This window comes from Xenopus tropicalis, chromosome 3 (genome assembly GCF_000004195.4).
Source record: "Xenopus tropicalis strain Nigerian chromosome 3, UCB_Xtro_10.0, whole genome shotgun sequence".
NCBI lineage: Eukaryota > Metazoa > Chordata > Amphibia > Anura > Pipidae > Xenopus > Xenopus tropicalis.
This window is the reverse complement of record NC_030679.2, coordinates 47,252,329-47,324,417: the sequence shown is the minus strand read 5'-3', so window position 1 is coordinate 47,324,417 and position 72,089 is coordinate 47,252,329. Positions and strand designations below refer to the sequence as shown.

The following is a 72,089-nucleotide window of genomic DNA, read 5'->3' as shown; positions in this document are numbered from 1 at the left end:
CTACTTGGGAATTAAACTAAATGAATGCATACCTACAAGGTATTTAATGCTGTGTGTGTTCCATTTTCCGCCGCTGTTTTGTTGAACAGTACCTGCTAATAATAATAATTTTATTTATCCAGCTTTCCTCTCCTGAAGGTTCTGAAATTACCATGCAAATGCTTAAAGAACAAATGGTTTGAAGCCTATCCAGCAGGGGTATAAATACAGCTTGCTGAGCTTCATTGAAAATGCCTACCCTTACACCCTCAGTCACAGTGCAATGGTAATGCAGAGCCGTACACTCTCAGAGTAGTAGCAAATGATACAAACAGACAACTAAAGAGTCACACTTGCACATTGGAGTCTGGAGACATTCACAATAAGGGGGGAGCTGGGTATAAGACTCATGGCATGCCATTTATTTCAGAACAACTGAATCCACCCCTGACACCTGCCAATGACTTTAGATAAGTATACATCTTATGTGTTCACTGCTTGCCTCCATCCAGGCTTTGATCCCTGTGAAACATCCTGCATACCAGCTGCATATCCATATATATACCTATAAGGTGGCAAATTGGAGTAGGTGAATGAATCTTTCGTTCTAAGGTGCCTTATTCCCCAGTTTTAAAGTAAACATTTTACTTAAAATTATTAATCTTGAATGAAACGTGTGACTCCTTTGACACTGACCTTCAAGCCGTTCATAGGTGTCAATAGCCAACTTGAAACTTGCGCTTCATACACTAATGAAAATTGAGTTACAGGTATGGGATATGTTATCCAGAAACCCATTATCTAGAAAGTTCCTAATTGCGGGAAGGCCATCTCCCATAGACTTTATTATAAGCAAATACAGTAAGTAAAACTTTTTAAAATAAATTTCTTTTTCTCTTTAATAATAAAACAGTACCTTGTATGTGATGATAACTAAGCTATAATTAACCCTTATTGGAGGCAAAATAATCCTATTAAATCTTATTTAAATTATTTTTTAGAAGACTTAAGGTATGGAGATCCAAATTACAGAAAGATCCCTTCAGGCTGTAACTAGGGGCAGGCAGAGGCACCTGCCTAGGGTGCAATGGCGTGGGGCACCAGGCAGGTGACTCTCCTTTCACTTACCCCTAGTTCCATGCCCATCCCCTCCCACCACCGAATCACCCCCTCCAGTGGCCCCTGCAACCCCGTGTGCGTTCACTCACTTGCGCATACGTGGGGGGTGAGCCAATCCAGCCGGCTTGGCCTGGCGCTGGATCCCTTACACAGAAAACTCTATGTCCCAAGCATTCTGGATACAAGTTTCTATACCTGTACCACAATGACTTGATAAAATGCTCCATTAGCAACTGGGCAGTGGGAAACTTAGAGAATCTATTGAAATCCTTAACGTGCCCATACACGGGCCAATTCTAGCTGCCGATATCGGTCCCTTAGACCGATTTGGCAGCTAATCACCCCGTGTATGGGCACTACTGACGGGCCTGCCTGACCAATATCTGGCCTGAGATCGGCCAGATAATGATCGGGCAGGTTAAAAAATCTAGTCGGATCGGGGACCGCATCGGCTCGTTGATGCGGTCCCCGAACTTACGTTGCCTATACCCTTCGTTCTAATTCGATCGTTTGGCCCGAGGGTGCTGGTTGACCTAAAACCTGTGGGACCTGCAGGTTTATCTTTGAGTCAGGCAGGTTGACATTTGGGAGACCATTTTGGGTTTGGGTCATGTGTGGGTTAAAATGGGCAAGTACGCTCCTCCTTTGCGCTCAAAGATTTCCTATCTTGGAACCAGAGGCAAGATGTGGGTATGGCCTGGGTGCCTGTCTAGGTTTGCCACCTTTTCTGATAAAAAATACCAACCTTCCTATATTTTTGCTTTTTTCCCTATTTATTACATGGGCATCAAGCATTGTGCCTGTACCTGGCTATACGCCCTGTCCTTTGCAATAATGGAAACCATCTGTCACCTCATTTCAGCTGGATCCTATCACTCAATTTCCAAGGACTTGAAATAGGTAGCAGCAGACCCAGCCATTGCCTAAAGAATCAGGAATACAGATTTCCTTATGGGTTTTATCTAATAATGTTAAACAGGTTACATTCCTCAATGTTTAGGTGGCAATAAAAATGACTTTGCTTTTAGGCCCAAGGACGTTCCTCTACCACTACCCTCCTACCTGTCATATAAATTACTTTAACCTACATCACTAGCATTGGAAACATTCAGGACTATTGCTAGATGTTATCTGAAACCCTGTCAGCATCTTCTTCTGTAACATTCTCACCAATAATTAACAGAATGTTCTTTATTTAAAAAGTGCTAAACCAGACCTATCTCGAATAAGTTTGCAGCAGCACAACCTGCAGCTTTCTATCAATTTTTCAATGAAAACTCCCAGCATCCACTCAGAACCCTTCGACTGGAGGCTGCAGGCTGGATAGCTCTGATAAGTTTTATTCACACAGCTTTGCCTTTAGCGCTATCCCACAGCTGAAGCTTGCATTCCTTATGTCATTTGCCAAACTAAACATACTACCCCAAAGCTGGAGTCCCTTACTATACAGACTATCCTGCACTTACAGCACCTTGCACAACACATCTTTCCTTACTGTACTACCCTATATACCATCTTGAATTAATTTACAAATTATTCCACAATCTCAACCCCTTTCCCTGACAGAAGCTTTACACCACAACAACCATAACATTTAAGAAATAATTTGTTTCTGCTTTTTTTATTTCCCTGTAGCAAGTCAATAGACTAGATAACTGATATTGTATTATTTTTACATTTTAATACATTAGTCAATACATTTCTAACCACCAAGTTTCAGTCCCTACTGAGCTTATTTCCTGAGATTAAGTAGAGACTGTTGTCAAGCAGCTGTTTCAGTTGCTGAGAAAATGTATAATGTTCAACGTTGTAATGATTTAGAGGGTTGGCAATTTGTTTAAACATTTTAGCAAACTAATATAAAACAAATAATAGAAAGCAACTTGTTTGTGTTATTAAAGCAACAAATGCAGCCAGCAACAAGGCCCTGTACTTTCTGCTTTACAGCACAACAGGACTGTGCACACCCATACTGCACTCTGCACCTCGCTCCAGATTTTTCTATCTGCAATGAAATTTCTCTCTGCATGAGCACTTAGGGGTGCACTTCTGCTCTATGTCTTTGTAAATGACCCTTAGGGCAGTGGCACACGGGAAGATTAGTCGCTTGCATTGAAATCTTAGCTACCCCCAATACATGCCTTCCAACTGGCAATAAAGTGAATCATTGGTATATTTGGTGCTTTGTCTTCCAAAGTTGCCCAAGTTTCCTGCGCAGGTGTATGCCTTTCCACTATTGATTCACTTTATTGCCAGAGGGAAGGTGTTTTAAGGAGATTAGCAGAGATTTAACTCCCTGACTGGTCTCCCCATGTGCCACTGCCCTTAAACTCTCCAACAGCAATTTTTTAATGGTGTTATCTGTCCTTTACTGAGCACATTTGTAGTGTATTTTATTATATTTAGGTGATTTTGTTTAGATAAATGCTCTCAGGGGAGATTATAATGCTCATTAATAAATGCAACACATGGTTCAAAGAGCATTTTTAAAATAAAGCCATTTTCTCTTAAAATGCAGCGTTTGTTCACAGAATATCAGTGGCACTGCAGATATTTGCCAAAATGTTTTCTAAATACTGTGTGAGTTCCTTAATTTGTGGCTTTCATTTGTGCTTACAAGTCAGTAAGTAATGGCTATTAACTCAACTTGCTAGTGGAACCATGAACTACCCCATGTCTAAGCTTAAGGTTATTCCAGGGTTCCCTACCATCAATAAGTGCATTTGTGCATAGGAGCTGCATGGGTGCTCCTCACAAATACTCACCAGTGCTCACAAGTGCAAGGAATGTGTAGGCATATGTATCTTTTGGGCAATTTTGCACTCATGTTAGCGTGCTGTACATTTTTAAAATGATGTCTTTTCTGCTTCCTGGTGCAGATAGTCCAGAATTCTTCATTGAGTCTCCTGCCTGCTCTGTGTTCTGTTGGGGTGCCTGCACTGCATTAATGTGTTTGTCACTGAAGAATATTAAACCTGTTGTTTCAGGATGCCCAACACTGTTCTCTGTGCCTTCTTCTGCCATCTTTCCATTTCTGTGTCAACATGATGTCCCCAACCTGTGTGCTGCGTGATCTGACATGCAATCACTCACGACATAAAGAAGCACATCATGTCAGTAAGTTGGCCTAGAAATGTGAACAGCAGGAGAAGAATTATGTTTATGTGCTTGGTGGCAGAACCAAGGTGTTAATCCCTTTAGTACACTGCAGAGCACAAGTGTACAGTGGAAGCATCCTGAGAGTCCAAAGGACATTCTCAGTGAGAATCACTTTTGCTACTGTAAGAAAGCTGGAGATATAAATATTGAGATCTTTCCAAAGGAGCTTATTTAATGCCAAAACTTAAAATCAAAGAAAAGTGAATTTTAAAAAGAGTATTTTTAAAAGAGAAACAATTTTGATGGAACCAGTTGCCATTAAAAAGCAGTTCACTACTAATTCACTACTAATTCACTACTTTCCCCGGTTCCCCGTTCTTTGATATCACTGCCATCAGTGACATCAAAGAACATATCCATTAGATTATCTAATTTTTGTGTTAACTGAACATTATTACCTTAAGGGCTGTGGCAGACGGGGAGATTAGTCGCTCTCCGAAATGCCATCCCACCGGCGGTGAGATTGCATACGCGACACCGAAATCGCCAAAGTTTCCTCTCGGAGCCACGTATGCCATCCCACCCGTGATTTACATTCTACCCGGTGGGATGGCATTTCGGGGATATTAGTCGCCTGCGACAAGGGAGGTTTGTCACGGGCGACTAATCTCCCTGTCTGTCACGGCCCTAAGGGTATGAACCCACACAGCTGTTCAGTCACTCGCGATAGACCTCTGCTATTGCGGGCAACTTCCACTCTGAAATGGCTTTCCACCAGTAATAATAGGAGTTGCCAATGGAAAGTCCTTTGCATCGCTTCAGTATTCTGAAGTCGTGCAAAGTTTCCTTCTGCAGGCAGCTTTGTGTGACTTCAGAAAATGAAGCGATGCAAAGGACTTTCCACCCCCGACTCCTATTGTTGCCAGTGGAAAGCCATTTTGGAGCTGTTAGTCGCCATAGCAGAGATCTATCGCAGGCGACTGAACCACTCTGTGGGTTCTTACCTAAAGGTGGCCATACACGGGCCGATTGTAGCTGCCGATAATGGTCCCTTAGACTGATTTATTTCTTAAGATAAACATGGTAAATGGGAAATTTGAAGCTACTCAATGTTTGGTCCTTGAAAGGTAGATAATTGGAGTATTAGTGTATAGATACAGCAATCCCCTTGCATAATGCACTTTTCTTAGCTGAAAGTTGACAAAACAGTTACAGCAAAAGGTTAAGAGGGCATTATGGCTATTTAAACTAACTCAGCCAATTAATGGTTACTTACTATGCATTTTTTTTAGCTAAAAGAATAGGCAGAATATAATTTCAGCATTAGATCTATTTATTTTGTTCATGGTGAAAAAAGGTGTATGTAGAAGCATAGTTTTTTTTTCTTTTTAATACAAATGGCTTTGGAATAACAAGTGTCCAACAGCAAAGAAATACTTACTATAGCACAATGCTGCAGCTTTTACAAAAATATCAAAGATCTCTGCCTATCCTATAAAATAGGGCCACTATATATACTACAGTTTCTTTTTACTGAATTGGACATAGTACAGGATAATACCAATACTGTTGCAGATTTGTGGTAACCATGCTGTACAGATAATTAGACAGATATCTTTACCATGGAAAAATTCATTTATTCACACACTTGATCAATGGCAGACCACACCCATTTTTCAACTATGGCATTTTCTTACTGGATTTATGTAAGCAGAGCTTTAAATGTTTGCCTCTAACAACCCCAAGAAAAAAAGAGTAAAAATCACTACACATTAATCTTCTATTTACATTAGACACATACAAACTATATATTTAAATATTCAGGGCTTTATACTCTCATTGCAAACAGCTACTTTCTGGTCTTCTAAATCTTATCTTCATCCACTACAATCTATTATATGTGCCATTCTCAACATCATCTTGGCATCCTTTAAGCCATGCATAAAATATGAGCTTTCCCTTCTTCCTTCAAAGCTCCTCATTACATATCCACTGTTAAGGCACCACCTCCTGGCCAATTCAATCAGCCTAGAACAATGTTTCCTATTAATTATTTACCCCAGACTAATGAACCTCAGTTACAGTTTTTTTTAGCAATGCATGAGTCAAGATTATAGTAATATCCTTAAACTCTATGCACTTTCATCTGTCTACTTTGTAATCAACTATTACCTTGGAATTATCCTCAATGATATTTTGAATGTGAAATCATTTATTTTGCAAATATTTCTAATATTTGTGTCCATACGGAGGTGGTCAAGTGTAGTAAGTCTCAAGGAAGGATGCCAGATATGTATGGTGTTGGAACAGATGCTTCTATAATTGTAAAATTCCTCTTCTCCCTGTACCTGTTCAGTGGATTGCTTTTAGTGTTGCATATTCTTTGGTGCAAGTAATATAAAGGAAACGCTGGTTTGCTGCTGAGTTGAAGACATCCATATAAAATGCATAAAGCTGTCAGTTATCCAGTGCGTCATTTAGTAGCCTGCAGGGAACCAACGTCATTATGTCTCTTGACTTTATTGTTTGGTGATGAAAATATTGTGTAAATCATGTACACTTGTAATGCACTTGTGACACAGTATGGAGAGGATTCATAGTCTTATATTTGTTACCCTTGGACTTTACAACATTTATACTTATTGTTAGCAGTAATGTGGATTCAGAACATATATGTGTAAGAAACACCAGGCTTACATTTCTTAAACTGCTGTAATTAGCAACTCAATTACAAATATCCTTATTAAGAGCACCACAGATATATATTTTTATCTGATTCTGCACTTCCTCTCTGCCCTCCTTATGGGCACTAGGTATTGCCTTTTGACTGTCAGGTATGATAACCATATTAGGCAGGGCACAGACAGGGAATAGTTCCATGTCTGTGTTGAGCTATGAGATCTATAAGATCTATAACATCCAGCGCAAAAGGTGAAAGAGCCGTCAGGAGCAAAAAGGAAATTAACCCTACGACATATTTAGAAAAATACAGTAGAACCCATATTTTACATTTTTCAGGGAACCATAAAACAATGGCATCAAATTTGTAAAATTAGGGAAATACATTATTCATTATAGATTGGTGGGAGCACAAAAAAACTTAAAATCAGGGTATGTAAACTCGAGGTTTCAACCTTTGTTTGGAGCCAGAATGTATCAAAATAATACTGTAATATCTATAGGTCTGTTCAACTCTTGTGCAAACTTTGGACATAAACGACATGGTAATTAACATCCGGCCCATGTACCACATATATTAGTAACTGAAAAAGAGACATCATAAGTGACATCCTCACTAGCCAATTATCAACATACTTTGATTGTAGCGCTGTTTGAATAATCAATGCACATATCTGAATGGTTGCTGTGGGTTACAGCAGATGTCCACAGTTCACCTTTGTAATTAAATGAATTCTCCAATGTCCCTATGTCTACCATTGTGTGACCCAGCTGTTACCCTTTTCTATGATTTATAGCCAGTTCTTCTTGCAGTGTTTAAACCAGGGGTGGGCAAACTACGGCCCGCAGGCCACATCCGGCCCCTTGGCCTTTTGAATCCGGCCCGCCGCCGCCGCCGCCGCCAAGTCTCATCACGCGAGACTTGGTGTCATTGGCGGGCCGGAATTAAACAGACTAAGGGGGCGTAACGCTGGCCTGGCCCTGCCCGCCCTGGCCCAGGGGTAAGTAAATGTGGCCCGTGAGCCAAAAAGTTTGCCCACCCCTGGTTTAAACTATATTGGGCCACATTTTCTTAAACAGAATAAGACTTTCCAACCAATGACCTTACATCTGTTGAAAAACTATCAGTATCTAATGTACAGTAGCTTACAGCTGTCATAGATTGATTGACACAGAATGGCAAGGTTTTGGCAAGGAATAATCGGCAATGCCCCCCCCCCCCCATGCACACAAAGGACCCCAATTTCACTTAGCCAGTTATGTGTATCTGACTAGTGGCACATAGGTTGTATAAGTAACCAAATTTTCCATGTGAACCCCCAAGCCTCCGGAATTTTCATTAATGTTCAGCAATAAGGGAAAAGCCCCTTACAACTAGATACATAGGCATAGTAAATACAGGGGCTAGTCTCCTTTGGAAGATCTTGTGTCCCAGGTATTCCATTTACTTGTAGTCGCACATACTGTAGTTGCACATGCCTCTCCTGCCTACCCCTATTTCCGGCCCTGCTCCTCCCAGAAACGTATTTCATTTTGAAAGATAAACCCTAGGACTTGAAGTTACTCTGATTCTTTTTTTATAGTGGGTGGTGCAGAGATTCTGTGAAAAGCAGGGGGGACGTTATTTCCCAGATTCCATTTCTTTAAAACAAGCCCAGAGTGGCAATCTGTGGATTTTGGAAAATACTGTAACCTGTAAGATTCAATAGACTAACACTATTTATTGGGCTGTGGGTGTTTGCGCCTCTATTTTGAATCTCAGTCAGGGCCTGCTTCACAATGGAAAAACTGAAGGAGGGGCATCATTACACTGTGAGCCTAAAGATAGGCAGGGACTATAATTGTTTCCTTTCTGTGGAATCAGGTATGTCTATGTTTGAAAAAAAAATACCTTTATATTTCTTTTTGGCAGTTCAGATAGTGCTTATGCACCTTTTCTACATAACCCAATTGATAGTGCTCATGTCAAAAGGGGCATGTTAATATAATGATATATATTCTATTGCCTGATGTAGTAATCTGTCAAATGACAATCTTACAATCAGTAGCTGGAATCCCACTGATTTCACTGGCCTTCTCTCACCCATATTATAGTTTAATTTAGGGATATACACAATATGTGGCCCTCCTAAGGGACGTGGACTACGTTTGCCATAGACAGCTTTAGTTTCTCTGGGGTTGCTGCGAATGGTAGTTCAGCAACATCTAGTGGGTTGTAGATTACTCGGCGCTGAATTAACTGCTTTTAATCAGCTTATTTCCTAATGATATGTGCCAAGGTTATTGGTCATAAGAAAACCCCCAGTCTCTTCATAAGAGCTGAGAAATTTAGTTTAGGCCAAGCTGGGATGTGCAAGAAAAAGTACAAGACTATTCTGGGTTGTGAACATGAACATGAGATGAACATAGTTTCATTTTTCCTTAAAGGAACAGTAGCACCAAAAATTGAAAGTGTATCAAAGTAATTAAAATATAATGGACTGTTGCCCTGCCACCTGTCCAGTTTTGACGCGGACAGCCCGTTTTTTTGGTCAAAACCTCCATCCCAGTTTTCCAAATTAGGAAAATGGGGCAGGGCTCACTGAGATTGACGCAATTGCTGCGTCATAGCCCCGCCCCTGTGACTTCACCGCCTGCCCCCTGCCTGGAGATATAAGCCAGCAGAGGTGGCAACCCTATGGTGATTTAACTGTGACAGTAGTGAGAATAGCAGCTCACAGCTCAGTGGCATGATTATAGTGGTGCTAATGCTCCCTGCATGCCTGGCACAGCATCAGCCACAGACTTGCAAAAAGACAAAATTAGGAGCTGCACACACAAATTATGCTTTTTATTATGAGCGACAGAGTGTGACAATCTCTGACAAAGGGAGAGTTATCCCCCCCTCAAAATGTTATCTATTTTGTCACACTCTGTAGCTCACAATAAATGGGTTAACCACACTGTATAATAAGTGCGTGCAGCTCCTAATTTTGTCTTTTAGCTGTGACTATATTCACTCCAGGGACCAAAAGGGGCTTTTATCCAGGAAGCAGTAGAGGCTGCAAGGAGTTTTCTGTGCAATGGTAAATAGAAGGTTATACTAGATTATAAACTCATAAATCTTTAAGCAATATGAAGCTAATTCAGGAAAACATCAAGTCATTTTTTAGTTCAATAATAAATCTTCGATTGTCACTTGCCCTAAGAGAGGAGCATTTCTTCCTGCATTCCCTTGCGGTGGATTTTATATGTGTTCCACTGCAAGAGAACACATGAGTTAATGCACCCCATTATTTCAAGTGTACGTTGATTGGTTGTAAGTTGCAGCTCTGTGAGTACAGTTGCTATATTGGATATAATGGACTGCAGTAACTCATACATTCTCTTGCAGGGAAATGCATGAGGAAACGTTCATATATATATAAGCACTTAAGATGTACATGAAATAAATTACATTATGTACATGGGTCAAATAAAGCTGCCAACTTAGTCCCTTTAGAACCAGCTGGCAGCTTATTGTCCTGTGTATGCCCCCCCCCCAACCACTGTCTCTCTAAAAATCAGCCAGATATCAAACAAACAGGTTTCAAAATCCCATGCCTGATGAAGGGGTACGCCCCCAAAACGTTACTGCTATACTTTGAATAAACACGCAGGGGCTAAGCTCTGCTTGCATCATATTCGTTTTGCCAGTCAATTTTCTGCTGGATTTCATGAGAGCCTAAGGCTAATGCCACACGTAGAATATTCTCGGCAAGTTGAAAAAAAAACATTTGACGAGAATATGCCCCTACGCTTGAAAAAACTTCTACTTTTGCCTGCACTGGAAAGCACTGCATATGCTCTGGTGCAGGCACATGTAGCCGATATCCGGCAGATATCAGCTACATGTGTTAAGGTCCCCATACACGGGCCGATTCAAGCTGCCGATATTGATCCCTTAGACCAATTCGGCAGCTAATCGGCCCGTTTATGGGCACTACCAACGAGACTGCCCGACCGATATCTGGCCTAAAATCGGCCAGATCTTAATTGGGCAGGTTTAAAAATCTAGTTGTATTGGGGACTGCAGCGGCCCATTGATGCGGTCCCCGAACCGACTTTGCCTATACCCATCAATATAATTTGATCGTCTGGCCCCAGGGCCCGATATCGCCCACCCGTAGGTCCCCATACACCTTAAGAGCGGATCTTAAGGTGTATGGGGACCTTTAAGATATCGGGAGAATCCAGGCTAATTTGGCCCTGGGGCCAAACGATCGAATTATAACGACGGGTATAGGCAAAGTTAGTCCGGGGACCGCTTCAATGAGCCGATGCAGTCCCCAATCCAACTAGATTTTTTAACCTGCCTGATTTCAGGCCAGATGTCGGTTGGGCAGGCCCATACATGGGCCGATTAGCTGCGGGACCGATATCGGCAGCTAGAATCGGCCCGTGTATGGAGCACCTGAGTGTATTCAGTGCTTCCTGGTGCAGGCACAAGTAGAAGTTTTTTCAAATGTAGGGCATATTCTTGTTTCAGCTTTCTGAGAATACGCTACGTGGCCCATTCATTAAAGCATGAATTTTCGCCAATTAAAAGCATGACTGGAAAAAATTTGGAGTAACCACGATAATTTCTGATGTGCAAAAATTGCGCGAAAATTATTTTCTTGGTCATACGAAAATATTGGTGTGCGATCCAAAAGTCACAAAATTTCATATGCGAACGATCGTAAACAGCGCAAAGACCTGCTCTGAAACTTCAATGCATGATTTTGGAAGCCTTCCAAAATGGCTGAAACAAAGCTACGATACCAAAGCTTGAATGAATTCCGAAATGTTTGTAGTCATTGCGACAAATATGACATATGATGCCTATGTGTGGCATTAGCCTAATGACTCATACTAAGAAGCGTTTTTTCCTGCTCTCCCCTGCCTTGGCGTTCTCCTGTGTTCCACAGCACTGCACTGAACCATGGAATGTAAACAATGTGACATCTGCATTCGTCACTGCAGTGTGGTACCATTGCCACAGGTACCATAAAAAAGATTGTGGTCAGTGTATCTCGTATTCCTCTGTGGGATGCATAAAAAAGCTACCTTGATTGGTCTTTATTGTTTATTTTATACAGTATCCATTTGTCTTACTATTCATGCTCTTTCCAGCATGCAGATGAAAATGTTTTCTGGTTGTTAGGGTTCGCTTACCCAGCAGCTAAAAAAAAAAAATCATTACTACCACAACTTTTATACCATTTTGATTTCAGAATTACTCCCTGCAGAGACAATAACATTTGGGCACCAGCATCTTACTGCCTGTAGAAAAACTACCACATTTTCCCCTAAATTTAGTGTTTTGAATAGCAGGGCCGTCTTTAATTGTGGCCTGGTATTGTACCAAAGAGACTTAAGAGAAGTAGGACTGCGCAACACATGGCCCATTAATTATTGTTTAACTACAACTCCCAGGCCCATTTTGGCTGCTGTGAGTTGTCCTTTCAAGATAGTAGTATCATGGAAAGTACAGCTGTGATTGACAGTAAACCTGACAACTACATAATGTTTTTTCTGAATTAAGGGTCTTTTTGCAAACTGTCTCTTTAAGATACTAATTGATCCAATATAAAGACGGGGGATGGTATAAAGCTGCCCTGGGGGATTCTCTTGTATAGCAGAATGGCAGCAGCTGAAGCGGTAAGTAGAAGCACTATAAGTGCCATAATTCAGTGTATCATAGCCAGTTTTTGAACATGCAGGACAAATTAAACACCAGACAGACTACAGATCACTGCATAATCCTATCTTATATATCCCTGTCCAAACAAATAACCAGCATGAGTTACAGCTAAAACAGTTTGGCTGAATGACAGTAGGCTAGCATATATAGTACATTCTCTTGGTGTTGTCTTGCCCCTCCTTTCAGTGACTACTGTGTGTATACAGTGATTATAAGCTAACAGGATAATATTTGTGTGACCCCCGTTACCAGCACTATTTTTCAGTGTGTGTGATATTGAGTTAAATTCAGGGATGGGTAATATCTTCTCTGTAGAGATTTGTGGGAGTCAAAAATAACTACCTGGTTGGGGGCACTGACAGCAACATCCAAAGGTTTGGTGAGCAACATGTTGCCCCCGAGCCACTGGTTGGGGATCATTGATGTAGACGGTGATGTTAGGAGCTTCTGATTACAGAGGAAAACACTATTGGAAATGACAATCCGTTGTTTCTGGTTCATTGCTTGTATAACTGTATAACTTCATAGGATATACTTCTGATCTACTTAGAGGGTGAAAAACATCATGTGGAGTTTAGAATCTTTTCTTTATTCAAATTCTGGAAGTTTATGTCCATGCACGCATGCACACTTTAGGGTAACTTTCATAAGAGCCATGGGGAAACCCATCCAAATACCTTATAAAACGAATGGGTTAATGCAATAAACGTTGCAACATGTAATACTATCTGGTCGCTATAGGTTACTGGAGCTGGGAAAACATTATATTATATACATATAGTGCCCTACTTGGGACAAAACCCCGGACGCAAAGCAACACTGTCTCATACAGTGACCCTGCTATATAGTTCATGGAACACCTACATAGATGTCACCTTTTCTGGAAAAAAACCCCAAATGTTCCTGTTCCCTTATAAATTTATTAATATATATATATGTGGCGACTAAGGTGTGTTGCTACCATCTAAAAAGCCTTGTCAAACTGGGGCTATATGTTAACCAATCGCTTAAGTCTGTGTTGTTCTAAGTACCCAGAGAGCCCTACTTATTTCACAGTAGACCCCCTGAGTTTTTAGGTCCAGTAATTGATGTATCTGGTGGCAAAAGAATAAAGAATCCTTAAATTATTTACCCCCAGTCCCCCATGTAGATACACACTGCAAAACATCTTAAAAGTATGAGGATTTAATACAAACAATGCAAATGGAATATTTCAGTATTTTGTTCCCTATTTTTCTAAAAAATATATATTTAAATCTTAATTTTGAGTAAAAATATCACAAAAAAAATTTCACTCTAGGATTTGGTATTCAGTAAATTGAACAGATTGGTTCAAAGGGTGCAAGGCATTGTATATAGGGTTGTCATGTTTTCTGGGGAAATAAACTATACTGAATATTTACCTTTTTTCACTATTAATAACTTTTGACTAAAGAATCATTTTTTACCAGCCAGGTGGCAGCCTTAATTGTATTTTCTGTTGAAATGGATACCCTATTTGTGCAATTTCTTCTTCAGATAAGCATTAAAGAGCTCCCTAGAGAGAAACTGGACAATGAAAAAAGGCGAAAGAAAAAAGAGAGTGTGATTCTGGAAAAAGTGATCAAGCACTCTCTGCAAAGCAGGTACCACACAAATTATACATAAAGCTTGTGAGGCAGTACTGGGGTCATGCCACTATAAGCCACTAGGGGGTGTTGTGCAATAAGACATGATGATAACTGAAAAAACATTGTAATCAGTTTTTGTTTTAACAGTGAAGTCATCTACTAGCTATTTGCTTTGCGAAATGCTCAGCGCTTCGTAAGACATCTGTTCTACTTTAGGCTCACAGCGCATTGGGTGCTCTCTCCGCAGGCATTTTTTTAGGCCAAATCTCTGCCAATAAGCCTGTAGTTAGTTTTAATGGTTTTCAGAACAAACACTGTAAAACTATTCTTAAGCTCTTCAGTCTGATTCAAACATCTTTCTGCTGGCTGAAATACGCCATTTATATTACAACCTCTGTACCATGAGCCTAAGGGCTGAACTCTAGTGGAGTTTTTAAATCAGATTTTGCAGGTCAGATTGCAACACCATGAGATTTTGTAGAATCCTTTTTACAAAAGTGTTCATTTGGACACTTAAAGCACCTGAAGTAGACCCCCACGGACTTGCATTGCAATTACCTGAAACGTATCAGCATGTCTTTTTTTTTTTTTTTTCCCAGACATCTTAGCTATCATTGCAGTGTATATTAACATGGGGGACTGTCATAGGCTCTCTAACACCATGCTTTTGGGTTGCTTAACAATTTAGCCCTTGAAGTGCCTGAAACAGCCCAGCAACAGCAGAACATAATAGCAATATGAATAAACTAGTAACCATTACTTGCATATTTATATTTATTGGTCACCGCCCCTCTGAAAGCGTGCCCTCTGCATGACTGTCCCACTGGAGAGATGAACCTGGAAATATTTATGAGCTGTGTCATATGCATTGCTGCTTTTGTGGTCATTCTGGGCAAGAAACCTGGGCTCAGTTTTTAACTGCAAGCCCATAACTTTCATTAAAAACATTTTTTTACCTTTCTAAGGGAAAAAATATGCTTAGTGCCAACTATTATAGGAGATACATCCAGGCATTGCCTATGTGATCAAAGTTTTTAACAGGATACTGAAGTAAAACCAGTCTATACTATTCATATGAACTGCTCCCTGTACCATGCTACATTTATTACTAATATAGAAACCTTCTCGACTCAAATTATCAAACAACTCAAGCTTCATATTAAAGAACCAGATTGTGTTATAAAACATTTGAACTTGGTTTTCTCTCATTTATCAAACAATTTCATTGCCAAAATCTAACCCCCTGAAACTGCTGCCGTCATCATTTTGCTAGTTACACCCTGTAGCCTATATCTGTGTGTCATAGCCTCAGACAAAAAAGTAGATCGTTATAATGTATTCAGTTTAGTCACAGCGCTATATAGGTCTGTGATATGGGCAGTGGTGTAACCAAATAAGGCTCCTGGACCCATTCCTACAAAAAAAAATCTTTGACGGGGCATGGCATATACAGCAAACCCTCCTCTGCTCTTCCCAACCCTCTGCCTGCTTGAGCCCAGGTAGGAGAGGGACTGGTAAGGGGGGATTTTCTTAAAGGAACAGTAACTCAAAATTCCAAAGAGTGTATAGTAATTAAAACATAAGGTAGTGGTGTCCTGCACTGGTACAACTGGTGTTTTTGCTTCAGAAACACTACTATAGTTTATTTAAATAAGCTGCTGTGTAGCCATGGGGGCAGCCATTTAAAGCTGGAAAAGGAGAAAAGGCACAGTTTACCAGAAGATGGATAATTTCTGTTGCATGAACTGGGATTCTACACAGCTTATCTCTTGGGTTACCCTGTGCTTGAATGGCTGCCTCCATGGGCCCAAGAAGCATTTGCTTAGGGTCAGTGGCTATTCTAGGGATGCTGCCACCCTCTCTCTCCTGCTCCGTGCTTAGAACTTTAGCGTCGGAGTGGGTCTAGAGGGGGACACATCGATAGAAATGAAAATTACGCTCTGCTAGTGCAGAGCATGCAATAGCTTTTTGCCGCCCCTGGTAACTGGCCACTCACTGCCGCCTGAGGTAAGGTTCTCACCTCGTCTCATGGCAGGCCCTGGGCACACCTTGGATACGCAGAGATAACTTTTGGAAGAAGCATCCTGCAGAGATGGCAGACAGAGTTGTTTAATTAACTGGAAAAGCTCTACAGTATGGTTCTAATTTCTTTGCCTTTTTTTTTGTGGCATTATTTATTGCATTCCCTAGTGTGCATTGCTCTTACCCATTATTTCTGAGCAGTGGCTTACCTTTTTTAAACTTTTGTACAACTTTCTCTATACACACCCTTTCCTCTTCTTCATTATAAAACTACTGCACAGCTACTCTCTTCAGATAAAAAGCTGTGAGTTGTGCTGCCACAGGAAGTGTGAGACAGGAAGTTCAGCTTTGACGGCTATGTGGAGAGAGAACAGGGATGATAATAATGGGCATTTGGAGTAAATATCATAAAGGTTGTTTTAATTATTGCTACCTGTGGTGTAAGTCAAACACAGCTACTCACCCTCATATTCTTCACATTTGCTTGAAAGGCAAGTGCTGCAGGTCTTACAGCTCCTGTAATTATCTCTCCAAAATGTGATCAGTGCTGGCTGTAGGTGCAGTGTTTCAATGGACTGAATGGTGGTGCCACCCAGCCGCAAGGCATAGCCCTAAGGGTGAATCTCATTTGTTCCAATAGTGGCCATTTCTTGCCATTAGCAACCAAGTGGGCCACAAATAGGGGGCTAGTCATGATGTGACACAGACAAGATTTTCCCAGAATGAGTGTTCTGCCATTCTGGGGACAAAATTGGACCAGTGCAACAAAACTGAGGACACTAGGTTCCTTGTAACTTCCCCCCACCCCCTCCCCCAAACTGTAATGGTCAGACCATTCTCAGGTACTAAATAAAACAAAATGCCCAAATAACCCCCAGAACATTGTTCTTGTAAACTAGCCAATGGATAATGTAAGGACTGACACTTTCACTAGTGGCAAATAAGTAAAAAGATATAATTCTTTAGGGTGCATCTAATTTAGGATCAGTTATATAATTCCTGCTGCATTTAGGAAAATCTACTGTAATTGAATATTCCATTTATTGAAGTACATAGTAAATACTCACCAGAAAAAATCTGGATAATGGATAACACTGACACAGTTGTCCAGCTCTGTTAGTGAGGTATCTGGTTTCCTTTAGTTCTTTCAAACATGGCGCTAGATTTATGAAATATAAAAAAACTTCTTACCAATTACAGGTTCATTGATTGAGCTGCACATTCAAAAGCCACATATTTGTCCATGTTAAAGGGAAAAATACTCAGTACATCTTACAGCTACATAGTTGTTGGTGTTATATCACATGCTTTACGTTTTTATGTTTTGTGTAGTTTTGAGCAATAAGTCATTGGGAAGAAGAACAGTTTGGTGATGGGAATAAATATTCTAGATTTTGGTCTGGATGATGCCAGAATGGTGGTGGCATAACTCAAATTCAACATAACCCTCTGAGCTTTCAGTGTGTATCTAGTTTTCTAATTTATATAATTCAAACCCTAAACCCATTCTCCTTGTTCATCAGAATTTTGTAAAATTTAATTTTGATTAGATTTTAGGAGCTATTTTCTTCTTTTGTTGTCTCCAAAGAAAGATAAGATATTTACAGATGTCGGAGAACCGTTAACTGAGAGATTTTAAAATAAAAGTTTGGAGTACAAGCTGAACGCCAGATTAGACATTTGAAAAAATATGTCCCTCAACTGAAACAGAAATAACTAACATATTTACTGTATCCCTTTATGTCCAGCAGATCCTAGGACCACTATTTGTTGGTTAGACAGAGAAGACATTGTTATCCTAATTCTGAGTTGTTATTCTGTTTCTACACACTGGGATTCCTGTCTTCTTTGGTGCAGCCAAGAATCCACCTGTTCTTTCTCCTGGCCCCTGGGTCCTAGTGCTACATAGTTCACTGACGGATTTTGATACAGAGACTTAATTACAGTACACCCTTAAAGGAAGAGACAATGATAAAATAACAATCGATATAGTGGCTAATTTATTAGTCCACAAACACATTCACTAAAACATCAATGTTTTCCTTGCAGTTTACAAGCTGTAGAAATGCATTACAATGCATTTTTTAAGGTGAAAATCAATTGCTGACACTTAAATATCATTTCATTCACTGGCAATCTTCTCATCAAAGAATAATTTGATGCTGTTTCCTGTGTCAGAGGAAGAAGGAACAATATCTGAAAACTGCTGTGTACCATAGTCCATCTAAAATACAAATATAGGTAAAAATGTAAACATCTTAGGTTTGAGAATATAACACCGCACTATTAAAGGAGAAGAAAAGGTAAAAACTAAGTAAGCTTTATCAGAAAAATCTACAGCCATAAACACATACATAATATGGTGTTTCTTTTCAGCAGTTCTGTGACAAACCTATTCCCCTACAGGTCAGTAATCTGTAGCCTGTGGCTCTAAGGGCTGTGGCACATGGGGAGCTTAGTCGCCCGCGACAAATCTCCCCAAATGCCATCCCACTGGCGAAAATGTAAATCACTGGTGGGATGGCATACTTGGCTCTGTGATTTCGGGTTTCCTCTGAAGGCAACTTCTGCAATTTCGGGAAGTCGCGGTGCCACGTATGCCATCCCACCGGCGATTTACATACTCGCCGTTTGGGATGGTATTTCGGGGAGACTAGTCTCCCCGACTGCCACAGCCCTAATACTCTTCCAAAAGCCAGCAGATTTTTTTGGACTTCTGGGAGCCACACAATGCAAATTGATCTTTATGGGAATCATTTGGTTTGCTATTCTCCACACACATTAGCTGACTATTTCCAGATACTGTTTTCATGATGCTGAATGTGATTCAAAGCCACCATTCACTTTCTTACCTGACTTTTATGGCTCTGCAGGTGGGCCCTTTGGTTCTTCAAAAATGTAAAGAGCCAGCCATGGCAATGTAACTTGCGTCTCGTCACTACATTTAACACAGTGGAAGACTTCTGGTCGTAAGTGTGGGTTCCTGGGTATTGGCATGCAGAATCAATGGGAATAATTAAAAAAAAAAAAAAACTGTATTGGGAGACCAAAAAGTTGCTTGTGTTAATCTTGACACAGTCAGACTACAAATGACTGGCACAAAGGTTTGATTCACATCTAGTGACCCATAGCTACCAATCAGATTGCTTTTAAACATCAGACCAGTAAATGTCCTTGCTGATTGATTGCCAGGGGTAACTTACTAGAAGTGGAGAGAAAACTTTGCACATAAATTATAAACCTATACGTACTCACCAGTTACATTGTAAATGTCATATTATCTAGTACAGAATTCAATTACTTATACAACAGGGTTTTAAAGGAGAACTAAAGGCTAAAGCAAGCATGGCTAGTAAGGCTGTATTATAAGCCACAGGTTCAACAACCTATAAAAATAATCTTCACAATGGTCCCCATCTTTTGATCTTGCTAGGCAATCATTTCACTATGACTAAAAGTAAACATGGCAGTTAAGAAGCTAAGCTTAGAGGTCATTGGAATATAAAGTTACAGATGCCAAAACAATGCTCATGCTACACAACTGATTATTAATCTCATGCACAATGCAGTGATTTTTATGTAGCCATAAAATGTGGCTCTGAATAATCAGTAATAAGATTGTATTGTAATTTTTTAACTGTAAATATGCTGTAATATTGGGAGTTAAGGTGGCCATACACTGGCTGATAAAAGCTGCTGACAGGCTTGTATGACATCTGCTGAAAATTAGCCAGATGTTGATCTGGCAGGTCTAAGAATCCAGCTGGGCCAAGGAGCACATCAGCTCATCGATGCAGACCTTGTTCTTAGACCTGAATCCCATCATTGTAATCTGATTATTTTCCCTAAAGCTGAACAGTTGGATCAATCTGATATCACCCACCTCAAGGTGAGCATATTGGAGAAAGATATGCTCATTTGACCTGGCCAAATGATTGGATCTTTTATTGTATGGTCAGCATTATTCCCTAAACTGACATTTGTCTAGAACAGGTGCTGTTGATCGATAGACAACTACTGGGGCATCTTAGGATGCACAGAAGACAACTGCTAAGGGCTGATACAGATGCCTAAAACACTAGTGTTTTCAGCCTACTTATTTGAGTTTGTTCTTCCTTAATGTGTAATCTAATAAGAATGTCCCATTGGCATTCAGCTTTTAATTTGTGTCCTTTAGATTATACACCCACATTCAGCTTGCAAGCAAACTGTCATCTGGCTGTGACTACTCTCTATTTAAGGTAAGATAATATCATGTTCATTGTGATCCGTACAACTGGCCCTCAAAATCTGCTACAGAATACCTGTGAGTTACCTTTGGGTCATCGCCGTGATGATCCTGTCATATCCAGTGGCAGAACAATTAGAGATGGACCCAGTGCATACATTTTACTTAAAATTAAAATAAAATAACCTGTAACTATATCCTAGTGCACTTGATGTATGTACCTACACAAATTAAGATTTTTGACACTTTTCACGGTCATCCCAGATCATTTCTTATACACCTGCTCATCAGTCCCAAACTTTTTTTTTTCTCAAAAGCTCTGCCTCTTAAGGGCTCTGGCACACGGGGGAGATTAGTCGCCCGCGACAAAACTCCCTGTTTGCGGGCGACTAATCTCCCCGAGTTGCCATCACCTGCCATCCCACCGGCGAAAATGTAAGTCGCCGGTGGGATGGCACACGCGGCGGCGTGATTTCGGCAAATCGCCGAAGTTGCCTCGCGAGGCTTTTCGACAATTTCATTAAATCGCGCCACCCGCCGGTGGGATGGCAGGTGATGGCAACTTGGGGAGATTAGCCGCCCGCGAACAGGGAGTTTTGACGCGGGCGACTAATCTCCCTGTGTGCCAGAGCCCTTAATCATGTGAGTCTTTTCTAATAACACTTTATAATCTTTTCATTCATTTACAGGATGGGATAGAGCCCATGTGGGAAGATAGCAGGAACAAACGAGGAGGGAGATGGCTGATAACTCTTTCCAAACAACAAAGGCACAGTGACCTGGATGCACTTTGGCTTGAAACAGTAAGGTTGATTCTTCAAGGGAAAGCAAACTACAAAACAGGAACTTTCACTGTTTTTCAGGATATCTGTTACTAACACCATGTGATGTAGTATTATAGGAAAAATATAATCTACCTGAGGGTTTCTTCTATTTTTGTTAGCTTTTTAGTATATCAGAATTATACACAGCTACAAGCAAGAGTAATAGCTGCTGAGCCAAAAAGGGTGCAATATATGTATGTGTGTGTGTATGTATATGTATGTATATATAATATATATAATTTCATTTACTGCATATAATGCTACTTGCATATTTAGAACTGTACATTAAAGCAATACAATAACTACATGATCAATATAATATATAAGAACACAATTAAATGCAAAAAGTTATATTGAAGATTACATGCTAATTAAGACACATTAGGAGGTCCCTGCCTTTTAAAAGCATACAATCTACAGTAACACTAGGACAACTAAAACAGGTCTTTGAAATAAAAGATGTCCCAGTTCAAAATCCTTTGTGGTTGAAAGGAAGCCTCCTACAGAAATACAAGCTATCCTTTAGGGCTCTGGCACATGAGGAGATTTGTCGCCGGCGATTTTTAAAAGAGCGATTTGGCCACAAGACGAACGACAAGACACCAATGCTAAACCAATGGAAATCGCCAGCGTCAAAACATACAAGGCTACTTCAAGACGCCTGCTGTTTCAAATCGCACACAAACCCTTTTCTGAGCGACTTGAGTAAACATGTGGGAGGGGTAACTGTTGAGTGGTACCATGGGTAGCAGATCGCCTGGAGCTCAACTCGCATGAAATCTCTTCGTGAGTATTGTTGTGGCGACTTGTCGCCAAAGCGCCGGGGGGAAAAAACGCAGGCGACAAATCTCCTCGTGTGCCAGAGCCCTTACCTGTTAAACCTGGTTATCCAGGCAAAGCCTAAATTGAATATTCTAACTGGAACTCTTTGCTCTTGTTCCCAGCTACTGTGCCTGATTGGAGAAGCTTTTGATGAGTACAGTGAAGAAGTTTGTGGGGCAGTGATCAACATCCGGGCAAAAGGAGACAAAATTGCAATATGGACTAGAGAAACTGAGAACAGAGAAGCAGTCACTCATATTGGGTAATAAGAATGGGTTTTTATTAGTGTATTAGAGTATTAGTGACCTAGATTTATTCAAGGTTACAAGCAGATATGAAATTAATAAAGAAAACATTCCGACTGGACTAGTTTAGGGTTATTTTCAACCTTTAGTATAAGGGGTCCAGGTGCCCAAACCTCAAAAAACCCTCCGCTCACATGAAAGCTCCAAAACAAGTAGATAATGATCATAATTTCAGACTTGCTGCTGGCTTCTTCTCCTTGAATTAGTCAATTGGCCCCAGATACCACTGAAGCCACAAGTACTTTAAGCACATATTCTTCATGTTTGATTAACAAAAAAGCTACCTGTATGTTTTAGGGGTAATCAAAACATAGGGGCTGATTTACTAATCCACGAATCCGAATCCCGAATGGGAAAAAATCGGATTGGAAACGAACATTTTGCGTAGTTTTTGCGATTTTTTTTTTTTAGTCACCGTCGCGACTTTTTCGTAGCCGTTACGACTTGCACGAATAGTCACGACTTTTGCATAGCCATTATGACTTCCGTGAATTGTCGCGACTTTTGCATAGCCATTATGACTTTCGCGAATTGTCGCGATTTTTTCGTATTGAGTGCTCGAAAAAGTCGCAAAATACAGATCATTACGAAAAAAACGCATTCGGACGTTCGTGGATTAGGAAATGTGCCCCATAGTGTACCAAAATCTTTTTGTGACAAACATTAATTCATTGTGGCAACCATACTTCTATGTAAAATGTAAATGGATGAATCACAGGCAATCTGACATCAAACAAAAAGTTCCTACACATAAAACAAAAAATTAAAGATGCTATTTGCTTTATTCAACATAAAAATACAAGTTGTCTTGCTTACTGGAGAAAGGAGCTTACCTAGGCAGTAGTTATACACTGTAAACACAGCAGCTAAATCTGTCTAATCTCTCATCTCCATTATCCTTTGGTTTTTATTTAAGCCAGTAATACACGAACCAGTATTTGCTACCGCCTCAGCCCCCTCAGACCAAGTTTGTAGATTATTTGCACGCATATAGAAAAAAATGTATGGCTTGCCGTTACATTACATGAACTTCTTGTGTGCGGTGGGGTGAAAATTCTTTTGAGCATGGACTGTATTGGGTGGTAATGAGGCCCTCTCCCTACATGTCTGTATGGACCACTATTATGATGTGATTGTTGGCTGGGGCAAAAAAAACCAGACAAAAAAAACCAGCCCAAATAGGTACAGTACGCGGGTGGGCAAATTGTGAAAACATCCACTTGCTTAATTGCCAAACAAACAGATTTTCTGCTGCATACCCAGCTTTACATCCTTGCATCTAGGTCTATTTAAAATGAAATCTACTCATTGATATTTTAATTGATATTTTGAATGTTGGCAACAATATAATTTCAGCACAATATTTACTTTGTTTTTACTGAATACTACACCAAGTAAAATGCAAAATTAAGAATAGTATAATAAGAGTTGTGTAAATTATAGAAGCAAATAAGTGATGCTCAATAGCAAAGTAAAATAATTGCCCAAGTGTTAATTAGGGAGGCACTGAATCCACTATTTTGGATCTGGCCGAACCCTGAATCCTTCGTAAAAGATTCAGCTGAATACCGAACCAAATTAGTTCAAGGAAGGGTTAAAGAGAACCGCATGCACAATTAAAAATTTTCAACTTCCGTGTTTATTTGACAAAGATTCACTTGATTTTAGGGATTCGACCCTTTTAAAGTGATACCATATCTGTAACTAGGACTTGCTTTCTTTGTGGAAGATTTTGTAAAACTAATATGCTAATGTCAGGGGTGCTTAACTTGTTCTACTCTTATTTGTACACTACAAAAAGACACAAGGTCTATTGCTGTTGCCAAAATTATGACTGATCATGTCCCTTAAACTATCTCTGCGTACACAGCATGCCTTTGTCTCTGTCAGTATCTCCATTTCCCTCCCCCATCCCTCATGTATCATTCTGTCAAGTTTCTGTGCCACAACTTGAATGAAACAATAGTGGCTGATACAATGAGTGTAACTTTGCTGATGGCTTCTGTTTCTTTCCGCAGAAAAGTGTACAAAGAGAGACTGGGCTTATCATCCAAAGTGGTTATCGGTTATCAGGCTCATGCAGACACTGCTACCAAGAGCAGCTCCCTATCCAAGAACAAGTTTGTGGTCTGATGAACTGAATGGACTCTACTTTTTGTTTTTGTTTGAGAGAAAGTTTCTCATGTGGTGCAGTTTATTTGTTAAATAAAAAGTGAAATTGTGTGACATTCTAAATGGGTGTGTCCATGTTTCCCATGCTGGGGTGCATACAGGCTGTGTATTTTTGCTAAAGCCGCAGCATACACACGTATATATGCCTTTTTTTTTTTTTTAATATTAGCAAAACAAATAGAATTTATGCTGACAATTTATTCCTATTCTATAGATTAAAATACATATTTTTCCCAATCCCACCTGTCTCAAAGTGTAACTGTTTTCTGGCTACAAACCTCCAGCAGTACTGGAAGGTTTCCATTTTCGCCAGACAGGTGGCATGGGCAGATTATCATGTATTTATAAAGTGCCAACATCATCTGCAGTACCGTACAATATATGGGTGTATACACTGTACAGACAATACATACATTCAATATAGCTTACAATTTCCCTGTCTGAAAAATGGCAGCTGAGAATACAGCCATGTGGAAAGACATACACAGTGCTTACCCACCCTCCAAATTCTCAAGGAAAGGGCAATTCATGCTGCAGGTGGGGCTCAATCCCCCTCTCTGTTGGCCCAAAATAAGCAGAGCAGAAGGCGAATTACTTAAGCCAGTCTGTTGCTATTCTGCCCTTGCCTTACTAACCCATGGAGCAGGACTAGAGTGGGTAGGCACTGGGCAGAATAGTTGATTCGGATTGCACATGGAGAGCAGAAAATGAGAATACGGCACGAGAGAAAACGAAAGAGAATGGCAAATGGAGGGGGGGGGGGGGAAGAATGGCAGGCTGGACAGATGAAGTATGTGGAGAAGGTGAACATAATGTGATGGCAAACGGGTAAGAGTAAATAGAACACCTGGAGAATACACTTGAAACAAGCCAGTCACGTTGTGGGGTAGGGTTCCAAATGTATTTTTGCTGGAGGGAGCACAGTGACTTCAATTTATGCCTCTTTATGAATAGAAGCTGCCTGTTACCACTTGTGATAACCATTTTGTTTTTTGTCCTAAAAACATGCTTATCCAGGCTGAAAAAACACCTGGTGCATGTGGTGACAGACTATTAATATGAATACCACATGGGGAGTATCAGGTGTTTCTCTACTAGTGAAGATACCTGTGGAAAAACATTACATAAACCACCTTTCTGAACTGTTAATTACCTTCCCACAACAGCTTCCAAAAACAGAATGGCGCAAAATGAAAGCAAATTGTTTTTGTTTGCTCTGTTTAAAAAATAACCCGAAAAACAAGTGTGTTCAGCACTAATCCTATCTGTTGAACTCATGTGGAACAAGTGAGAATACTGTCCTTTTAAAAACACTAATTAGTACTATGCAATTTATCTTCAAAAGAAATAGTTTCAATGTGTAGCCTTTTGACTGAGTTCCTTATCTATCTTGCTGCACCAATGGTTATACGTTATCTGTGCCATACTCTGAAATAGACATGGACTTCCCATTGTTTCTTGAATAAAAAATGTCTGATGTGTGCAGCATGAATTGGTAAACGCATAATAAACACCTGTTTATAAGAGCCCTAAAACACAAACTCCAGTTACATTCACTGTTTTTCTAATATCAGCCCCAAAGTATGCTGTAAAAATGAAGATATTTTGCTTAAAATTTCTAAGCTAAAGGCGGAAACCTAGAGCTGGGCTGTCCATTTGGAGGCCTGCTGACCAAATGCAGCCCTCCAAGGACATTTTTAATGGTCTCTATTCTGCTCACTGGCTCCATAGATGACTTTGTAAGACATAAATTGAATATAATCTGGTCATTAGGCATGCAGTGTGACACAATTGGCCCACTATATGTAAAAAGCTGAACAGGACTGAGTACTAGAGTAAACCCACACAGAGGGTATAAAAAGCTCTGCAGACATTGCCAGCTCAGAACCTGGCACAGTGGTTGGCATCCCTGCATTGGGCACAACCTATCTGTAAAAAGTTTATATGTTCTCCCCATGCTTGTGTACTCTGGTTTCCTCCCACTCTCCAAAGCACATGCAGGCAGTTTAAGGGCAAAGATTGTCAGCCAGAGGATAAGCACAGGCTGGCAATCCTTCCGTACGCTTAAAAAAAACTTCTAGTTGTGCCTGCACCCGGAAGCATTGAATATGCCCAGCTGCAGGCACACATAGCTGATATCTGCCAACAAATGCATCTGGGTGCAGGCTCAACTAGAATACTTTTTAAACGTAGTAATGGATTGCCAGCCTGTGCTTATCTGCAGGCTAGCAAACTGCCTTGTGTGCCCTTGCCCTAACTGTCTCCTGATAAAAGTGACCATAATGTGTGAGTTAGGGACCTTAAGCTGGCCATACACACACCGATAATATCGTACGAAACCTTGTTTCGATATTCGGTGCGTGTATGGCAAGTCGACCGATATCGCAGGATGCCGGGCCGGTTTAAAGATTTTGATCGGGCGCCTGAGCAAAATCTGTCTTCGGGGCTGAATCGGCAGAAGGAGGTAGAAATCTATTGTTTCTACCTCCTTATCTGCCGTTTCAGCCCTGAACGGTTAGTGGCGCATTGTACGATCTTTCGTGCAACCGATGGTCGCACAAAAGATCTAAAATCGTCACGTGTGTGGCCACCTTTAGATTGCAAGCTCCACTGGTGCAGGGACTGATGTCCCTTGAAACTCCACTGATCACTAATTAGCACATTAATTGTACTAACTAGTTTACTATTTATATGAACTGCTTATTATAGAGTAACATCAGCTGTTTATATTGGAAGCTATTTTACTATATGATCTTAGCAGCATTGGGAATAACTGTTTTTTGTGCCCCACAGCAACATCATTTGGGCCCCTATTCCTATGCAATTTTTGTAACTAATTCAAAAATGTATGTTACTTTGTAACTTACATATGAACGCCACTGGCCCCCAATTAAAATATTGACTTTTAGCACACATTATTTTCACTATTTTTATGTACAAATACTGAATAGTTATGGGGCCCCACTGAAATATAATTGGGCCCCTAAACATATGCAATTTACGTAACATATAAAGCAATGACAGCCAGAGTAGGGGCACGTATGTGGGAAGGGGTTAACCTTAGGGCAAAACTCCACTAACCCCCAATAAATTGAATGACTTATTAGCACTAATCAATGGGACTCTTTAGGCTGATGCCAGACGTGGCGTAGGGCTGATATTTTCAGCAAGCGGAAAAACAATTGGCGAAAATACAGCCCTACGCCTGCTACTTGTGCCTGCACCCGAATGAATGAGATACACTCGGGTGCAGGCACATGTAGCCGATATACGCATGAAAATGCGAGACTTTGCATTATCTTGCATTTTCATGCATATATCGGCTACGTATCTCATTCATTCGGGTGCAGGCACAAGTAGCAGGCGTAGGGCTGTATTTTCGCCAATCGTTTTTCCGCTTGCTGAAAATATCAGCCCTACGCCATGTCTGGCATCAGCCTAATATGAACTTCTAATTATCATTTATATTGCAAACACAAGGGGTGATAGCTAAAATCTTGGTCCTGTGTGCTTGTGTTCATGGGGGGCCCCATATAAATAACTTGTATGGTGCCCCATAGTTTCTAATGGCAGCCCTGAATACAGGTAACCATATTCTTGCAGCATAAACTTTCCTTTGCATACATGTGAGACATGGCACGGTATAAAAATATATTTGTTATAAAAACAAAGAAGTCAACTGCAGCAAAACTTACTTAACTTTCAAAATGAGATCCATGTTAGGAATCTCACAGAACCTGAATTGTATTCAAATGGATATAATCCCTGTCATTTTCAAAGGAAAGCCTAGCCCTGGGGTCTCTCAACAAACTACTGCACTTGTCACGGCAGCTGGAAATCCTGCGACGAAAGAGACGCTTTGGACTTTACTGCGCAATATTACATTGTCTCCACAAGGGGTCGCTAGAGCACCTCGCGTTTGGGAACCTCCCATAGTTGGGAGGAACTGTCTTCATCATCACCGCATCCAGGATAAGGCAGTACAAGAAGAGACATGGATATCCCATGCCCGAATCCCCGGGAAGCTCTATAACAATAGGCTGAGCTCCCAGCGCTCCCCGCACCTTCCCAATGTCAGCCTTAAGCGCCCGGGAAGCTTTGGTATCGTCCACTCCGCCAGCCCTGCTCAGCGCTCCTTTCTGATCAGGTATCCCTACGCCTGTTGGACTGATCCATTCCTGCTGCTCCCCCCCTCCCCAGCTGGATACAAACCATGTCAGGCAAACACCAGCATTTTAAAGGTCCCGAAGTAAGCTGCTGTGTGAAGTATTTCTTGTTTGGATTCAACATAGTGTTTTGGGTAAGTTTCTTGCTGGGAGCTGTGAGGGGAGGGGGAGAAAGACAGAGTCTTTTGTATTTTGCCTGGGGGTGGAATATATTCTGAGTGGGGGGAAGCTGGCCTCTTTCCATTGTCTGTGCAGTGCTGGGGTAATGAGCTTGGACTGCCTGTATTATTCCCTATGTTATATTTGCTGGAATATGTAGTTGAACTACAACTGTTACCAGGATTTGCAGCAGCAGCTGGAGGGCTGTGGGATCGACCCTTTTTAACCAATCACTGGAATGTCCTCATTCTTTTTTTTTTTTTTGGCACATACACTTAAAAACCAATAGAAAAGCCATTTGTTCAGGCAGTATGGGATTGAAGGGAGAAAGCTCTAATAGAGTGAATATGTGCAGGAAGGATGTGTGTATGTGTGGGTGGCTGTTTGTTTTGCTTTCCCAGCTATAAATCACAGCCTATTGGATTTTGCCTTCCATGTGCATCCCCCTTGTCTATTGGAGAATGTAGTCGTTTTTTTTTACCACCTGATCTCCAAAGCTGATGTGCAGGGTGCTGTTCCCACATTGGGTGCTTGATCTCTGGTGGAGGGCAGGGTGGGAGGAGTGTAGAGCGTGGGGTTAGAGGTCATTGGCTGCTGCTTTATTATTGCGGGGAGGGGGCAGGATCTAGCTCAGCTGTGCTAAATCATAACTGAACATACTATGTACTGTTTGTTTACGGCTTCTTCGCTCATGTCATGGGGTGATGCGGTAACGTGTAATTGCAGTCTGTTACAGGTTTTCAGAATTGTCTTATCTAGGGCTTATTCCTTGCTGTCTCAGTCTGATTTAACTTAAGATATTCTAATGGTTAAGCATTAAACTGATGGTTTAGCAAAAGAGACCCTGCATAATTGCATTACAATTGCCAGCATCCCCAAATAAAGTTAAAAACGGTTAGAGAGGTGCAGGTTAGAAAGGCATGCTATCCTTTGCAGTGAACATATTTCCCTTCCACGTGTAAATGATGCTTTTACTCCTTTGGCAGTACTGCGGCAGTGCCTTCTCTAGTAGGAAAAAAAGGGAAAGTAGTGTATTGAAAAAGGTGTGGGCTCATCTCACGCTAGCAGCACAGCAAATACAGTGAAAGAGTTAAGTGTATGCCAGCTGTCAATTTTGGGCACACATATCAGAAAATGGGACTTCAAAATTCAGTTGTAGTCTAACATTAGTTTAGGACCCTCCAAATTACTGCTATAAAGTGGCTTTTTGCCTTTCTGCCATTGTTTGTACAGCAGCCTTTACTCTTTACTAAGCTTTCTACTAGAAGTTGGGGTCATTATTGGTCTCATTTTCTTCCATGCAGCAACATGAGCAAGAGCATTAGTGAGGTTGGGCGCTGATGTTGGGGATCAGGCCTGGCTCGCAGTAGGTGTTCAGGTTCATCCCACTGGTGTTCAGTTGAGTTGTGGGACTGGCACTGGGACCCCTAACGCATACCATAAAAAATACCCCCGATTTATACCCTGCCATTTAGTTAGGTAGCATTCTTTTGCCTTTTGCGAAGTAAATGCTCCAGAAAACATTTCTAAAGGTGGTGACCTCTACACCACTTCAACAAACACTTGTCAGTGTGCTAACTGTCCATTAAAATAACAAAGGAAGGAAAACATGCTTAGGACTTGAGACTCTTTTGCCAATATAGTTAAAGGGGACATATTGTGGAAAACAATATTGTGCAAATGAATTGTACTCATCTAGTGTTGAGGGAATGTGCTTAGAAAAGTAGTATTTCTGGCTGATTTTTTTTTTTTTCTTTAAATTTTCTGCAAAAACCCTACTAGCTCCGCTCATCTGTTCCACTTCCTGTTGCCTCCTTTCCCAGGCTGTGGCTTTAAACATTGCTCACATATGGAGCAACTAGGGACAGGACGTGCAGAAAACTTCAGTGCGTCCCATTCCTAGTGCTCTGTATGGAAGCTAAATGGATGTGCATGCCCACAATTCTGAGTAGGGGTGGGTAATTGGAAATCCGCCGCAGGGTGGGTTTGATTTTCCATAGGTTCTGCAATCAAGAGGCTCATGATTCGATGGCTCTTATGCCCACCATTGCAATTAGATCGTTTGGCCCTAGGTGGGCACATCGGGAAAAGATCCAGTTGCTTGCCGACCTCTCCAAACGAGCAAATCTTTCCCTGTATGGCCTCCTTAACATGTGCTTGTGCTGAGCCTACTAGACTTTGTCTAGTTTTTGCAGTTCATTTAGAATCAAGTACAAGGTATTATTATTACTGCAGAGAAAAAAAGAAAATAAGAAGTTAGAATGTTCTACTTAAACTGGACATTATGGGAGATGACCCTGCAATTTGGAGCTTTCTGGATACCACCTTATCCACCTAAACCCAGGATATGTTTAGGAATACATGTTCTGGTTAGTATATTCATTTTTTGGTATACATTTGGCACGCACGTGTACATTTGCATACCCTTTTGTCCTGTTTATTTCATGGGATGTGGTTTTTCACTTCCCTGTGCAGACGGTATAGCTGAGTGCAGGTAATTGGTTTATTTGAAGAATTCTTATCCACACTCCCTATAAGCTAATGCCTCATTGCACAGCCTGAATGAAACAGCAGTGTTGGGATCATGGAATAGCTGTGGTCTGTGCTACTCCTTCCCATGCTGCAGACAATAGGATGTAGTTGTACGTCGCTGATATTACAAACGCAGAAAGTAGTCAGGCCCCAGTGCAAACCACATGTTTATCTTTATCTGTGTTATATCCCATTGTCTTAAAATGAGATTTTAGATATCAGTGTATTGAAAATTGTCACACTATAAGTCCTGTGGAACACAGGGAGATTAGTCGCCCACAACATTATTTTTTTTGATCATTGTTATGTCACACGGTACCTTTTATTTGCATATACTGTGTGCAACCAATTATCATTAAGTTCCAAATAACAGGTTAGATGATTTGTGAAGATCTTAAGCTGGCCTTACACGTTACAATTATGATTGTTTGTTTGTATACTCCACTGACGTCCACGGCTGAATCTTCAGATATGGAGGTAGAAACAATAGGAATTCTACCCCTATCTGACGATTCAGCCCTAAGGGCTCTGGTACACGGGGAGATTAGTCGCCCGCGGCAAAACTCCCTGCTCGCGGGCGACTAATCTCCCCGAGTTGCCTTCCCTCTGCCATCCCACCGGCGAACATGTAAGTCGCCGGCGGGATGGCAGACGCGGCGAGGCGATTTCGGGAAATCGCCGAAAAAGCCTCGCGAGTCTTTTTCGGCGATTTGCGCGAAATCGCGCCGCCGCGTCTGCCATCCCGCCGGCGACTTACATGTTCGCCGGTGGGATGGCAGAGGGAAGGCAACTCGGGGAGATTAGTCGCCCGCGAGCAGGGAGTTTTGCCGCGGGCGACTAATCTCCCCGTGTACCAGAGCCCTAAGTGCATGCCTTTGCCCGGGAGCTTCAACTGCACCTGATCAAATTCTTTTGTCTTTTGCGATATTGGTTGTCTCATCGGTTCACCATGCATGCACCTTTTTTTGTACGATTATATTGGTGCGTGACACCACTTTTAAGGTACAAATATAGGCCATTTTTTATTAACCAGAAATGAGTATGACCAATAATGAGGAGTCCATCCTTCCATGCTATTTGCTAAACAGCCAATTACTCCTTTGTGTACCAAAAGTGAATTTGAGGCTTATCCCTCCACCCCACTGCTTTAGCTCCACAGATTGGCAACTAATGCACTAAAGGTGGTCATACACGTTCAGATTTTAATCTTCTTCTGATGAAAGTTTGGATAACGGTTGTATCTTGGAATGATATGAAATTAACATTCATAATTGTAAGACAAAGCCCTTAATGTCTCTGGCACACGGGGAGATTAAGTCGCCCGCGACAAATCTCCCTGTTCGCAGGCGACTAATCTCCTCGAAATGCCATCCCACCGGCGAAAATTGAAATCGCCGGTGGGATGGCATACACGGCGGCACGATTTCAGTGAAATTGCAGAAGTTGCCTTGAGAGGAAACTTCCACAATTTCACTGAAATCGCGCCGCCGCATATGCCATCCAACTGGCGGTTTACATTTTCGCCGGTGGGATGGCATTTTGGTAGATTAGTCGCCCCGCGAACAGGGAGATTAGTTGCCCGCGACAAATCTCCCCGTGTGCCAGAGCCTTTAGGAGTACAGAGACCCAGGAAAATGGTGCCTGGTACAGGGATTTATTGACACAAAGGAGTGATGTATTATTAATTCAGTTAGGCCAGAGCCAGTTTAAGGGGTCTAGTTAGATAAAACTAAGAATAATAATGAGCCTTTTGTTGTGAAACATTGATAGTGGTCACATGAATGGGGAGAATATGATGAATAGCCAATATGTGACTGCCCCTCTATCCAACAGCTGTGTATCAATTCTCCTGTTATGTCACCCGGTTGAGAAACTGGTCAGATAAAGGGATAAAAAAAGGAGACGTAAATGTTCTTTCCAAAAGCTGAACAGATAAATCACACGAGATCTGGCCACACACAGTCGGGTTGCACAGACCTGCCGGCCAGGTTTTGGTTATGGTTTAACACATTCATTACCTTTGACAGTAAAGTAAATGGCAACAATTACAACTACCTTCCAAGGTTATTTTCCTTCCATGAAATCCAATATACTGTGGCTTCCCTAGTAACCAAATATAAACTGAGCACTTCCAGGAGATTCTGCAGATAAAAACGGCAGTTTTCACCAGAAAAATATCGGCTGCGTCAACTGATGTAATTTCTAGTGCAGTGCTGTCCAACTGGCGGCCCGCGGGCCGCATCCCCCTCTGTGTGGCCCCCCACCTGTCTGGCTGCTTTGATGGTTTACCTTTGAGTAAGCATTAAATGGTATCAGTACTGAGATTAACTGGCCCCCTGCATGGTTCTCACCTCAGATTCAGGCTGTAATCCCTCTGTATTGTTTAAATATGTAATCCCCTGTGTTGTTCACACCTTTTAATCTCTGCATTGTTCACCCCCTGCAGTGTTCACACCTCAGGCTCAGGCTGTAATCACTCCCATTGTTCACTTCTTCACACCTCAGACATAGGTACTGTAGGCAGAGTATGGCACATACAGCCAGCATAGGTCAGGTAGACTATGGCACACACAGGAAGGGTAGGGCAAGCAGAGTATGGCACACACAGGCAGGGTAGGGCAGGCAGAGTATGGCACACAGAAGCAGCATAGGGAAGGCAGAGTATGGCACACACAGGCAGGGTAGGACAGGCAGAGTATGGCACACACAGACAGCATAGGACAGGCAGAATGCTGCCTTTGTGTGCCATACTCTGCTTGCCCTATGCTGCTTGTGGGAGGTGAACCTGGCAGGGGTTTGTTGTGGGAGTTTGTTAGCAGTTGGAAATAGCCATTAAATGGTTCCTAAGGTGTGTAATTATGTACTGGGGGTTGCTCTGCTATCCACAGGGGAGGAGGAGGCATATGGCATTTAAGGGTATATCTTAATATGACATAATTCTTTCACATATGAATGATGGTTGATATCCCCACAGTAAGGACCAAGCATTTGGGATTTTGCTGCACTACCACCATTGTGATAAAATAGGTGTGGTTTGAAGTGGGTGTGGTTTCAAAAAGGGGAGTGGTCAAAACTGGCTTCCATTAGTGCCCCTCCACCATGTATGCTAGAGAAATTTCCGGCCCTCGGCACCGTAGAAGTTGGACAGCACTGTTCTAGTGGAACAATAGGGTTACAATCTCTCCAGTAAAGAAACAGTAGACATCAATGTCAGGGTGGACTGAAGCTGTTCTGGCAGAACTTTTGTTGTGTTATTAAAGCAGTTGTGACAGTTAAGGACTACATGCTATGATAAAAATGCCACAGACATAAAATGCATCATTTTACTTTTCCTTTTTTTGTTTTAAATGTCAGTTTTTGTGATTAAATCACACAGCAGCGGCAGCAGTGATGGGAGGGTCAGTGCAGCCACAGAAGCGGGCAGCTCTTGTATTGCCTTTGCCTCTATTCATTCACTCCACTCTGATTCATACAGTAATCTGTATATGTAATTGTTTTTTTTTTTTTTCCAACTAAAATATGGAGGTGAGCAAATGTTTCGCAACAGTAGGGCACTGCAACCCAGAAATTTTGGAAATCACTGCTTTAGGCTGATAAGCATCCATTTTACATAATTCTTCACCTCTGTTCTCCCATCTGTTTCCTGCATTTGTTCATCCACTTTCTATTGTTTTCTCTACACTGCATCCTGCATGGACTTCCCTACATCATCATGCCTTTACCTACATTCTATGCCTGCATTTTGTAGCAAGTGCGTATCACTATAATTATGCATATGTTTATTTATTCCTATATTTTTTTTAAATTTTAGTCCAATTTGTGGGAATTCCATGACTGTTACTTGCTCAGGAGGCTAAACAATCTGAGCCCAAGCTGGCATATCACCTGGGTGGTCTAAGAAAGATCTGCTCATTTGGCACCTTACCAGATTAACTAATCTTTCGGTTCTCTGGTCAGATTTACTCTAATGTTGTTAGGAATTTACAGTCTGCAGTGTTTAATAAATGCTGTGCAACATTGAGAGAACAGGGGATTAGCTAGTTAGCGGTCATGAGGAAGATACAAATATTGTACAGGTATGGGACCTGGATGCTTGGGACCTGGATGCTTGGGACCTGGATGCTTGGGACCTGGGGTTTTTCTGGATAAGGGATCTTTCTGTAATTTGGATCTCCATACATTAAGTCTAATAAAACATAATTTAAACATTGAATAAGCCCAATAGGAATGTTTTTTCTCCAACAAGGATTAATTATAGCTTAGTTCCCATCAAGTGCAAGGTCCTGTTTTATTATTACAGAGAAAATTTTTTTTTTTTAAAAATTTGAATTATTTGCTTATATATGAAGTCTATGTGAGATGACCTTTCTCATAATTCGAAACTTTCTTGATAGTGGGTTTCCGGATAACGGATCCCATACCTGTACTAATTATGTACCAGTCGGCATTTTTTTTTTTTGGCGCCTATTCTTAGACACTTTCTTAAGCAGTCCTGGATTAGTTTCAGCCAGTTAACAAATAGTGTAGGTTTGACACTCTACATCATAAAAAGGAAAAGTATATATGCAAGCAAGTGCTATACTATCATTGTATATAATTGTGTATGTTAGGTGTACTGTTTTCAAATATTTAGAATGTTTTTGTATTGCTTTGTTTTTCCAATCACTGTCCCCCAGGGATGTTGGGCTGCAGGGTGTCCTTGGAATGTTGTTCTTGTTTGCTTTGCAGCCGCCTCAGTGAGAGTGCTTGAGTTGTGCATGGCTCTTTTACGTCACTGAGGCCCAATGCAGGTTTTTCAGCAAGAGAGCAAGATTCAGTTTACATACTACAGAACCTGCAAACACTGCGCTTGGGAAGAGTTAATAAATAGTACGTGGCTATTAGCTCATTACTTTTACCAGCAGGGAGGACACTGATATATTCAGTAATAAAGAGGTACAATAATGCTTCCTTGTATAAATGTTGTTTTTATTGCTTCCCACTTTCTGGCGAAAAGTATTGATACCCTGATTAAAGTATTGACTGACTTTTATGTAACAGAAAAGTTTGCTGCATTTATTTTTGGACCATTTATTAAAGGAACAGTAACACCAAAAAATGAAAGAGCTTTAAAGTAATAAAACTATAATGTACTGTTGCCCTGCACTGGTAAAACGGGTGTGCTTGCTACAGTAACTCTACTATAATTTATATAATAAGCTGCTGTGTAGCCACGGGGGCAGCCATTCAAGCTGGAAAAAAGGAGAAAAGGCACAGGTTACATAGCAGATAACAGATAAGCTCTGTAGAATACAATAGTGTTTTATCTGTTATATGCTATGTGCCTGTGCCTTTTCTCCTTTGAATGGCTGCCTCCATGGCTACATAGCAGCTTATTTATATAAATTATAGTAGACTTTCTGAAGTAAACACACAACTTTTACCAGAGCAGGGCAGCAGCACATTATATTTTAGTTACTTTTATACACTTTCATTTTTTGGTGTTACTGTTCCTTTAAACTCAGAATAGTTGATAAATAAAAGACACCTTCTTAGTAGTGAAATCTTCTGCCTAATGGTGGCCATACGCAGGCAGATTTAAGCTGGAAGATACATTGCTTAGGGGATGCTTGCCAAACGAGCGGATCTTCTCCCAGTATACCCACCTATAGTGCACCCTAGGGCCAGATAATCGGATTACAAACCGTCAGGTCTCCTGCCACCCCATAGCATTCTCATAATTTTTCTTAAAACTCCCAAATTCCTGTGCCCTGGAAATTGATCCCCATGCGTGTACAATTGCTTAAGATAATGTGACTGCACATGCGCTCCCAAAATTTGTGCATAAATGTGGGAGTTTTAAGAATAATCGTGAGAATGCTAAGGGGTGGTGGGAGACTGGCGGAGAGTCGCCAATATCAATAACTCCTGAAAATATAGGGGTTGTTGACAGCTCTGATTTAAGCCGCTGATTTGAGTCCATTTACACCAGTTCAGCAGCTTATCTGCCTGTGTATGCCTCCCCAATTGATATCTATTGATATCTTTCTGAAAATTGGCAGGCAGGTCTGATTTTCCAGTAGGATCGGGGACTGCATCCGCTCATTGATGAGGTCCTTGATTCGACAGTGCCTATGCTTGCCATTGTCATTTGATCGTTTGGCCCTAGGGTGGACCTTAGGTGGGCATATCTGGAGAATAACCGATTGTTTGGTGACCTTGTTAAACGAGAGTATCTTAACTTGTATGGCCACCTTAAGGCGTTAAGACCTTTGCTGATGCTTTTTGAGCACATGGGGTGATTTGAGGTACTTTTTTTTAATGTCGTAACCTTTTATTGATCAAATAGCATATATTGCATGTACATCTGTTATTGTGCATTTTTGGTTCTTAAGCAAACTGGTGCCAAAACACAGCAAAGTCCCCATCAGGTAATTGGTGCTTGGAAAAAGTGATAAAGTGCTTTCGAGCTATTTTCACAACAAGCAATGTCTGAGCACCTAAAATCAACCTATTTTGATGTCATGATAAAAAAAAACTTGCCCTTATCATTTAGATCAGTGCTGTCCAACTGGCGGCCCGCGGGCCGCATGCGGCCCGCGGGCCCCCTCTGTGTGGCCCCCCACCTGTCTGGCTGCTTTGATGGCTTACCTTTTTGTAAGCTTTAAATGGTATCAGTACTGTGATTAACTGCCCCCCCTGCATGGTTCTCACCTCAGATTCAGGCTGTAATCCCCCTGTATTGTTTAAACATGTAATCCCCTGTACTGTTCACACCTTTTAATCTCTGCATTGTTCCCCCCTGCAGTGTTCACACCTCAGGCTCAGGCTGTAATCACCCACATTGTTCCCCTGTTCCCCCCTCAGGAGCAGTAGAAACCCACAAATAATCCCTGCACACTACAAAAAGAACATATACTGAGGTGGTACTGCAATTAAAAAGTTTTTTAATATATAGTTATTGTGCAGACTGTAGGAGCAGTGCCAGCATTGTGTCACTGTAGGCTGCCTGTGTGTGAGCATAGGGCAAGCAGAGTATGGCACACACAGGCAGGGTAGGGAAGGCAGAGTATGGCACACACAGGCAGAGTAGGGCAGGCAGAGTATGGCACACACAGGCAGAGTAGGGCAGGCAGAGTATGGCGCACACACAGGCCAAGTTTGGCACAAACCAGCCAAGAATGGCACACACAGTGAAAGTATGGCACACGCAGGCAGGGTAGGGAAGGCAGAGTATGGCACACACAAAGGCAGGGTAGGGCAGGCAGAGTATGGCACACACACAGGCAGGGTAGGGCAGGCAGAGTATGGCAGGTTTTTGCTGTACTACAACCATTAATATGGGTATGGTCATGTGATAACATGGGTGTGGTTTCAAGTGGGTGCGGTTTCAAAAAGGGGAGTGGTCAAAACTGGCTTCCATTATCGGCCCTCCACCACGTAGGTCGGAAAAATTCCGGCCCTCGGTACAACAGAAGTTGGACAGCACTGATTTAGATCATTTAGAAACCGTTGCAGCGTTAATTTTTATAGAATAGCTCCTTAGCGCACCCCGGCACAGAGTTACCTACTCCTATCTACTGCTTTTGCACAGGATCTGTAGTTGATGCTGGACGTCTACTACATTGGGGTACTGTTTACATTTAAACTCTAGGCAATCCCCCAGCCTAGTTTACAGACAGACCGATTACTCCTGGGAGACATGTCAGTGTGTCTGAAGCTGCAGGCAAAGTGGGACTGGGGGATGGATTACAGGGCTGATTTGAATTGCAGAAGGTCTGTCTAAGTTATAACAACATTGGTCAAATAGGCAGGCCTGTGATTTTGGGGTAAACAGAGGGCAGATTGAATCTTAGCACCTTTGAAACCCCCTAGGGCAGTGCTGTCCAACTGGCAGCCCGTGGGCCACATCCGGCTGTGGCCTCCCTCTGTGTGGCCCCCTACCTGTCTGGCTGCTGTGACTTCTTCTCTTTTTGTGTAAGCTTTAAATGGTGCTGAGATTAACTGGCCCTCTGCATGGTTCACACATCAGATTCAGGCTGTATTCCCCTGTACTGTTCACACATTTTAGTCCCTGCTGTCAGCCCCTGCATTGTTCACACCTCAGACTCGGACTGTAAGCCCCACATTGTTCACACCTCACACAGACTGTAGGAGCAGTTCCAGCCATCAAGTATGGCACATATAGTCAGCAAAGGGAAGGCATAGTATGACGCACGCATAGGGTAGGCAGAGTGTGGCACACGCAGGCAGCTAGGGCAGGCAGAGTATGGCACACACTGGCAGCATAGGGCAGGCAGATTATGGCACATGCATGCAGCTAGGGCAGGCATAGTATGGTACACACAGGCAGCAATAGGGCAGGCCGAGTATGGCACACACAGGCAGTACTTTGCTTTCTCGGGTCACCACCATGTAGGCCAGAAAATTTCCGGCCCTTTGTACCACAGGAGTTGGACAGCACTGCTCTAGGGTGTTGCATTTGGTCATAGCCCATGGATTTCTGAAATCTGGCTAGTCAGCTACATTGGCAGGCTGTGTAGGCAGGTGACCAATGTTTTTCTTAACAAAAAGTAGTTGTTGACCTCACCACCCCCCTTCCTGGGGGGGTACTTGCTGGCTGTAGGCAGTAGTGACGTCATGTAAATCATGCACAGGATGTCACTACTGCAACCCAAGGGTCACATTTAATTTAGGTCTGCCTAGGGTGGCACCGGACTTAAAGGAAAAAGAAAGTCAAAGTCACTTGGGGGTGCCAAAATGTTAGGCACCCCCAAGTGACTTTAACTGCCTACCTTTTACCCCGGGCTGGTGCCCCTGTTCGGAGAGAACAGCACCAGCCCGGGGTAGCTGCAGCGCTTCCTCCTTTGTGATTCGCTGCGTGACTTTGCCTTTCCTTGCCCTTTAAATACATAATTAAATACATAATTGTACCTTTCCTTCTCCTATACATTTAGTCAGAATGGTTTAACTTGGTCTGTAATTATAGGCTTGATAAAGGGCATGTGTCTTGTCCGAAACGTCGCATATGTGATGTGATTCTTTTTAATATACTTTTTTTGCAAATAATCCGTGTGCCGCATCGTTTTCAAATCTATTTATTGTGGAGGGATGTGACGGCGTCCTGAAGTTGCAGAGCACAGGGATTCACACCATGGATGAGTGCGGTGACCGTGTCTTTTGAGGTGTGTGTGTATATGTATATATATATAATATATATAATTATATATATATATATATATATATATATATATATATATATAATATAATATAATCATTCTTTGTGTCTTCATCAGCAGGGGCTCAGATTCTTGTTAACATAGGAGAAACAGAGAATGGTGCAAAATATTGGCAAATGCTGAACCTGTTTAAGTCTGCTAAAAAACAAACAAAAAAAAAAACCAGACTTGGGAGAAAGTTAATCTCTCAGCAGGGCAATGATCCCAAACACAAGGCCAAAGCAACACTAGAGCTACCCAAAAACAAAAGGTGAATGTTCTACAGCGCAATCTGTTCACAATTTAAAAATAGCCTCTCACTTGCCTAAATAGCTTGAAGCATATCGGCCTGGAAGAATAGGCAAAATCATTCCTGAACAGTGTGCCAAACTGGTATTCTTCAAAATACTTGCAGCTGTTCCTGAGATAAAAAAAATGACTCTAAATAACATCTCATTAAAAAAATAATTTTAAAGGGATTTTGTCATGATTTTTATGGTGTACTTCTTACATTTAAATTGCACTATTTACATAACAAATAATTCACTATAACCATTTAAAATTTTGTTCTTAAACCAACAAATTTTTTTTTTATCATTGTCATCTTCAAGGCAAATCGCCGCGCCATGTATACCATCCCACTGGCGATTTACATTCTAGCCGGTGTGATGGCATTTAGGGGAGATTAGTTGCCCGCGACAAGGGAGATCTGTCACGGCCCTTAGAACTGCTTTCAGATAACCTATTCCTATTGTTTTTCCTGCTCCCATGTAACTGGAGGAGTCCCAAGCCTGACTTGGATTTCTTACTATTTAGTGCTATTCTGATTTCTACTGGGAGCTGCTATCTTGCTACCTTCCCATTGTTCTGCTGATCGGCTGCTGGGGGGGAGATATCACTCCAACTTGTTGTGGCACCCTGGGAAATGAAGGATATTGCTAGCCCCATGTGAAATGATCAGAAGCCAAACAGGAAGAAAAAACGTTGAGCTGTGTCAAGAAGATTCCCAGAATGCATTGCTCCTGCACGGAGACTTAAACCAGCTACTCAGGAAGCGCATGTACAGTTAACATACCCTGTGAGTGCGCTTTCCTTCTCACAAAGCAGGAGAGCTCGGGTAGAGTAGGTTGTTCTCACCTATAGGGGAGGGAGAAGGTTCGCGCATGCGCCCTTTCTTATGCGGTGCCATGTTGGAATAATTTAAATATCCAACATAGAAGAAATATAGCGTTTAGGAAAATCAGAGACTGCAGGCAATATACAGGCTATCCAGGTAAAAAAAAGGTAGCGATCAGCTACAGGGACATGAGGCCTTTCTATTTAGGGGGTCACACCTTACACCCTTTCCTTCTCCTTGAAAAGGGCTTCTAAGTGCATTATAATGTTTTAGTCTTATATCTTAGAGGAGCTCATGTACTAAGTCTGGGCAAATTTGCACCTGGCAGGAACCAATAGCAACTAATCACTGGTTTGTTTTGTTTAGACAGCTGAAGGTAGAACACAGAAAGCAGACATTTGATTGGTTGCTATAGGTTACTGGCTAGGGCAAAGATTTTCAGGATTGTTAAATGACCCTGACTGTGTGTTTAAAGAGCTGTTAGGGCTCCGGCACACGGGGAGATTAGTCGCCCGCGGCAAAACTCCCTGTTCGCGGGCGACTAATCTCCCCAAGTTGCCTACCCCTGCCATCCCACCGGCGAACATGTAAGTCGCCGGTGGGATGGCAGACGCTGCGGCGCGATTTTGCGCAAATCGCCGAAAAAGATTCGCGAGTCTTTTTCAGCGATTTCCTGAAATGGCCCCGCCGCGTGTGCCATCCCGCCGGCGACTTACATGTTCACCGGTGGGATGGCAGGGGTAGGCAACTCGGGGAGATTAGTCGCCCGCGAACAGGGAGTTTTGCAGCGGGCGACTAATCTCCCCGTGTGCCAGAGCCCTTACCAGTAATAGGTCAGCGGCATCTTTGTGGATTCTAGAAAAGGTTGAGGATTACAAAGGAAATACCCAAAAACTACAAATATTAGTTCAGCTATGTTAAATCAATTTTATTATCCATTCTGAAAGACTAAACTTGTATTTTAGATATAATTTCTCCTTTAGTTGTAGATCCTTAGACTGCTGGCACATTGGGCATATAGTCTGCCAGTGTTACCAAAACCCAAGGACAGGCAGCATGGGTGAATTTTGTCACTTATCCATCAACTTAAAAAAGATGTCCTTGAATAACCCCTGTATGACATCACAGACTTGGAGATTTAAGATCTTACCGTACTCGGCGAAATGATATATGGGGGGCCCCTTCTGTGGTCTTTATTGCACTTTGCATGCTGCCTCTGGGTTTTCAATGGAGTCCTATGGTTTCAAGTAAATCTATCTTTCCAAATGCAGCATAACTGTACCCATAGAGCATTGGCTGAAGCTCACTTATGATATGATTGGGGGTAATGCCTCTTTTATACTAGAACAACATCAGGCAGGCACTTCTGGAATCCTTTTTTGCGTCAAAAAATGTTATCAAGAGGCAGCTTGTAGTGTCAAAAAAGTATCAAATTTATTTAATCCATAAAAACAGCAGTAGCCTTACGCGTTTCGTACCTAGAAGGGTACTTAATCATAGGCTCTGCCTCTAGGTAATGCCTCTTTTGCAATTTTAGAGACCCCCTAAAAAAGCAAGAAAGTAATTTTGGGATGAGATTTAGGGGTGAACATTTATTTGTCCCTTATAAATTCTTGGGAACAGCAGTAATCTTCTGTATATGTTACTTAGAAGACCCTACATCCAAAGGATGGTCCTTGAGTCTAGTTCCAGCAACCGCTGTGAAAGGGTATGCATGGAAAGTTGGCCTTACATGGGCAGATTTTAGACCGATTCAGCAGCTTATCTGCCTGTGTATGGGCCCCCTCCCAACGATGGACCTTCCTGACCAACAACAAGTTTGATTTTGCATTGTTTTGGGGGCCGCATCACCTCGTTTATGCAATCCTCTAACTGCGTCTACGTCCACCATTTTAATTAGATCGTTTGGTGCTGGCCCAATATTGCCAACGCATGGACTTGTATGGCCACCTTAAGGCATTTCTAGAGACATTTACATGGTCCTTTAAACTCTGCATGAATGTTTCTTAACTAACTGTTGCTTAGACCGATTTGGCAGGTTATCAGCCCATGTATGGGCACAAACGACGGGCCTGCCCGACCAACATCTCGCCTGATATCGTCCAGATCTCGATTGGGCAAGTTTGAAAATTAGTCGGTTTGGGGATGGCCTCGGCTCGTTGATGTGTTCCCTGAACTGACAGATGCCTATGCCCGTGGTTCTAGTTTGATCGTTTGCCCCTAGGGCCAAAAGACCAAAGTAGCCCGATTTCGCCCACACCCGTAGGTGGGGATATCTGGAGAAGATCTGCTTGCTTGGCGACCTTGCTAAGTGAGCGAATTGTAGCGTGTATGGCCACCTTTTGGCAGGCAATCCTTACATAACACCTACAGGAACAATAATGGGCCACTCTATGCACTTTTAATAGTTTGAGGCAATAGAAGACACTTGATCTGTGTTCCCGCTTCACCTTATCTGATGCTTTGCCAGAGAGCCACCAATGTGTGATAGTGTTATTTGTGATGTGCACACCTGTATACAGGCATTTTAAAAGACTATGGCGGCTTTATGATTGATGCCATTGATGTATTACCTTGCTTTCTGTAAGCAGGTGGTGTTACTCGAGATGCTGACCAGGTTTTCCTTTGTTATTTTTACAACAGAGAGGTGGTGGCTGGCCTGTAAGCAAAGTTGGCTCTTCTTTATAAAAGGATCATTAATAACCTATACATGCACAGCAAGAAGATTTTTCAAGCACATGGGTGGATTGACAGCCTGTGCTTATACGCAGGCTGACAATCCATCAAAGCACTTGATAACTGGGAGCAATTTTTTTTTGGGGGGAGGGGGCCTGGTGCAGGCAGTGCAGGCAGTGCTGGGCCCACCGTAGCTGACCCGGCCAGCTAGCCACCTCTCTTCCGTGCGTTTCTTCCTATTCGCGCTGACGGGGGGGGGGGGGTTGGAGTCCAATGTACTATGTGCAAGTGACCACTGATTAGCAGGCAGTGGGGAGACAAGGGCACGGAGTAGAAGCGGTATGTGCCTAGTGCCCCCTCTATATGGTTGTGCCCTAGGCACGTGCCTCTTCTGCATACCCCAATTCCCAGCCCTGGCTGCAGGTATTTCCTTTTCCTGGCTTTAAGCAATGCCGCATTTGGAACTATCGCATAAAGAAATGCAGCAGCTATTGCTTGGCAGGTCTGTGTTGTTAAGCTGATCTGATTTGCAGCACATTGAGAGGTAGAAAGCACTCATTCCTGCTTTTCAGCTACTGATACTGATACTCCCTCAATGTACTCCTGTGTCCTTCAAGCTACACCCACCTCCTACAGGAGATCAGAGGGGTCTCCCTGGTTACAGACTGGAAAAAATGGGAGGGCAATGGTTGCCATGGAAACTGAACTGGTTCGCTGTGGGAAATTTCTTTTCCCAGATTCTGGCTTTCCCTTGGTGTGAAACAGCCTTTATGGCTTAACGACTCTACCAACCCCCAACCACTCCTCCCTCCACTAACTTTTCCCACCTCCCGAGAGGCTCTGCAACTGCCTTCCTAAACCTTTTTTCCCCCACTTCAGTTATCTTTATTGTGAAGCCGTAATGCATAATATGTAGTAATGGACCCCTGCTTGGGAAAAATCACTATAAGATCCATCTTAGGAGAATTTGTGTTTTGTATTCCTGTCTTTAATAGAAGATTGTCATTATGTGGGTTATATCCCTGATCTGCTTCATAGCTACAGCAGCTCACAGACTGACTTATCATTTAGTTAGCAGAACCATTGTGACTCCTGAAAGCTGGTGCCGCAGTGGGTCTCAACAGTGTACTGGCTGCTCTGCCCCCTTCCAGAGTCATGTAATGCTACGGTAATAATTCTAGTTGGTTCATCCAGGGTGACAAGTAATTTAAGAGCTCTAGGTTTATCTGCTGTGTGCTTAAAGTACAGGTATAGGACCTGTTATGCAGAATGCTTGGGACCTGGGGTTTTCCAGATATTTCTGTAATTTGGATCTCTATAACTTAAAGCTGGCCATACATGCACCGATATAATCGTACAAACATAGTTTTGTATTATGATATTAATCATATTATTTATTGTGTTATTGATATTGATCATAGGCTTAAATGCAACAGTCTAAAACTAATGTTTGTCGGAAGAAGACTAAAATCGAAACGTGTATGGCCACCTTTAGGGTGAAGACGCACAGAGCTACTAGTAGCAGCTACTTGTCACATCTACTAAAATAGACAATGCTGATAATTTACTGTTAATTGTCTCTGTGTGTTTTAGCAGAGGCAATTCTCAGTATTGTCTATGGCAGTGTATTTTCTGGCATTTAGTAGCCGTGACAAGTAGCTGCTACTAAGTAGCTCCATGTGTCTTCACCCTTAGTCTACTGAAAAATAATGTAAACAATTATTAAACCTAATAGGATTGTATTGCCTACAATAAGAATGATTATATCTTAGTTGGGTTCAAGTACAAAGTACTGTTTTATTATTGCAGAGAAAAAGAAAATCATTTTTAAAAATTAGAATTATTTGGTTATTATTGAGTCTTTGGCAGATGGCCTTCCTGTAATTTGGAATTTTCTGGATAAGAGTTTCCGAAAAAAGAAACCCTTACCTGTATAATTCCTGACCAAGGTAATTCTTTATTTTCAGAGGGGCGTTGATTTAATTTGAGTGGGTGCAGCTCTCAGGACCCCCTGGAAGCCTTGAGCTGTTTGAGAATACCAGAAGTTATCATTCAATAAACATTGACAATTTAGATTGTAAAAAAAAAAAAAATGGGACCCTGCCATGGGAATGTTTCATGTGAGTAAATAGTTCATTGAAAGTGTATCCTGGCATCGCTGAGGGAAGACTTTTAAACAGTGACATGTGCCCACATGTTGCAGTTAACCCATTGTTATGCAGTCACACAGACAGTCTGAGAGACATGTTCAGGCTTGTACTTTTTCACAAATGTACACAAATACACTGAAACAGCTTTACACACATACACAGCGGCACATCCATGAGCAGCCTTGTTTGAACTCTGCAGCTGTGCTCCAAAGCTCATTTCAGTAATTAAAAACACACTTTTAATGTAGCGTATGCCCTGAATGCTATGTGAATATATCCTGGATGTCAACTGACTTTGTACAGGGAGATCTGTAGTCGGGCAGTGACACACAAAAGTTATTTCCAGCAGGGTTACTGAGATTAGATCATTAATACATCGATTAATCCATTGTTTCCTAACATTGGGTTCCCCCATGCTGCAGGCACTCTGCAAACAGGCAGTAGTTTTATGGGATTGCATGAGGAACTAAAGGTGGCCCTACACTGTAAGATCCGTTCGTTTGGCAACATGCACACCAAAGGTGAGCGATATCTGAGTAATCAGATTGTTTGGTCCTCAGGCTAAGTGATTGAACCACAATGAAGGAAATAGGATCCGTTGGAGCAAGAACCGCATCAATGAGCTGATGCAGTCCCCGATCCGACGGAAAAATCAAGCCTGCTCAATCGATATACAGCAAACTTTAGGCTGGATATCAGTCAGGAAGGCCTGTCAGAGGTGCATGGGCAGATGAGCTGCCCAAACAGTCTGAAGGACCCCAATCGGCAATTAAAATTTCCCTGTGTATGGCCACCATAAGGGCCATACAGCTATCACGCAGGGCAGTTATAAATATGTGCTCATGACACACAAGCCTGTTGGCAAAAATAAATAAATATTTATATAAAATAAAATTCCTACCTCAGTAATAACAGAAACATGATCTATACTTGTGCTGTAATACAGTAGGTTAAGCGCACAGATGTCAAACAGCTGGGTAGGAAGTTATTCTAAACAGCTGCAGGGCTGACAGGGCGCACATCCTGGCTCTAGAGGAAAAAGTTTGGCGTCCATTTCTTTATTTCTGCTGTCAACAAATGTTACAGGGCAAAAATGTTTTGTGTTTTCTCCATTTGGAACAGGTCGTAACCTGGGGGAAATTTGTGTGTGTCACTGGGTAGTTACGGGAAGACCCCATGCAAATTTGGTGGTTTGCCTTTTCCCAGGAACTGCCTGACACAAACAACTTCCCAATTTTTAATGCATGTATTTAAGTGTTTGAAAGCATTTCTGTCTATAAATGCTATAAATCTATATTTTCATCAGAACATTGTATTAACATACAGTTAACCAAAAAGTAAAATTGTTAATATTAGTGTCCAGTATGCAGTCCCCAAGCTGTTGTACAGGACATGGGGTAGGCCTGCAGAGTCGCAAAACATTCTACTACACAGATGGGTGGCAGATTATCCTATTGGGTCAAAATTGTTTTTTATGGGAACCAGCTGGAATCTACTGTGCATGATGTTCTGTTCTTGCTCTGCATGTCACCCCCCCACACTTAATAGTAGTAATAATTCTAATTCCTGTCTCTTCTCCCCACAGTTGCTTGGAGCTGCTTTTCTAGCTATTGGCTTATGGGCATGGGCAGAAAAGGTAAGCACAGTAAAGCATGTAGTCAAGTTGTTTTTGTGTTAAAGCATCTCATTCCTTTATTTTGGCCACATTTATTGATGTGAAAGAGGGCTAGGCCTCTGAGCTTCTCTTTGGCAAAGCTGCCTTTACCAGGGTACAAGCAGGGGACCATCAGAGACCCATTTTTGTGAGGTTGTTTAGAACAGTAGTTGTATAGGAAAGTAAATTTGCCTCACAGATGTTTCTGTATAATGGTGGCCATATGTGCCCACGTGGAGTGCACTGAAAGGCACTGTTTGCCTTGGTGCAGACACATGGAGAGGGTTTGGCACAGAAACATGTAAATATGCGTTTTTGCACTGAAATCTGATTAGTGTCTCTGCGTTAAGGTTGACACAGTAATTTTTGGTGCGGGTAGGGGCCGCCTGATCTGGCATTATTGTTAGATTTACTTTAATGGCCTGACAAAATGGATTTGTATTAATGGGTTATCTAAGTGGATGGCCTTGCAGTCTTACCTGTTTGCCCACAGAATGATCAAAGTGGGCTGGTGAAGACCACATTAATGCTTTATATATGGTTGTCCAAGGATCAGAGGGCCCCCCTGTGGAACATAAATAAAAGAACATCAGTTGTTAGCCAGTAGCTCTCTGCATTCCACTGACCGCAATAGATTGTCAGGCAATTCTGGGAGTTGTAGTTCTATTTATATCTAAAGAGATCTAGTGGATTATAATGTTTAGGATTTGTAGGCGTAAGGACTTTGCCTCTAGAGCTATCCAAATTCATCTTGGTGGTTGGCTGAGGTTGATGTTAGCAGAAGTTCAATCTGAGGTTTTCTCCCACTCCTCTATTATGAATAGGGAGGCATTTCAGTTTAATCTGAAAGCTTTTAATCATTCCTCCACCCTGCTCCCTACATTAGTTGCACGCTGGGCGCACAGTGGGTTTCCTGAGGATTTATTGCCCTGCTTTCTGAAAACAGGAAACTGTGAAAGATGCATTAAATATGTTGAGTAAACCTATAACGAATCTTTATTTCACATTCATTACTTTTGCCTTTTGGGCATTTAAGGTCTTAGACATTATAATTCAATTGAAAAAGCAATGCATCTTTATTTAAAATGTATTCCTTTAGGATTCCTCATGCTAAAATTGCCCTTTTTTCCAAAGAAAATAAAAATCAAGATTTTCTCCTTTCTTGTGCACAATTTTCAGCTCTGGAATTTTTTTGAATGTAGATATATTCCATATAGGTGTCACTCATTGCCTGCACACAACTACATTCTCCTTCCACACAATTACATATTTATGGGAGCTGCCATGCTCACATTCTTCTTTAGAGTCGCTGGCTGAGGCTGAGATGCTGTACAGCAGCATCAAATAATATCCATCCAAGTGTAAGAAATCATATATAAAAAGAGAGTGCACTGTTCACAAAGTGAGCCATTTTGTTTGTGCTAGGGGAATGACTTGAAAATAAATAGTATTGGTAAAGTGTACGGGAATGTTGTGTTTTACCAAAACATTTAGGAATGAACAAGGTCAATAGCCTCGTATTCTTGCTTTCTTGCTCTTCTTATACCTGAATTTATTTATGGCTGCCAGATATGCGACACATAGAAAGCCCTACCCGTCTCTATTTCTACAACTGAATTGTTAAAACCTTTGGTTCAACAAATTCACATACTGTAACAAGCACTTTTGTTATTTAGATTCATTTGTGGAAGGATCTCATTGTTGTAGAAGTGAATGTGTTGAAAGCACTGACAGTTATTGTAGAACTGAGTGAATATGTAGATCTCAGAACAGTGCAATTAAATGCTTTGAAGTGACAGACAAGCATAATAAGAAGATAATAATGTGTTGGTGATTCTAATTTCACTTTATGGATAGAGCATCTATGAAAATGGGTGGCAACCATTATTCCCTTTAAGGCTCTGCACTCGTGTTCCACACACACAAGAAAATAAATTGTATATATGTGCACACAGTACTTTCACATATCCACCCACCACTGTGTTAAAGCTTGCACATAAATGTTAATTATTATGCACATTTCCCGCTAGAAATTAGAGGGAATGTTGTGGTAATGCACATGCCAATTTCCTTATTCATGTAAGATATAGACAGGAGTTTTTATGTTTCCCTAGCTGTCACATCAATATCTTATACATCCTGTAGAGAAATGAGCTGTAATATTTATTTACTGTTGGCCACATTATGGTATGTCCTGCTTTACTTATACCCTGCTAGCAATTAGGGCCTATCCCATAGTGCTTCTGCCTCACCTCCAAGGGCTCTGTGAGAACAAGGGCTTCCCAAGGGTTTATAAATATGTCGGTAAGCAGGAGCAGGTAGGCTACACAGTGTATTTTTGGGCTGTGGCAGTGTATTCACAAAAGTAACCAGAAATGTGATTTACCATGGAAGATTTATTACAAAACATTTGGTTACATCTTCTGATATAACGTTTAGAAGATAGATTCCACTGATAATTTTTGGCAATAATATCAAAATTTGATTGATTTGCTTCATAGTAGGAAATCCAGTCTGAGAACTGTGTTGTATGCTCTTACACTGCCTTACCTCTTGTACACCTTGCAGGGTGCAGGGGTGTGAGTCTCTATGCATACAGACCAAAAATTTAGAATTGATTCCCTTGAACATCCTTAAAATAATATATAGCAAAATAGAACTATTCCTATTCCCAAATGCTCATCCCAGCAAATACTAAAGGGAAGTCTTTTGTTAGCAGCTTGGAGTTCACACCTCTCTATTTGCCATTTTGGGGCCAATTTTTTTAATGTATAATTTTAAACATTTAGGGTGAAGGCACATGGAGCTACTAGTAGCTGCTACTTTTTATGGCTACTAGACTCCAGAAAATACCCTGCCATAGACAATACTGAGAATTGCTTCTGCTAGAACACATATAGAGACAATTATCAGTAAATGATCAGCATTGTCTGTTTTACTAGCCATGACAAGTAGCTGCTTCTAGTAGCTCAGTGTGTCTTCACCCTAAATCTGGAGGAAAATGTTCCTCAGTGGTGTGAACTGAGCACTATGGTTCCACAATATTCAAGTCTAGGGGAGTACAGTTTTTGTTGTGAAGAAAGCAAAATGCGGCTTACTGCTTGTGATAAACTAGGTAGTTTTAAATGTCAAGTATATATCTTTGTTCAATGTGAGTGGAATAAACAGGGCTTGTGCTATAACCATACTTTTGGCCTATCATATAAATTGAATGCTTTTGTTGTTTGAGCTAAACAGGGAAATTAAAACTACTCCACGTTTGGTCCCTGCAAGGTAGATAATTAGAGATTACCAGAGCACAGATTAACAATTATTATTATTTGTGCTAAAAAATAGCAAAAGCCATAGATTTACATGATAGAAACAGGCACAAAGTATGCTCGGTCCAAACCCTATTCCTTGACCTCATGTTGACAAGGCTGGATACTGACCCTTTTAATTGAGTGTTAAAGCTGCCTCTCATCCTTTGGTTGTAAATAACAATTGTCATCAGAAGACTTAAGGTCCCCATACACGGGCCAATTCGATGGCGCCAAGTGAGCGGATCTTCTTCTGATATCCCCACCTACGGGTGGGTGATATCAGGGAAATCCAGGCTAATTATAACAAGGGGTATAGGAAAAGTGCGGTCCCCGATCCGACTAGATTTTTTAACCTGCCTGATCGAGATCTGGCCGATTTTCAGGCCAGATATCGGTCGGGCAGGCTCGTCGGTAGTGCCCATACACAGGCCGATTAGCTGTCGAATCGGTCTAAGGGAGCGATATCGGCAGCTAGAATCGGCCCGTGTATGGGGACCTTTACTATATGAACCTGTCATAATTAGGAGCTCATTCTTCAGAGGGGACAATGCCTGCCTTCCCTCATTAACGCTAAAGAATCATGGAGGACCTGAAGCATGCGTTTGCTTTATAGGAAATACAAAGAAGTACACATAGAATGTAATTTGTCTTTTTCCTTAGGGCCAAATTCCCCGTAGCCTTTATTAACCAGGTATCCATTGTGTGTTGTGTTATACATTTAATAACCAACATTCTAGTTTTGGAATTAATTAAATTAAATAGGGGATAAACTCAATTAACCGCTTTCATTCTAGCAAACGCACTTTCTCCGAAACATTTGTCTGTTGCATTTTTTTTTTGTAATCAATATCAGAGTTGATTTCTCATGAATGGAATTGTCCACCCAAGATATTAAAGGTTAAAAAAACAGAACTTCACGATGGGTAGTCCTCCGTTGACACAATGAAATCTCTTATCAAAGGGAACTCCTTGGAAAAACAAAATCATCCTGTGTTTCAGTTCATCTTCTTCCAAAACCAACAGGCTGTGCATTTTTTCCTGCATTAAACATTCTGCTCTCTCAGATTTAAAAATGTTTGTTTGGAAAAAGAACAGGGTGGGTTGTTTTTGTCTGGATGTATTTTAACTAATATTCATTATTATTATTTTTTTTTTTTTCAGGGCGTCTTGTCCAACATTTCGTCCATCACAGACCTTGGTGGGTTTGACCCTGTCTGGCTCTTCATAGTCACTGGAGCTGTCATGTTTGTGCTGGGCTTTGCTGGCTGCATTGGAGCCTTGAGAGAAAACACGACACTTCTAAAATTTGTACGTATTAACCAAACCCTGGCAAGTCTTATGAGAACCTGATCAGCCACTGTTTTATAGCCCTTCATTCTCATACATACATGATAGAGGTGACTAGGGGACTTCAGCTCAATACAGTGGTGCACAGTATGCTGTTTTTTTCCATTGTAGTGAATAGTGCTCCTCTACAAAATGCAATACTCCATCCAGTTGCTCGCGAGCAACATGTTACTCACCTATCCCTTAGATGTTGCTCCCAGTGGCCTTAAGGGCTCTGGCACACGGGGAGATTAGTCGCCTGCGACTAATCTCCCCAAAATGCCATCCCACTGGCGAAAATGTAAATCGCCGGTGGGATGGCATATCCGGCACTGCGATTTCCCTGAAATCTCGGAAGTTTCCTCTCGTGTGCCAGAGCCCTAAAGGACAACCCAAAATGTCTTTTTTTTTTTTTTTTTTTTTTTTTTTGCCTTATAACGGAAAACGTAACTCTAAGCAACTTTGCAGTATACATTCATTACAAATTTGTAATGGTTTTCAAGTTATTTGTATATATATAATTTCCATTAAAAGCAGTGTTTGCCTGTCCTTTTTCTATTTTCTGCCCTGGTGGCTCTGGCGTTTGAAACAATGTAACATGAACCAGCAGACTGACAAACCTCTCTTTGCTGGAGGAGACTGACCTTTGCAACATTGTTTAAAAAGTAACAACTAGGAGCTCAGCAAATGCAGCTTTTAATAGCAATTGCATTTACAAATAACATTTAAAGCACCATTTTTAAATAAATTCATATTGGAAAGTTGCTTAGAAGTATATTTTCTTTTATTAGGCAAAACATTATTTTTGGGGTTGGCATTTAGAAGAAAGTGCTTATTTATGAATTCCTGGCTAGGAGTTTTGGTTGCATAAAAAGCAGGTGTTTTGCCAAACCGTCTCCTGTAGGCTGCTATTTTACATAGGGGCTACCAGATAACCAATCACAGCCTTTATTTGGCACCCCCAAGTATATTTTTCATGCTTGTGTTGTTCCCCAACCATTTTTACATTTGAAATGAGGTTCACGGGTAACAAAAAGGTTGGGGACACTTGATGAAAAATATAGCACTATTAGAGACGGCTTCCTCTGTATATTGTAGATTGTGGGACTGTTAACTATATAATATATAAAAGCTGCAACCTATAAAAAGTATTATAATAAATGATGCTTAATGATGTTGCTGGACATGTGACTCAATTAAACATTTTGTATCGTGGCAAATAACAGTTATATTTTAAAAAGTTGCCTCAGAGTTCCCTTCTATGACCTGAATAAAAGCAGTCTGATTATGGCCTTGGAACTTCTTTGTAACTTATAATATGCTTATATCAGGGATCCCCAACCAGTGGCTCGAGGGCAACATGTTACTCACCACCCCCAAGGATGTTGCTCCCAGTGCCCTCAAAGCAGGTACTTATTTTTGAATTCCTGGCATAAAAACCAGGTGTACTAGCAGAGCCTCATGTAGTCTGCCAATCACATCCCTTATTTAGCACCTTCATGGACATTTTTCATGGTTGCGTTGCTCCCCAGCTCTTTTTACATTTGCTTGTGGCTCATGGTTAAAAAAGATTAAGCCGTGTATTACGTATGGGCTGTTTTTATAGTGAACTGCAATGTTCATTTATATAGTTTCCCTTTAACATGTGACTCCTATTGCTTTAAATATACTAAAAAAAGAGACTTTATCCTGCAATGAATGTTTACTAAGAAAAAAAATAACAAAAACCTTTTTTTTACTTTTCCTTTTAACTTCATAAAAGGAGTTGAAACAGTCTGTAAGTACAAGTACAGGTATGGGATCCCTTATCCGGAAACCCATTATCCAGAAAGCTCCGAATTACGGAAAGGCCATTAACAGCAAATAATTCAAATTTTCCCTTTTCTCTGTAATTATAAAACAAAACCTTGTACTTGATCCCAACTAAGATATAATTAATCCTTATTGGAAGCAAAACACTACTATTTGGTTTATTCATTATTTGTATGATTTTTAGCAGACTTAAGTTATGGAGATCCAAACCCCAGGTCCTGAGCATTCTGGATAACAGGTCCCATACCTGTAGCAATAATTGTACTGATATTATAATGTATAATATTATTGGTACATTTATGGTTGCTCAATAGTAGCAGCTGATATCCATGTACAATGTATATCCGTCTGTTGGGGGATCATACAGGTTTGAAAATTTTGCCAGGTTTGAAACATTTGCCAGTGCAACTTGTTGGCCAGTTCATGGTGCATGAAGAGTTGAGAAAGGGAAGAAGAGCCATAGATCCCCTTTACTTACTGCTGTTCTGAACATTTGGGAGTTTAGCCCAAAAATCCATATAGAAATGTGGCCATACCCCATACTGTCACTGCCCGTTTGGCCCATGGGGCAATTGGTAGGAGAGCATACCCTGTCAAGTCTCCGTAGCAGAGGGCTTGCTCATGTCTGTGCATTCCTGTATTCGCTTCAGTACTCTGTATAAGGAATGTATTCTTTCCATGCAGAGCAAAGTGACTCAGTGGAACAAAACAAGAGTACCAATATGATAATCACATCCCATTGTTTTCTTCCCTGTGATGGTGCTACTATAGTTCATTATAAATTATAGTGACTGACAAATATGCAACTTTGCGTTGAATTTTACTTTTTCTCCTTATTAAAGCCAATGCTAAAATATTTGTTTCAAATATTTCATTTACCCTGCAGCAGTACTGTCCTTGCTAGTTATTGTATGAGGCCTAATAACCCATCCATTCTGCGTGATTTGGGCACAGATGGTGGGGGTTGTTGCTGGTCCCTTGCTAACTGTGCTTGGCTCAGCAAGAAGCTCTGGTTATTGTGTAACTGAGTTTTGCAAGATTATAACAAAACAACGTAAATAAATAATCCATTTTCTGTTGGGTATTTGGGCTGAAGTGTTGAGCTGGATTATTGTTTCATAGCTCTTTTGATCTGTTTGTAGGAAATGAAACCTGCTGTCATTTTTTTTACATTCTCAGCCTGCGGCCTGTGTGAAATACAATATCTTGCACAGAAAGCCTGATCATAAAGCCAATTGAGCTGCTGGGCATTTTACTTAAAATGTCAGTTTGCAAAGTGCAGGTATAAACTCTAGATTCCAATCTGCTCAGGTAACAAAGGGAAATCTTTACGCTTAGAGGAACAATCTGACCCCACTGCCCCCCCAACTTCCCTGTTCACCACCTCTACTGCCATATGAATTGAGCAGATTCAATAACACAGCTTTGGGCTATGTACACAAGAGAATGTTAGCCCCCTCATGTATATTACATTGGTAGCTATACCTATATGCTATACCAGTACCAGATGGAAATAAGAGATTTTTAGGAGTTTGCTCCAGGTTTTGTAACCTATATCAACCAGTCAACAATAATATTCGCTTTTTTCCTTTTAAAAACATCTGATTGGTTGCTGTGGGATAATATACCTGGTGCTAAATGACATTGTCTCCAAAGGAAATTATAGTGATTAGTTTGCTTCCTTAGACATCATAGCTATAGTTTGACTGCAGTGTACACTGGGTAGTTTATAAAAAGTCTTCACTTTAGCTGCGCTGAGTACAAAGCTGTGTCTCAATGCAGCTACGCAAAACTGTGGACGAGGGTGGATTGGTATGCCATATGTGACTGTGGTCTAAAGGTGAAATTCCCCCTTGGCAATGGCACATGAGGTGATTTTGGTTAATTTTTTAAGTAGACCAAAAAATATGCCTTCAAATAGTGAAAATGCTTTATTCAGACTGGAAACCAGACTGTGGAAACTATCTCCTGACTTAAAGGAGAAGGAAAGGTAAATACTAAGTAAGCTTTATCAGAAAGGTCTATGTAAATACAGCCATAAGCACTCACAGAAACGCTGCACTGACTTCTCTGAAAAAAGATTAGTTGTGTCTGTTTTCCTCTGCCACAGAAACGCAGCTTTCAGCTTCCAGCTCTCTTCTGCTCCCCCCTCCCTCAAGAATGCTAAGAGCTTACTCCCCCCCTTAGGAATGTGGATCTTACCGTGTATGGGGACCTTAACTAACTGAGCATGTTCACTTGGTCCTGGTGTCTGTGCAGGAGTGAGGAATTATGGGAACTTTCTTTAAGCAGCTCAGCGTTTTTTCTTCTGAACAGAAGAAATATGGGGAGACTTAAGGGCACTATTGAGACAACTGAAGGTATGCTGCAGCTTGAGATTAACTCTTTACTAGCCTTTCCTTCACCTTTAAAGGTGATTCACATGAAGGTGCTTATGGGTGGTATTTTTCAACTACATAATAAACTGGTGCACCAAGAGTCTGAAAGTTATTTACAATGAAAAATGCAGTTGTGGTTGTGCAACTTTTGATGTAGTCTTTGCACAAATATTTCATTAAGGATACTTTGTCCAAAGCCCCTTCTTGCACTTTTGTATAGTTCCTCTTGACGCCACTGCCTTTGTCCTGCCTTCTGTTGCAAATATTGTACAAATGTCTATTGAAGTACAGTGCAGATGAAGAGCTCAATTGCATCTAATTCGGGCAAGTGTACTTAATTAACACATTAGCCACAATTTACCACTTTGTGGATGCATTTATGGAAGGACAAAAAGGCTACATTGTAGGTAAAAAACATGGCGATTGCATCTGAATATACTGCACTTGCAGTAAGTAAATGACCCCTAATATATATATTTTTTTTTTTTCGAAGTTACTCTGTTACAGTGCAGATTAATTAAGAACAAAATGTTTGTCTTCACAGTACAGAGCATGCACATTCCAAAAGTTGGAACAATGCTGCTCTGTATTATGGAAAGTTTTATTTAGTGCCCTTCTAAAGGGGAAAGCGTAGCCTGTGAAAATGTATTCCTTTTTTCTAAACAAAGATGCCTTGTGTGTTAAAACCCTTTAAGTAAAAATACCCTATACAGAAGTAGGTTTGATCTTACACATAATCAAATACTGTAATTAATCCTAGTCTGCCTATTAAAATGTGTCTTACACAATCAGATTACAAGCCAACATGATAAAATAAGTTTATAAAATATAGTTTTGCATAACTAAATACAAACTGCATGAAGTTGCATCCCATCATATGACTATAGTCTAGCAGTGCTTTCCAACTGTTTTCATATCATGGGCTGGTTATTCACTGATCTACATCAGGGGCCAGATTATAGTAACACGATGATGCCATTCAGTGAGGTCACTTGACATCCCTAACCGTCAGAGGAATGTGAAAATCTATTGAATGGCCTTATCTGGTCTTTGGGTCTCCTGTTTGACAGCCCTTCTCTAGACAACACACAATACTGCAGACCAAAAGCAAAGCTCTTCTGTAATGATGGTAGTAGTAAGAGCGAACATAGACACAACTGCTGTCTTTTACACTGAATCATAGCAAAAAATTGAGCCGCTTGTTTGGAGAAACCTCTTCAAGCAGATTTTTACATGTATGGCCCACTTAAATCTTGGGTCTTAAGCATGTTTAGATAAAGAACTGAAACTCACACAATAACAACACAAGTGCAGGACACAATAACATGCCCTTTGACTTTTTACCTCCTACTTTTCCTTCCTTTTTCACTGACCAAGACAGGAATAGTTTACTCGCAGATTAATCATTAGTGGGACCTGTCATGGATTCCCAGAAATGAGAACTGTACTGTGCCCCCTTGCAAAATTTAGCCAACCAAATAGAAGAGCACTTCTGTCCTACTGTAGAGTAAGCCAGTTTAAAGGAGAACTAAAGCTTAACTAAAGAAATATGCTAGAAACGTTGTACATTATGTTTTGGGCTTCTGTACCAGCCCAAGGCAACCACAGCCCTTAGCAAGGAAGATCTGTGTCTCTGAAGATGCCCCAGTAACTCCCCATCTTCTTTTCTGGGTCAGGACAGCAGAAAACATTAAAATAATATGTACTGTGTGTTTGTGTATATGTACAGTGAAGTGACAGAACCTTATATGCATTAAACATCATAGTGTCAATTTGTTTTACAAAATAAGTCACTGCTTTGTATAACATAAGGAAGGATTTTTCTGTCTCTTAAAAGCAGAGATTCCTAACCTGGTGGTTAGGATCCAAAATGTGCTCCCCATGGTCCCCCTGAATATAGTGAAATTGCCTCTTACAATAGGATATAATCATTTAGTTGCATAACTGGTTCTAAACAAATGTTGGGTGGTCCCAATTCATTGGGTTTCCGTGAGACAAAGGAAAGTAATGCTGATATAAATGAGGAGGCTGCAGGCCAAGTTCATGATTAAAGGTCAAATAACTCTTAGGCCACTACTTATATTTTGAATTAGGGGTATATTCTATAATAATTAAGCCAGAATGTATTGTGTGACACTGGTGTCATCAGTAAGTAACCATACATTTTTCTTTTTTTTCATGGCTTTTGTTATAGTGTTTTTGACGAAGTGCTTTTAGACTGCAAGGGGTGTACTATTCACAATAACAAAGGAGACAAGACTTTACTTGTATAAAACATTGTTCTTTTGTAGTGACAATTGGGGGTCCATTCATTAAAGCACGATTGATATTTTTTCTAATTGTTGGAACTTTTCGTATTGACCACGACAATATTGTTAAAATAGTCCGACTTTTTTGTGGTTATCGTTAAATTCCACAAAAAAAGTCGTATTTTTCACAAAGACTACAACCATTTTCAAATTCATTCAAGCTTTGGTATTGTGACTTTCTTTTGGCCAGGTTGGAGCTGTAGAGTGCCATTGAGCCCTATGGGAGACTTTCCTTGGGCCGGGTTGGAGCTGCAGAGTGCCATTGAGCCCTATGGGAGACTTTCCTTGGGCCAGGTTGGAGCTGCAGAGTGCCATTGAGCCCTATGGGAGACTTTCCTTGGGCCAGGTTGGAGCTGCAGAGTGCCATTGAGCCCTATGGGAGACTTTCCTTGGGCCAGGTTGGAGCTGCAGAGTGCCATTGAGCCCTATGGGAGACTTTCCTTGGGCCAGGTTGGAGCTGCAGAGTGCCATTGAGCCCTATGGGAGACTTTCCTTGGGCCAGGTTGGAGCTGCAGAGTGCCATTGAGCCCTATGGGAGACTTTCTTTGGGCCAGGTTGGAGCTGCAGAGTGCCATTGAGCCCTATGGGAGACTTTCCTTGGGCCAGGTTGGAGCTGCAGAGTGCCATTGAGCCCTATGGGAGACTTTCTTTGGGCCAGGTTGGAGCTGCAGAGTGCCATTGAGCCCTATGGGAGACTTTCCTTGGGCCAGGTTGGAGCTGCAGAGTGCCATTGAGCCCTATGGGAGACTTTCCTTGGGCCGGGTTGGAGCTGCAGAGTGCCATTGAGCCCTATGGGAGACTTTCCTTGGGCCAGGTTGGAGCTGCAGAGTGCCATTGAGTCCTATGGAAGGCTTCCAAAATCATGCATTGCAGTTTCAAAGCCAGAAAGGTTTTGCGCCGTTTAAGATCATACAGATACGAAAATTTTGTGACTTTCCGATCGCAACCACAATATTTTTGTACAACCAAGAAAAGAATTTTCGCGCAGTTTTCGCACATCAGAAGTTATCATGGTTACTCCGAATTTTTTCCAATTGTGCTTTTAATTGGGGAAAATCCATGCTTTGAATGGGCCCCCTAGTGTGCATCACATTATATTACATTTGTGTAATACACATATATTCACATACATTATTTATCATTGAGATTCTTCAAATTCTGTTGTATCTCTCAGAAGCACACACTCAAACACCAATTATTTATTAATGCGATTCAAATTTTATTGCTTCACACAGCAAAACTATTCTTTATTTTTTTGTGTATAATGTGTCCACTAAATGACTATACTGTTTGAGTTGTTCTGTGCCATAAAACAATTACCCCCTCTTTCACAAGTATGAAGGCTGCATTATTATAAAACTATAATGCCATACAAAGAGGTCTGTGGATATCATGGGCATGCTGGGAGCCATTTTTTGGGGGCAAAAATACAGTCTCTGTGAGTAGAACTAATATTTCAGCTCTACCTGCCACTGGGAGTAGGGATTTTTAGTTCAGCAACACCTGGATGGGCATAGATTGTATAGGACAGATTGTAACACAGCCATATTTGATATTTGAAGCAATGGACCTCTTTGCTGCTGAATCATTGGGCTAGGTATAAAAATGAAGAGGAAACATGATTTCCACATTCAGCGGTAACAAAACACAAAGATAAGTCAGGTTATGGAAACCTTTAGTTTTATTTCCATTAATGTTTATATCCCAAAAGGAAACACATTGGAGGGGCAAATTCTGGAACACAAGGTTATTTCCTGAAATTGGAGAATGCCAGGGCCCTGGAAAAAGTGAGTTTGTTCTGTCATAGGATAAGGAATCTGTAGGAAAGAGTTTCAAACCAGCATGGTTAGAGGGCAATTGTCATAGATAATTTTTAACTGTATTCAGTTTTTTATGAGCTTCTTAAAATTAATATTGTTATTCTGCAAGCAACTTTCTCTGAGAGTCGAAATGTATTTTACTGCATGCAGTTATATAGCTCTCCTATTTTATATTCCAAGCTTGTTTGGACAGGGTCCTTTTTACCTCTTGTATTGGTTAGGTGATTGGTTGTTGTATGTTAACTGTATGTTCAATATATACCCCTTTTATTGTACAGTGCTGCAGAATGTATTGGCACTTTATAAATATGTATTATTAATAATATTGTTATTAATTTTTTCCACCTACAAGTGCCATGGGTATGGTTGTTGCAAGGAAAAATGTAAGAAGTTTTGGAGAACGAAATCTGAACCCTTAATGCCATGCGACTGTAAGGGTAAGGCCCTGTGGAGCGTTGGCTCCGCTGTTTATATCCTGAGAGAAGCGGATTTGTTCCTGTATGCCGCTCCATTGATCTTCAAGCGAGCGGTTGTGCAGATCAATGGAGTTGCATACAGGAGTGGATCCGCTTCTCTCAGACTGAAAAAACAAAAAACCAACCAGGCTGAGGGCGGCAGAGCCAACGCTCCGTGGGGCCTTACCCTAAAGCTCAGAACAGTTGAAAGTGATTGGGTTTTTTTTCCCCTCATTTATTGCACAATTTAGGATTTTGATTCTTTTTGTACTTGGCAAAATGTTTTTGTTCACCATTCAGTAATCGTCCAAAAAAATAAATGAAATAAGGCTTTGGTGAATCCCTATTTTTTTTTTTTTTTGTAGATGTTCAGAGGAGATATGCTGATGTGTTCCTACACTGCTGGTTTAGTTGGTGAAGGGATGTATGTTGCATTATCTCTCTTTAGGTTGATAACCCATCACCCTGTTTAAAGGAGTCATATAGCATAACTGACTGCCTACAATTTTGTAGACAATAATGAATACTCTATAGTGCTGGTATCACTTTGAGCTAAAATGTATTATCTTTAAAATGGTCCCTTTATTAGAGCTTCCTATCGATCTGCTACTGGCCCTATTGTCTGTGTTTCAAATGAGTGGTGGGCATATTGTAATAGTCCCTGCCAGAAGCTCAGTAGGAGAGGGGATAGCCAATCACAGCTCTGCACTCACACAAGCAGACAAGCATCAGTTTCCCATAAGGTCAGCCTAGCTGCTGATTGGTTGCTCTCCTACAGCACAGTGTGTCGAGTGCTGCCGGCCCCCTGCACAGCCTGGGAAAGGAGGCAGCAGGAAGTGGAACAGATGGGTGGGACTAGCAGGTTTTTCGGATACATTTTCAATAAATTGGCCCCTAACACAACTTTAAGCACATACCTTCTATATCTAAAACATTATAATGCACTGGCATATTTGTGTTTGTTACACAATATGTTCCCTTTAATTTAAAGTCGGGGAATGCCAGAGGCATTTGGCATTAGTTTGTTTGTGATAAAGCAGATAAGTAAATGATATGGTATATCTCTGGTTTTACTTATATAGTCTCTACCTTTCTATCTTTCTACAGTTCTCAGTCTTCCTGGGGTTGATCTTCTTCCTGGAGCTGACTGCAGGGATCTTGGCCTTTGTTTTCAAAGACTGGATCAAAGATCAGCTTAATTTTTTTATCAACAACAACGTGAAGGCGTATCGTGATGATATTGACCTCCAGAACCTCATTGATTTTGCTCAGGAATATGTAAGTGTGGCTGCAATGAGACAATGTCTGAGTGTTTTCTGTATCAGGACCAATGATTTCTATTGCACTTGTAATGATTATGTCATGGAAGGGAATCCTTTGCAGCGTCAGAAGACTATAGTGCCATCTAGTGGTACCATGAAAATACTTTTACAAATGAGCTGCTGTTGCAATCAATAGTCACAGCAGATTAAAATGGTAACCTTGGCATTGTACAGAAAATAAATTGCAAAGTTTCACATTCTTTAAGATTTGATAGTTTTTGTTTTTTTTACTTTGGCTTTGATTAAGATGGCAACAAAATAGGAATAACCGTTTAACAAGGTCTACAGATCATATATTTGTCTGTTTCAATACCCAAGTGTTGGGGCTGGAATGTCAGGATGCAAGCACATAAATAGTCTGTGCGGAACTGTTAGGAGAGATCCATGCTCATGGCCCAATTCAGTCCTTAGCTGATGGGATTTTTTTCACATGCCAAATTATTTGTCATCCAACAGGGAAGGGAATGTTTTGAGCCCCAACATGGACCATAACCATGCCAACTCAAGAGTCTGTGTTGAGAATCTGTGGTTGTTGTGTTGGAAGTTTTAAAATATGACCTCCTGCAGGGGACTTTGACTGTGCATGACATCCACTATCACTGCTTAAGTCTAAGGACCCACAGAGCAGTTCAGTCGCCCACAATAGATCTCTGTTATTGCTGGTGACTAACTGCTTCAAGATGGCTTTCCACCAGCAACAACAGGAGTCGCCAGTGGAAAGCCTTTTGCATCACTTTGGTTTTCTGAAGTTGCCTGATGTTGTTTGCAGGAGAAAACTTTGTGAGACTAAGGAATACCAAAGTTATGTGAAGGTCTTTCCACTAGCGACTCCTATTGTTGCCAAAGGAATTTCGGAGCTGTTAGTTGCCCGTAATAGCAGAGATCTATCGCGGGCAACTGAAATGCTCTGTGGGTCCTTAGCCTAAGACAGTAAGCATGCACAGTCCGTAAAATGCAACTCAAGAGAATAAAATTGTATCTGGCCTACTATGTAGTCATTTGTCCATAGGCTACCTGGCCGAACAAAACTTACCTTTCAGTGTATGGCCGGTTTAATGTGACAGTTTAACCTACAGCACAGATATCAGGGCAATTAAAGATCACTTTGGATTTACCTCTGGTTCTGCTTTCAATAGATCCCTTATATGCCTTTGCTTAAAGGTATGACATTAGACTTTAAAGCTGGAAACCAAGTTTTACATCCAATATTAGCACTGTACAACCCTGGTCTCCCAGCATAAAAAAGTGCAAAAATCCAAAAAGTTCAAAAAAGTTACAGTACTGAAGAAGGGCATTATAATTTTAATGTGAACGGAACATTGATTCATTGATTGATACAGTGATCACACAATAAATGTTTGAAATGTTCACTTCTCAAATCTGTTCCCTTTCCCATTACAGTGGTCCTGCTGTGGTGCACATGGACCAAATGACTGGAACCTCAACATCTACTTTAACTGTACAGACTCCAACCCAAGCAGGGAGCGCTGCGGAGTGCCGTTCTCCTGCTGTGTGAAGGACCCTGCGGTAAGAGATGCATGCATTCTGGGTTCTTTGGATGAAGATAAAGCTGTGGTTATGCAGTCTGTATACATTCTTTATTAAAGCTGTTTACAAAAGATGTCCGTAATCCACAGCATTAGAACAACAGAGAAGAGAATATTATGTATTGAATCAGCAATTGACACAGTAAACATTACTGTAGAAAAAGAAAAAATGTTTGCTCAGGCTTTCTTATTTAAACAGGAACATAATAGCAGAAAGAGAGAGGCAAATGGGCACATACATGTACTGCTAAATTGCACTAGCAGAAGAGACAATACAGATTCCCTTGTCTCCTAGATGCACTGCCAGTCAACAAGCAGTATGAATTAGTAGGCAGCTAGAAGAGTGAAATGGGCGCTGGTATTTAGTAAGGGCTGCCACTCAGCAGTACATGAACTTTCTCAAATGTCCAAAGTTGCTACAGAATCAAATAAGCAACCGTAAGGGCAGCTCAGGGGCTTCTGAACTGACAACTGTTCAAAATATATTACTTGTAGTATTCATTGGTTTTAAATACGGGTGTATACATTTTTTTTTTCTTACCCTCACAGGAAGATGTTCCTAACACACAGTGTGGATATGATGTGCGGCTGAAACTGGTAGGCATAAGATTCCCTTTATAAATGTCATTAAAATAGTTTTAAAAAAAAAAAATTTAAACATTTAACATTCATTTATTTTAAAAGTTCCCATTTCATGTACCATTCTTCATGAATCGAATGAAACCACAATTTTTGTTTTTAATTGCTTTCTTGACAGTTTCTTTTGGTGGCGTGTGTATGAAGTTATATGCATATGTAGTAGAAGGAACTTTTAGTGTAGAGAATCCCCTACAGCAGGGATGATCACCCTACAGCCCTTCCAGATGTTGACCTACAGCTCCCAGAACTTATACTTTGAGATTCAATTCAAGGGGTTAATCAGAAATTAAGGCATTAAGGAATTATGGCTATTTATATACTGTCATCAGACAGTATATGTCTCATACAGTGAATGAGTGACTATCTGCTTTTTTTGTTGTTGAGTTGTTCTCACTTTCCATTTTTCACACCAGGAACTGGAGCAGCAGAGCTACATCTATACCAAGGGATGTGTGGGCCAGTTTGAGAAGTGGCTGCAAGATAACCTAATCGTAGTGGCCGGAGTATTTGTCGCAATTGCTTTATTACAGGTAAGAGTTTTTAATCCTACATATTTCTTGCCTATTCTGGTGTATCTGTCTCCCAAACACAACTAACTGAATGCTGAAGGGCAAAGTGAAGTGTTAGACCTTGCTACTTCCTATAGAACAATATGTAATGTAATGGCTTGATATAGGATAATATGCAATGGAATTGTGCAAAAGTTATACTGATGTCTTATGGAAGGCAGCGCAGCATACGGTGCCCTAAAGAATTGATCTGAATGAAATCACTACTCATTTAGACCTTCTGTACTAGTTGAAATCAAACATGGTGCCTCTAACTCGCAAGTGAAAGAATTAAGTATTTCAGGTATAGTGTAATGCAGGATTGGACCTGGATATAAGTTTTAGGTTGTGACCCTACAAACACTTTTTTGGGCACATTAGAGCTCATTTCCATCTGTAGATGCAAGGGGCAACGTCCATCTTTCCCTGCAGTAATTTGCATCTAAAACCACTTTCATTAAAGGACAAGGCAACTCAAAATATAATTTTTTGCCTAATAAAAGAAACCAAAATTCTAAGCAGCTTTGCAATATACATTTATTACAAGTTTGTAATGGTTTTTGAGTTATTTGTATTTATAATTGCTATTAGAAGCAGTGTTTGTCTGTCCTTTTCTATTCTCTGCCCTGGTGGCTCAGACTATTGAAACAATGTAACACAAGGCAGCAGACTGACAGACCTGACTCGCTGGAGGAGACTGACCTTTGCAACATTGTTTAAAATGTAACAACCAGGAGTTCAGCAAATGCTGCTTTCTATAGCAATTACATTTACAAATAATGTTTAAAGTGCTACAAATTTTTCATTATTTCAAATTGGAAAGTTGCTTAGAATTATGTTTTCTTTCATTATGCAAAACATTATTTTTGGGGTTCACATGCCCTTTAAAGGTACTTGTGTTTAAATGTGCTCTGCATACATCTGTATAATTGCGCTCGGCATCGATCAAGCCTTCCATTATGACTTAAGTGCTGCTGCACCTTTTGATGTGCGGCGCTATGCAAACCCTGGAGCTACCGTCACCTCCTGACCAGATGGTAGGTCCAGGGACCCCTTGGTGCTTTGTGTTAATCACCTCAGCATAGCTGTGAATGAAGAATTGGGCACACACGTCACTTGCATGCCAAACACTCAAAATTATGTCAGACAGCCTTCTAAAATATTTGGCATAACCGGACACAGCAGATTTGCATGAAGTGCAGGCACAATTGTGTCCATTTTGATAACTCTGGATGCAGTTGTGCTGGATGCAGCGCAGTTGGGTGCCTGCATCTGATTCAGTGCCTGCATTGTGCACACAATGGCACATAAATTCTGGGGAAAAGCTGTGCATTGTGGGGACCAAAAACATGACAATTGCCTCCAAAATTGCACTGTGCTCACTGCATCAGGGTAAGCGAATGCACCCTTTTATCTCCTAAATAAATGTTGCTCACTGCCTTGCTCACCACAGCTTCCCTGTGGGCTGAAAGCAGCAATGCATACCTGTACAAAGCTAAATCCCTAAATCCCTTACTGTAGGGGTGGGGTGAAACCAGCAATTTGACTAACTGCAGAGGCATTTTGCTTTCCATCTAGCAGCTAAATGGAAGGTACAACAAATGTATTTGTCCAGCTTATTGCAGTAAAATACAGAATAGATTCATTTTGCAACAGGTGATTGCCACACCTCTGCAGTACCTGTCTGGTCTGTCTTACAGGCTGACATTAATCAAATTGCTATTGACAGCTCACACTAATATTAACTGAATTTATGCTTTGCTTGCATATTTGTATGCATACTAAGTTGTAGTAAATATGCTGATACTTATGCTTTAGAGCCTGAAATTATCAACCCAAAAGGAGGGTATTTAATGTGCTATTATTTTTGTACTTCAGCATTGGATAAGACACTACAAAACATTACAGCATGGCTGATATATTAACACCTAAATAAGTGTTTATACTTCTTGCTTTCTACAGCCATTAATTAAATCAGTAAGGCAAAATATACAGTACATTAGTAAATGCATTAGTGGATGAAGTATGTGACAATATCTCTTACACAATCTTTTACATGTTAGGGCAGTGGCACAGGGGGAGATTAGTCACCTGTGACAACGAAGATTTGCCGCGGGGCGACTAATCTCCCCATGTGCCACTGCCCTTAAAGGGCTGGATTACCTTTAAGGTAGCTTTTATTATGTTCTAGAATGGCCAATTCTAAGCAACTTGTCAAATGGTCTTCATTATTTATTTTTTAACGTTTTTGAATTATCCTCTGCCTTCTTCTAACTCTTTGAAATGGTGGTCACTGACCCCAGCAGCCAAAAAACTATTGCTCTGTGAAGCTACAATTGTTTTGTTGTTGCTTTTAATAATGCATTTTTCTATTCAGGTGCTCTCCTATTAATATTCCTGCCTTATTAAAACCACTGCCTGGTTGCTAAGGTAATTTAGATCCTAGCAACCATATAGCTGCTAAAACTTCAAACTCAAATGTTGCTGAACAAACTGTGAAATAACTAAAATACTGCAAGTAATAAAAAATGAAGACCAATTGCAAATTGTCTCAAAATATCACTCTACATGACACTAAAAGTTAACTCAAAGGTTAATAACTATAACTGTACTGTTACCACATACCTTTAGATAAATTCTGCCTCTCCCTGCTTCAATATTATGTAGATCACTCATTTTTTTGCATATTATTTACTTTTTATTGTTCCAGCAAATTAGATACATTAGCAACAGTAAGGGTGTCCCAAAAAGTGTTTGACTATTAAGTGTTTGAGCGGGGAGGCGCGATTTGCCAAATTCGCCGAAGTTTCCACTCAAGGCAGTTGCGGCGTGACTAATCTTCCCGTGTCACAGCCCTTATATTCAAAAGAAACAGTCTAAATAAGATTAAAGTGAACAATTGCACTGCAATTTGAATGCATGTATACCTGATGTATGTCTGACCTCTGTTTTGCCTAACTCGGATTAATCTTCCTCTTTTATTTTTCTTTTCATCCTTCAGATTTTTGGCATTTGTTTGGCTCAGAATTTAGTTAGCGACATCAAAGCTGTGAAAGCAAACTGGTGACCCATTGCCGTCCTCGTCGGAACTCTCTCTTAACACTGGAGCCTGCCTTTTTTTTGCACTGCCCTTAAACATCACACAGACTCGCAAGCATGAACTTCTGGGGGATAATGCTCCTTGATAGTATTTGGTGGAGAGCCATTTAGTGGCTAATTCTGTTTTATTATGGGTTTTACACATAACAGGGGACATGATGTTGTTTGTGCCACAATCCACACATCTAGCCCGAGCTTCCTTCCCTCCCTGGACCTGGAGGGGCTGGCACTGGAAGCCATGGTGTATTTAAGTGCATGTGCGATGTCAGAAGGCGGTGTGACTGTGATTTATATTTATATATATAAATATCTATATTGTAAAAATGTAAAGACTCTAAGGGCCACGCCAGCCCTCCTTTTATTGGAGAGGCCCCAGGCTTTGTATGTGGAAGGGGCTTTAAATGTCTGAATGATCCCTGTCCTTTGGTGCTCTATGGGGGTTCAGGCTGTCAGCCAAAAAAACTCCCAATGTTGTCTGACACTGGAGGCATTGTAGATTTTTGATTTTGTATTAACCTGTTTAGTCTCCAGAGCTGCCCATGTGACTTTTATTGTCAATGCTACTTTCTTCCTTAATTTTGTTTCATTTGTTTTTTTTTTGTTACCTTTCAATGCTTTGTTGTTTGTGCCAGTTACGGCTATAGCAGTAGTTGAGTACTTTAATTGCTCTCATCTTTAAGAAAGACCAAGAGCACAGGGTGATGCACCAGAGATTTCATTTGTAGGGAACATGGTAGGCCTCTGTCTGCCACAATTATCAGTGCTGCCCTCAACAGGAAAAAGCTCTTTTTATACCAAAGCAGCAATTGTGACAACATAGAATCTGCAAATTACAATTAGCTTCCCTGCTCATTGTGTCTTTAATTTGTGGAAGCCATTTTTTAAACCTGTTAAAACTCCAGCTTTAATACCTGCTTGGGATTCAGCTTATAGCCATCGACAATGTCAGGATGAACTTCTTCCCTAAAATAAGGAGTGCTCCAGCCATCATGCTCCTTTTAGCTGAGAGATGCAAAGGTTTCACCTACGTTTTAATAAATTGTTCAGCTTGAACCTGTATTGTTTTGTCCAAGTATTGTTTAAGGATGTGCGTACCAGTAGTTGAACCATACCAGGCTCAGTGAGGGTGCCAGCATTCTGAGGTGCACTGCATTACTTTCTATATGTCTTTTATACCAGGAATGGCCAAAATGCCCTGCCTTCAGCTGCTTTAGAACTAAAAGTTGACCCAAGCTGGGCATTACCATGTTGTGTCCATGTTGGTCACGGTTTTTTTCTTTGTTCCAAGTTGCTTTGTACCTTATTCACACATCAGTCCAGCAGTTTGGTGTGTTAATGTAGCTGGAATACTGCTACCAGAAATAGTTACACTGTACGACAGGGGTAGAAGTCCCAGCACCCTTTGCTAGCCAGTGACTTATTTGGAGTTGTAGTTCTACAGCACATGGAAAGGAACTTTTTTTCTGGAGTATGATCTTTTCTATTTGTAGGACCCCCTTCATTATGATTCTGCAGGTTACAGCACTGACCAGCCTTTTGCTCTCCAGCTGCCTATTACATACAGTTGCCCTCAAGGTTGCTGGGGAAGGGAGACATTGTAGCTGGAGGGTTGTAGGTTTGGCTTCCTGATTTAGAGTAGAACATTTGGGGTGCCATAATTTATTTCTTAGAACAGATTCCCTTGCTTTCTTACTATGCAGGGACATAAAAGGTTTGAGGCACATTGTAGCAATTCAGTCTGTACCTTGCTGGCTTGTATACCAAATGGTCAGTCACACATTTGTTACATAATCCGACTGAGAGCTGGAAAGTAATCCCAGTAGTGTATAGATATCACATTATAGTGACCAGCTGAGAGCTAACCAAACCTAGGCATTGTATGATTGCTTTACAGCCTACTATGGATACTGAAAACTGAGTGCTTAACTTATACATTGGGTTGGGCTTAAGGGGAGACCGTCCCAACAACTATCTTTATACAGCCGTGACCAAATGGCCTGGAAACTATAACTGTAAATTCAAAATGCACATTTGCTGTCATTAACAAAATCCAGATGTTGTTTTTCTTCCATTTTGCTTGGGGGAAATGTTATCCCTTTTCATTTCACTGGAATCCGTTCGATAAAGGACAAGTGACACCAGCTAAATGAAGAAGTTGCCTCAAATAATTGCCTATACCTATAATATAACATTATGATTGTGAAAAGTACCTTTATGTTCACATGTTTAGGTTCAGTGGACCAAGTCATGAACGTAGTGAAGCTCAACTGAAAATAAGTGATTTGAGCCTGCCTGGGTAGGTGTTTGTATATGCAATAGGCCAGAGATGGCTGCCCATCATCTAAGCAGGCACCATACACTACAATAAATATGAGCACAAGCAATCTTTTTGCATTTACGGCTTATGAAAAAACTGGTACTGAACATAGTTTGGTGTTAATTGTCCTTTAACAACAACTCTCAGCTGCAACAGTGTGAAATGAATCCATGTCTTTATATCCCATTGTGTGCACTGTGGGTCATCCTAGAATACGGACTGTGTGGAGCACTCTTGGGGTGGATTTTACAGACAACTGGTGGGTGCTCTGCCAAAGCTGCTCTGTTATTTTAACACTTGTCTCCCTCAAAATAGTGAATGTTTCCAGGTTTCGCAGACATCCCAGTCATGCAGATCTGTAATAATTTTTTTTTTTTTGTGAAAATGCACAATGCCATCCGTCCAGGTTTTAGAAGGATGATTATGTAAATTTGGTATATGCAGTGAAATGTTATTAAATGCAGTCTTCATGAAAAATAAAGTCCTCAAACCTTGTGCTTTATGATCTGTGGTCTCTTGGGTGGCACACACACACTGGGTAGGTACGGGCTAGCTGGACAAGTGCAGGGAGGGAACAGATGGCACACGTTAACTGTTCAGAAATAATCAACTTTGCTCTTTAGAGGTTGTCAGCTTCCATTACTTAGTTGCACAAATGAAGATGTTTGAGAGGAAGGGTCTAATTGCTTTCAGTAGAATCACATCACTGCCACTAGATGGCGATGTTGATCAGTAAATGGCTGCGATACCATGAGCAGGTTCCCTTGCTGTTTGATAATATCAGAGTGCTCTGAAAATAATAAATATGGTAATCCTTTATATTGATATATCTACCACTTTAATTCAGCATTGAACAGAGTAAAGGTGAGTATTAAAGGGATACTGTAATCATTTTTATGGTATACTTTTTATTTCTAAATTACACTGTTTACATAGCAAATAATTCACTCTACTGTTTCAAATTTTAATCTTGAACCAACAAATGTATTTTTTTAGCTGTA

The 72,089-nt window shown here is 41.0% G+C and overlaps 2 protein-coding genes across 3 annotated transcripts; both read left to right on the top strand.

Annotated features, from left to right (window-relative positions):
* Positions 1 to 12,479: 12,479 nt before the first annotated feature.
* Positions 12,480 to 24,626, top strand: eif4e1b (eukaryotic translation initiation factor 4E family member 1B). 2 transcript variants are annotated; one of them, XM_002936945.4, is made up of 7 exons: positions 12,480 to 12,537; positions 14,099 to 14,205; positions 19,086 to 19,181; positions 20,390 to 20,453; positions 21,130 to 21,243; positions 22,209 to 22,348; positions 24,410 to 24,626. In XM_002936945.4, exons 1-7 carry the CDS (start codon positions 12,520 to 12,522, stop codon positions 24,522 to 24,524), a joined length of 654 nt encoding a protein of 217 aa, XP_002936991.4. In that variant the 5' UTR covers positions 12,480 to 12,519; the 3' UTR covers positions 24,525 to 24,626. The 2 variants fall into 2 exon arrangements, with proteins under 2 accessions (XP_002936991.4, XP_012815283.3); XM_012959829.3 differs by lacking the exon at positions 19,086 to 19,181.
* Positions 24,627 to 28,596: 3,970 nt separating this feature from the next.
* On the top strand, positions 28,597 to 69,824 carry tspan17 (tetraspanin 17). Its single transcript, NM_001006753.1, is given in 8 exon segments — positions 28,597 to 28,863; positions 48,146 to 48,196; positions 52,678 to 52,824; positions 62,724 to 62,894; positions 64,340 to 64,465; positions 65,035 to 65,082; positions 65,538 to 65,654; positions 68,674 to 69,824. Coding segments are annotated over 8 exon segments (813 nt in total). The 5' UTR covers positions 28,597 to 28,776; the 3' UTR covers positions 68,740 to 69,824.
* The last annotated feature ends 2,265 nt before the right edge of the window (positions 69,825 to 72,089 follow it).

Bases quoted from the DNA above. Each gene is read 5' to 3' on its own strand.
- eif4e1b (XM_002936945.4), top strand. The intron at 14,206-19,085 runs GTACCACACAAA...ATGGCTCTGCAG, and splicing joins AAGCACTCTCTGCAAAGCAG to GTGGGCCCTTTGGTTCTTCA. The intron at 20,454-21,129 runs GTAAGATAATAT...ATTCATTTACAG, and splicing joins GTGACTACTCTCTATTTAAG to GATGGGATAGAGCCCATGTG.